Source organism: Nesoenas mayeri (genome assembly GCF_963082525.1).
Source record: "Nesoenas mayeri genome assembly, chromosome: 23".
Classification (NCBI taxonomy): Eukaryota; Metazoa; Chordata; class Aves; order Columbiformes; family Columbidae; genus Nesoenas; species Nesoenas mayeri.
In genome coordinates, this window is record NC_137574.1 from 1,953,077 (window position 1) to 2,022,681 (window position 69,605).

Here is a 69,605-nt window from a genome sequence, read left to right on the forward strand (position 1 = left end):
GAACCGGTTATTTGAATTCACACATTTTTTTTGTAGAGTTGTGCTTTTACCAGCCGCAGCTGAATTAATAGGAAAGTTTAAAACATCAGATGGCCCAGATTCTGCTCCTCGCTAATAACAAGCTTATGTTCGCCTCGTGCTGCTGCTTTACAATCAAATGGCAAATGCTCTTGGAGGAGACGCTCACACCGCGTGTCCTGGTTTTGGGCGCGAGTGGGTGGGACGAAGCGTCTACAGAAGGGCCAGAGAGAGGACTGGCAAGTGGCTTGGGCTGCTCGGTGGTTCCTATTGTGTCTTGTTGGTTATTGTCTCGGAGCTGCGTGCCCGGGTTTAATTACAGCCGCCTGGAGAACTGGGGGGAGCAGAATAAGCTGCCGAAGGGCTCGCTCAGCGCTGGGATGGGTTATTGGGCTGATTAACCTGGTGTTCCCCCTCTTTGTTCATGTGCTGATCAGCTGAGGTGCTGCTGGAAGGAGAACGCGGCCGTGGTGACACAGAGGTCTCCTGCAGGGTGTTTCGAAAAAACGGACGCGTTTCACATCAGTTGCCGTTTGAAATTGGGTCTGTCTTATTGAAACACCCTGTGTTTTGTCAATCCTTTGTATCCCGCTCCAGGGATGCGCTAATTAAGGAGAATCGAGGTACAGGCGCTGTCAAACGTGATGATGCTCATGAGTTGCACCCTCCCAGCTCCTGTGTCCCAGATTTCGGGTTGAGCTCATGCGTGTTGTCCCAGGATTGGGATGGGTTGTGCGTGCCCGTGGTGGCGCCCACGATGAGCCGCGGGTTGACTGTGGGTAAGGGATATTTCATCCTCTTGTCCCCCTGCCTTGACCTTCATACCTAGTGCTGCAATCGGATCTGAAGATGGGGCTGTAGATTTTTAGCTATCTGCAGCCTCTCCTGTCCCCAGACCCAGCGATAGGTCAGGCCGACTTTTAGCAACGCGTACAGCTTAACCCTGCTCCAAACTCGCACTTCTCCCTGGAGTTTCTACCATTTGTAGCAAGTGAGCACTTAGATCCCGCAGGCTGGTTCTCCTTCCGCATGCGAGCGCTGTGTGTCAAGCCTGTAAAATGAGATATTTTAGGTGTGCCTGGCGACACATAAAGTGCAGAAGGATTTAAGGGAAGGCAACGAGGTCTCTCGAGGTTGTTGTTAAGCTCTTGTTGCTGTCTGGCCTGGCCTGGGATGTCTCCAGGGATGGTTCATCCACCACCTCTCTGGCCAGCCTCGGCCAGGCTCTCACCACCCTCAGGGCCAACAGTTTAATCCTCATGTCCAGCCTGAATCTCCCTCCTTTAGTTTCAAACCATCACCCCGTGTCCAACGCCGAGCTGCTGCCATTGAGCCTCACGGGGTGGGCACAGCGAGGAAGAGGATGGTGTTAATTCTCTTATCTCAGCCGGCTTGGCCGTACCTCCCTTTTCCTGCTTGACAAAGGCCTTAAGGGTCGAAAATCAATTTATTGGCAGTTGATTAGTCACTGAGGTGTTGTAAAGACACCCTTTGCCTCTCCGGAGCCAGAACGCGATCCTTGCCCTGTCTTGCCCACGTTAGAAATACCGGTCGGGGAAAGTTTTGCCAAGCTCGGGGGTGACTTGGGAGGCAAAGCCTTTGTTTGTGGCTTTGGAAATGAAGACTTTACCCCAGGAATTCCTTCTGAAATTGTCCATGGCCATGAGCAGGAGCTCCCATCTCCTTTGCAGACATCACAGGCTGGAGAGCTGTTCCCCGGGGATCTCTTGGCTAAAGCTCAAACTTTGGGTATTTCAAACATCTGCTTTATTTTTCTTTTCCTTAGAGCAGCTTATAAATTCTCATTGACTTCCATGGAAATCGTTAGGCTGCCTTTAAAGAACGAGGCTGCGGGACGTGTGCGCAGGGAGGGAAACAGGCACAACAACTACGAAACAGAGCGCGGGGTGTCCCTGTTATCGGCGTTTGGGGGAGCAAACGGCGCAACGGCGGGCGAGGGCAGCGCCGCTGCGCTTCCTGCGGCGGGACGGCCGCGGGGCACGTCCTCACCGCCTGTTTTAAAGCGCTTCTTGCTTTCTTCCTGCGGCCGAAGGGAAAACCGGCAGCGTCAGGAGGGGGAGCAGCGCTTGGGGTGTGCTGTGCGTCATGCTGTGTGCAGCCACCCCAAAACCAGACCCGTGCTGCCGCAGCCACCAAAAACCTTCTCATTCACCTGCAGTATGTCGATTGTTTCCCCCACTCTGCATCCTGCCAAGCGGGTGTTTCTCACGATATCACTGTAGGCCAGAGTCTTGCCATGTTTTTTGTGCCGAAAAGGGTCAATCTGAGGTCCGGACGATGGGTTAAACTCAGAATTTCTGGGATCCCGAGCGCTCCGTGGTTCCTGGTCGGCTTCTCCCAGTGCTTGTGCACATCAGAACGGCTGGAACAGTTCCAGCCCTTGGCGGGGATGTTGTCGAGAGATAAAGATCTTTGCTCATTGTGCAATAAACACCAGGGTCGCCTTTCTCTGCGTTTAGCGCCGGGTTTATCGGTCGCCAGTTTATCAGAGCGGTGGGAAAGTCCCAGCCTTGGTTGTTGGTACATTATTATATTTTCAATCGAGAACAGAGGTCGGCCGTGGAGAGCGCGAGGCGGGGAGGCTTCTCTTGTGCGCTGAAGAATGGCTAAATCCATGTTTTAAAACCTCTATCCTGACTTTTGGTGACCCGGGGCAGCGTTCACAAGTGCAGAGTAAAGAAGGGGACCCCTGGCCGGCCCCAGGGCCCTCAGAGGCCCCGGTGCATGTACAAAACAATGATATAAAATAGTCCCAGTGTGAGCTGAGGACTCACACAGCGCAATCTCTGATTGCACCGGCTTCCGTAGCTTTGATAGACCCGAGCTGAGACTTAGAGACCTGCTGTTGGGATACAGCGAAAATCCGAGGTTGATTCCTTGGGCTTTTTGTCCCTCGGGTCCTCCAGGGGGTGCTGGCATTGCCATTAGTTTTACAGCTTCGTTTAGGTTTCTTTTTTCATTATTTATTACAAGTTAAATTGTTTTCTCCGCAAGATCCCTGGTAGGTTTTAGCAGGTTCATTCAAGTATCTCCTCAACCTATATCTGATAAAAAAGGCCGTTTAGGACCTTCTCCTCAGCAGCCTTTTGTCTGCCAGGATGCTCAGCAGTTTCAGCTATTGCTTTACCACAGTTTTCTTCACTTGTTTCTTCTGTAAGTGCTGGAGCTGCTGTTTCTCACCACTGAAGGACAGTAGCTGCCGGTTGGGGATGTTACTACTAAATTCACCCCAAAAAGTTGGACCGGGTGGTCCTTGTGGTCTCTTCCAACCGGGTGTTTTAGGCTTCTCCAGCCTGTATTGTGTGGCCGGGTGATGGACCAGGTGCGAAGGGGGTTTCTATTACAGCTTTTAAACTCATTTGTGTCCCAGCAAGCCCTGCGTTTTGCGTTTATCCCAACGGTGCGCGATGCCCTTTACTCTGCAAACCTGGCTTTGTCAAGTTATTTGCAAGACGACTTCAATGGGATGGAAAAACTGTCCTCGGGGCAGGCGTTCCCATTGCCGTTGCTGTTTGTTTCTCTAATGCACGTGTGTCTTGCGAGGAAATAAACGCCTGTAGCATTCAGAGCTAAACATGTGTTCTGTTCTTGCCTCCTCAGGGAAAGGTGTGAGCGGAGAGAAGCGTCTCAAGCACCACATGGGATCCTGAGCAAAGACAAACAGCTTGAAGACTCTTGTCCACCACCCGTCCGACGCTGGGACCGCACAGGGATGCTGGAGGAGATTCTCATTATGGGGACTGGTTTCCTCACCCTCTTTTAATAGATAAGAGGCATTCGGGGCTAGAGAAAGGTACTTTGCCTATGTAAAATCCCTATTAGGGCCAAGAAAGGCTGATGGTGCCCGTCTGTCCTGAGCTATTTGCTCCTTTGCAGAGAGGGTACCAGCACTTGGGGGAGGCGTTTTCCTGAATGAGGGTGAGGTTAGCTAACAAAAAGCACCCCCAAGCTCAAATATGTCCTAGAAATGCAGAATAAGATGAGTTTTTTAAGCTTTTTGGATTGGGAAACGTGAAGCCAAGTTTTCCCGATAGTTCCCTCTATTAGCAACCGGGTGTTTTTAATTTGTTCAGTGATGAACTGGAATGTTTCCGGAGGTGAGAACTCACGGTTTTTGGAACAGGCCCACTCGAGGTCTTGCTGCAGGATATTAAGTGGCACGAGCGAGTCCCGCACCGTGTTGGATGCACCGGTGAAGGTGTAAAAGGACAATTTTGGAAGCACTTGCTGCCCGTGGGTTCCGAATCAGCGTATGATAAATTAACCGCTTTGTAACGCTGATATTCTCCATCCGCTGCAAATTCAGGGCTCGTTTTCCCCTCGTTTCAGCCCAGTTTCTTTGGTGTTGTGTAACTGCTGAATTTGCCCCATTCTCTGCGAGGGAACTTAACCCGCGGCAGAGTTTTAGCTCCTTAATACCGCCGTAATGTCCTGTAGCTTTTTATTAAATACAGGCCGCTTAATTTCATGCTTGGAATAACCCATTTGACAGTTTAAATGAGTGTTTCTGTAGGGGAAACAACTCTCTTGTTGGTTTAATATTAAAAAAGAATGGGGAAGGATAATGCGAGTGGCTGGGATGGTTGCGTGTAAAACCTTTGCATATCCCAGATCTGTGTAATAATTTCTAATAGCTAATGCTAATGCAAAAGAATTGCAACCTCACTACCGGAAAGTAGAAGCATCTGCATTACATCTTGCTGGTCCAAATTAAATCTCTAGGACGCCGGTTGGCTATAGACTCATTATCGCTGCCTTTGAGTGCCCTGTGGATCCAGGGAGCTGCTGGGTGATGGGGAGGGGGCTGTGAGAGATTGGGACGGTCTTAAATGTGCTGATTGTGGTACTGCCTTTCATTAGAGCTGGTTTTTCTTGCAGGTCCCCTGTGCTGCGGCAATTAACACCATGCCTGGGAGAACGAGCGGCCACGGTGCAGCATCCTCCATGGAAAAGGGGATTTTTGTGGAATGGCTTTTCCATGTATCATCCTGGAAGTCTGATCCTTATCTCTTGGCACCGTCTCTGTCCTTGCATCCCTCCCCGGGGCTGATTATTCATATTGAAATGGAATAAGCTGCAATGTCGTGCTGAGCTTTGGCACTGGGGAGGCGCTTGGCTGCCTCATCCCAAGAGGTGAGTCAGCTCCGTGCGGCTGGTCCCGAACACGGCCGGGAAACACGGGATCAGAGCGAAGCCTGGGTCCATCTGAGCCGCGGGCATTATTTTCCCCAATCCAATAACGCTTTACACAACCTATTTCTCAGGTGGCTTTAATTACACATGCACGAGAAATAACGAGAGATACAAACTGTCAATCCGTCACCTAAAAATTCCCATTTTTGCTGTTTGTTTCGTGGTGCGGATGGTCCGTGCTGGCGATCGCTCTCTGATCGTGTCTGTGCTGGCGATCGCTCTCTGATCGTGTCCGTGCTGCCGATCGCTCTCTGATCGTGTCCGTGCTGGCGATCGCTCTCTGATCGTGTCTGTGCTGGCGATCGCTCTCTGATCGTGTCCGTGCTGCCGATCGCTCTCTGATCGTGTCTGTGCTGGCGATCGCTCTCTGATCGTGTCCGTGCTGGCGATCGCTCTCTGATCGTGTCCGTGCTGCCGATCGCTCTCTGATCGTGTCTGTCCTGCTGTTCGCTCTCCGATGGCGATGCGATCAAAGCTCGGCACCCACGTTGGCTTTTTTTAGCTTCCATTTTTGGGCCGAAGGCTCAAAGAAGAAGGAGACGGGCGAGATGAGAGCGCAGGCGCCAGCCAGGAGGAAGGAGCAGACGTATGTCTGAGTGTAGTCGTACAGCCACCCTGCGGGAGAAGAGATTCTGATTAAAGCGCTGGGATTTTTCTCATCATTTTGGGAGGTGGGCGGCAAGCAAAGGATGTGTGTTCTCATTTAAGAATTCCTCGGATATTTTAAGTTCTCTTAACTCCTCGTGTGCCTGCTGCTGGGCAGCATTTATGTGGACACTTAGGGCTATTCCCACTGGTGTAACAGGAAAACTTGTAGGTTTTTCTTCCCAGAACTAACGTCTGATCCTTTTAGTGCGTGTGGATTTTAATTTGATCAAATCTAATCCCTGATGTTTTTTCCCATTTAAATGAATGGGCCTAAAGCAGCTGCGGCAGCAGATGGAAGGTCCCGCTTGCACGTGTTGGCGTTCGCGACATCTGGGCTGCAAACTCCGCTCCTCCCCCTCGCGGCGCGGAGCAGACCCGGCTCAGCACACCCTGCCCAGCCCCAGAGACCCCAGCCCAGGCATCACAACCCATGAATCTGCGAGGGGGCAGGTCAAATGACCTCAAAATGGTTGGTTTAGCTACAGCACCTCGCGTCTACACAATCATTTTAAACATGGGTAATTCCTTGGAAACTACACAAAGCGATGGGGCTGCTTTTCTTTCTATTTTTTTCCCTTTTGTCTTTTCCAGGCACTTTGTGTTGGTTTGTGCCTTTCCTGGGGCCATTGTGGCTGTTTCTGGTCCAGGACCGTGAGCCTCGGCGGGTCCCGCGGCGCTGGATCCGTGACCCAAATGGTTTGTGGGGTGGTTTATTATCCAAGGCGGGATGTGGGGTTTTTGCCATCTGAAAACCTCTGCGATATGGACAGGAGGAGGACGCTCAGGTTTGTAAGTTGTACAGGACAGAGAGCCCCAGTTGAGCTCCGATTTATTTAAATTACTTTAAAATATCCGTCAGGATCTTTAATTTTTCGGGGTTTGGGGGTTTTTGGTTGGTTGGTTGGGCTCTTTGGTTTTGTTTTTCCAGCAGTGTTGGCGGACGAGGAGCCACGAAGGAGCCTCCAAACTGCTCACCCTGGGCTTTCCCTCGGACTCGCTGCCTCCTCAATTAAGGGCTTTTAATTAAACACATTTGCAGGTAAATCACCTTTTCTGTTGTATTGCAATGAGGCTTTGTTCTAGCATGCCAGAGAAGCATTTTTAGCCCATTCTCATTTCACCTTGTGTTTCACTGCATTAAAAATACTTGAGTTTTTCAAACTTGTAGCTCTAAAGTCCAGGTTTTGGGGAGTCGGAGGCACCAAACCCCGGGGTCTCACACAGCATTTAAATCCCGTTCTATACTCTGCAAGGAGCAGATGCTTTTGGACACTTCATTAGTAACTCTTGCACATATTCAGTTTCTGTGCCTAACACAGCCGTCTTGGATGAGAAAAGTGCAGAATTAATCTTGGATCACTAATTGAGACCCTGCACTCTGAATCTGTTCCTCTCACTTCAGCTCCAGCGAGACGGATCAGCGCGGGTTTTGCTGCTGGGCTCCATTTGGCCTTTATTCACCCCACCAGCATTAAAAAGACTGATTTCCGTGGGAGGCTTTTTGCGGGAAACCTGCTTGCTTTACAAAATCCCCAAGAGTTCGCGGGGTGACTTATTAGCGCTTTCAGAAACCAAAAGGTTTCCCATTAGCGAAAAGATATTGGAAGTGGCTGAAAGTGTAACCGCTACCTTAGCACGTATGATGCATGGATAAGAGCGAGCCAAATTATTTAGTGTTTTTCATAGTGTATGTAACTGCGCTGGGGAATTTACTGCGATGGTCGGGTCGGGATTGCTGGATGTATATCTTGTGGCAGCAGAGGGGACGGTGCGTGCTGTAGGTTGTGTATCACAGTGACAGGTAAAGCACGCTCAAAATTGCATCCGCATACAGAGTTTTGCCAACCTAGAAATAACTGATTAGAGAAATCAATATTTTGTAACATGCGGCGTTGCCGAAACGTTGCAGGAGTTGGGATTTACAGACCCCACCGGGGGCGGGAGGCGATAAATGAGGAAGCAGCTACCGGGTTTATTCTGTGTTCAGGACACGTTTGCTGGGTAAGGGACGGGATGTTGTTCACGCTGATATTTGACTTTGGAGCTTGTTGGAGTTTGTTTGCACCATGGGGAGAGCTCAGATGCTGGTTCCAGCTGTCAGGTTTGCCTAAGGGGGCGTCAGGGATAGGAAAAGCTGTACTGGCCAGGGCGTTGGAGAACAAGTCTCTTGCTTGTGAGCTGAGACTAGAGGTTTACTTTTAAGCACTTAAATGTGCCAAATAGCCCAAACCACCTTGGGTTTGGGGCAGAGGGAGAAGAGGGAAAGGCTTTTCATCCTCCTCGTCTTTAGGCCCAGTTCTTGTGGCTGAGCTGTGTCGTCTTCCAAAGCAGAGACTATGGAGACCCCTCGTGTGCCAGCGTGGGGCCCGTCCATGCGTTACCTCCTCCCCTCCGACTTCAGGGTTATAACCCACGGCGGGAAATCCACGGTAAAAAAACCCAGCCGTGCTCAGGCTTTGAATGCCCACGCGGGGTTTCGCCTCCTTTTTCCACACGCAGCCGTCAAACTAACGGTTGGGTTTTGCAAATTTGGGAGCAAAATATTCCCCACGTGCAAAGACGAGTTTCTGATATGTGTTTGATTTTGTTTGTTTGTTTTCCCACTTGGGCAGGAGGGTGAGCACCAGCTGTTCCATCCCTGGGGGTCCACAGTGGGTGTATATCCCATGTATACATTATGGATATCCCCTATATACGTTACGTATATCCCATGTATACGTTACCTGCGAGTGGGGGTCCCCCCGCGGCCGCGATCCCAGCAAAGAAAGCAGCAAACCCCAAGTAGCTATGGAGCTTTTCCACCCCCACGAGATCCACCTGCGTGTAAAAGCAAATGGGGAGTTATTACAAGCACAAGAGATTTATGATCTTATTTGTCCTGAGGAGTTTCCTACTCAGCTGCAGTTTCGAAAGGATCCTGCACCTTTAGGTCTGATCCAGCCTGGAATTCGCTCGCCTCCCCAAGTCCAGCATGGAAATGATGAGGATCTGAGATGCTTTTCTGCATCTCCCCAAACCAGTAACGCTGCCCAGACTTTGAGGAAGACGTGTTGAACTCTGAATTCCTTCCCAGAAAGAAATGTCCCATTATAAGCAGAGAATAGTTTGGGTTGGAAGGGACCTTCAGGGCTTGTCTAGTCCAACCCCAAAAGCCAGAAAATTGTCAATATTCAAAAAATAATGGTGTCTCCTTATCCTGTTGTGACTGGTCTGTTGCAGGTAATGCTGGTGTTGCAGTAATTTTGGGGTTGGGAGGAGATGTGCACAACCCTCTGCGTTAGGGAGATGGGGACCAGTCCAAATCCATTTCAATTTATTACCTCAAGGAGCAATCTCCTTTAGGAACAAGGCCGTGGGAGGCAATTAGCGGGGCAAAAATCATTAAAACCCAGCATTAAACACACGGTGCACGCAGCTCTGCAACAGGGTCTTCAAAGAGTTTTGGAACACTGTTGGAAACGCCACGTTCATCATGGTTTTTTTCCGCAGCGTCCACTCACCAGCACGGGGAGCACCAGCGCCATGAAGCCGCCGCAGCAGCCGCCGAAGGCCACCACGTAGGCCAGCAGCAGCGGGAAGGAGGTGGCCAGGGCCCCCAGCAGGTTGGCGACGCCGGCCAGGAGCAGGTAAACCACATGGTAATGGTATCTCTTGGTCCAATTCTGGTCGGCGATCCAGCCCGAGAGCAGCTGGCTCAGCGTCTCCGTGATGCCTGCGGGGGGAGTTTGGCAGAACATCAATAATTACTTGATTCCTCGTTATCGTTCTGCTGTTCCGTAAAAATTAATGTAAAATTAATGCCTTTATAGTGGAAATACCTTTTTCCTTTACTTTGGTCCCTGCTAGTGCCAAGTGGGCTGTGAAAATTCAATTAAGGGCTCTTTAGTAAAACAGGGAAGATGAGCTTGCTGTCCGATCGCTTTTTTCAAGACAGAGAAAAAGCAGAATATTGGGGAGAAACACACTTAGGAGACTTTAATTTCTAGAAAGGATAGAAGACCAAGATATTCTTTTAAAGGCTCAGCTAACTTTTGATACTTGGATTTCCCATTTCTCGGTGTTTCCTGAAGTGACGCTGGCTGTCAGCGGGTACTGACCGCCTGTCCCTTCTCTGCTCAATTTAACACGTCAGATTAATTGCTGTGCTGTCCTTCCAGATCCCTTGACAGCGTCCGTCATTTCTAGGTATGACATGGAAGTAAAATCTATTTTGTTTACAATAAACTATTTCATGATGACTGAGGTTGCGGACGCTTTCTTAACCCGCTGTGACTTTAGTGTTAATCCCGGTTTAGCATCAGGCCCGTTGTCCTTTTTTGGGGCTGTGGGTGGTTGTTGTTTGTGTGTGGCTGGTTTATTATTATTATTATTATTATTATTATTATTATTATTATTATTATTTTCCCCATGGGGGTGAATGTGCCTCATCCAAATGGCCAGGTCCAAGTTAATGTGGGTTTTTTCCCCTCCGATATTGAATTGTTCTCTCCCCGCACACATTCCCGGGTCAAACTGAAGGTCTTAAAACACCAAGTGCCTCCGGATTTCTGTGCCTTGTGGGCTGATGCAGAGCCGGGGCCATGGTGGGGAGGCTCTAGGAGCATAGATAGCACCTATGGAATTGGAAATGCGTGGGTTTTCAGTGCACTGAGGACGGGGAAACATCCAGAACCACCCACCATGTGAGAAAGACTTTGTACATCTATATACAGCAGCGGGGTAAAGGCTGCGAGCTCAACCTCTTCCATGCAGATTTATTCTAAGACACGTTTGGGACTATTTCTTGGCAAGATTTGTGTTGCTTTTCTTGCCTGCTCGGTACAACCGTGTTGAAAAGCCGCTTTGCCGTACCCGCCGCCGCGATGAGGTAGGACGCGTCCATGCTGCCGATGCCCAGCGTCCGGGCTCGTGCCGCCAGGTGGAAGGTGGGCACGAAATAGGCCAAGTGGCTGAACACGAAGGACCAGGTGAAGATGGCAAAGAGGGGATCGCACAGCGGGGAGAGGTCCAGCAAGGGCTGGGGTTTCTCCTCCCTGGCCGGAGGGAGCGATGGGCTTCCCGCAGCACTGACGTCTCTACGGTGGGACGTGACGAGTCCCTCCGCGCTGGGACGCTCCTCATGTGCTTCCCCGCGGGTGGTTCCATCCGAGCATCCATCCAGGGCTTCTGGGGCTGGTTTTGGCGCTAAACACCCCCGGTTTGGGTTCTTCGCGGGGGGCCGGTGGGTGCTGGTGGGTCGCAGCAGCAGGCTGGACGGCACCAGGTTCAACATGATGCCGCCAAAAATCAGGAGGGTGCCTGCAGGAAGAGAGAAGATGCTCTTTTTCCTCTTTTTTCGTTCTACAACAGGGTGTAGTTCATATTGAACATGGAGAGAGCTCTGCCATAAGGAGCAGGTATCATACAGGAGCTTTTAATCCTATTTTTCTAGCTACAAATCCCATTTGCTGTGATGCGCGCAATGAATTCAGGGTTTGTTTTGTTTGCCCTCATTAGAAGCCCGTTTCACATGATGGACCTTCAAGGTGGCCTGAAATGGTGCAGTAAAGACAGGGATTTTCAGTTTTGCTTTCTGAGGTCTCTGTTTTGCCTCTGACTTAACTCTAATGACTGATTAAGTGTTTAATCATTAGCAAGATGTTCCCAACTAGCCCAGAAGAGGCAGAGCTGTTCCTTGCTGCAGCCAATCGTAGTTTTTAAAACGATCCTCTTATCCCACCCGGATGATTCTCAAACACTCTCTAAATGCTGATGACAAATGGGAGATGATGTGCTCACCCTGCCAGCCATAAAAATCGATGAGGAGCTGAGTGAAGGGCGCGATGAGGAACGTCAGCCCCATGCCGGCGCGGGCCACGGCGTTGGAGAAGCCCAACCGCGTCCTGCAGCGCTTGGCCGTCATCACCGCGGCCGCCTGGTAGAGGCAGGCGAACCCCAGACCTGCGGAATGGGGAGAAAATAATGCGTTCCTGCCCAAAAAGTGATTTGTTTGCGTTGTGAGCTTTGGGGACTCAAAGTGGCGCCGTCCCAAGCTCGTAGTGCCCGTAGCAGAGCTGCTCCATGGGGCGACTTTTGGTGTTGTGGTCAGTGGAGAAGAAGATTGCGTGTGTGGTGGTTAGTACCTGGGGTTGTGTGTTTTGAGTAAGGGGTTTTAAAAGGTCGGGATTCATCTTGGGGCTGGGAAAACAGCAAGAGAAAGGGCTGTGGGGCATTGGAACAGGCTGCCCAGGGCAGTGCTGGAGTCACCATCCCTGGAGGGTTGGACAGACAGACATGAGGTTCTCAGGACATGGGGCAGTGCCGGGGTGGGGAACAGGTGGAGTGAATGATCTTGAGATCTTGATGATCCCTTCCAACCAAAATGATTTTCTGCTTTTATGTGAATTGGATCTAGCGTGTTGAAACTGGTATTTTATGCTCCTGAGCCTGAAGCTTTGGGGTTCCACACAGTGTCTCGTAGGAGGGAGCTGGGGATGGTTTCCTACGGAAGGACCTGCCTGGTTTAACATTCAAGGAGCTGCTTTTGCTCATCGTGCACGGGAAAATCGCTGCCCGACCGCGGGTTGCACTCACCCAGCAGGAACCCCATGGAGACGCAGAGGAAGGGGACGCTGGTGGCCTGGGTGCTCAGCAGGCAGCCCCCGCTGACCAGGCCGGCCCCGATGATGGACGTGGGGCGCTCGCCCAGCCTCCTGCAGACCACGGCCACGAGCGGGGCTGCAACGGAAAGCGCAGGGAGGAACCTGGGGCTGAAGGTGCCAAACGCTGCTTTGCAGGGTTTGGGGACTTGTATTGGGGTCATTGCATCCAGCGCCCCAGTCCAGGTGCCACCCGAGGAGGAACAGAGTGACATGAGACATTCAGGGTGAGTTCATGTGCGGCAGAGAGGCCCAGAGACCTTGTCTGGTACCCTGGGAACTTGGGGGATGGGTCGGGGGAAGGTGTCAAAGCCCACAGGTTCAAATGTCCTGAACCTGCTTGCTGATGCGCTCCCTGCTCAGCAGCTGGAATTATTCAGCTACTGGCTTGTGTGGAGGCCGTAATATCAGTGTTAAGATGAGGCTTTGCTCTGAATATAGATAATAAACCTGCTACAGCGAGGCAACGCGACACACAATCCCCGTCCTTGGGCCTGTGTGGGTACCAGCCACCCACTGCCCCTCACCCTGGCGTTGGGCACCACCGAACAGAGTCTGGTCCAACCTCTGACACCCACCCTGAGATACTGATCACATTGATCAGATCCCTCTCAGCATCTCTTCTCCAGCCTTTCCACATCACAAAGATGCTCCAGACCCCTCAGCATCTTTGTGTCCCTCCGCTGGACTCCCCAGTAATTCCTTGTCCTTCTGCAACCGGGGAGCCCCTGATATCGCAGCTTTAGGTTGCGGAGCTGTCCCCGTCCCCGCGGCCGCCGCTCACCTCCGAGGAAGCGCAGAGAGGACATGATGGAGCCGACCCAGCTGACCTGCTCGGAGGAGCCTCCCACATCCTCTTGGAAAGCCACGAAGAAAATCCCGAACGTCTTGAGCGTCCCCATGACGAGGACGTTGACCTGAGGTGCGAGCAGACGCGGGTGAGATGGCACAGGGGTCAGGCGGGAGGAAAAGCTTCTCCTTCTGCTCTCTATGTGTGGATGATCCGTTGTGTTGGGGGAGAAAGAGAGTGGGATGTGTTCGCTAATGGGTGTGTGTCGGGGAAATGGAACAAAATAACACTAGAGCCTGACTCTTGTAGGTTTTGTTTTCTCTGTAAGTTGTTTTTTAATGCTACAAAATAATCTGGATGGGTGTCAGCACTGTGAAGATCGCTGGCAGAGATGGGTGCTGAGCGGTTCCCAGGCTGGCCCTGCCGCGGGGACAAAGCACGGTTTATGGCCTTAATTTTAGCTCCCTCCCGCCTCCCCAACCGCGGGTGGTTAATGATCGGCAGCGAGTTAATTTGGACGCAGTGGGAGAGGGGAAAGGTTTCCTGCCCTTCCCAGCCTTCCCACCCGGGGACGGCGTTGTCTTCAACCCCAGTGGGAGGATGGTGTGCGGCATTAGAGCCTGTAGCATGGAGAATTAGTGCCTTGGAGCGCTGTGGAGGTGCCCGCACCCCATGCTGCTCCTGGGCACCCACCTGAATCCCCCACGATGGCATCTCACCCTTAATGAAGGTACGAGACACCCTTTGGGGTTTAAGCCCCAGGGCTGCTGTGTGTGAGTAGGGAAGCATCATTTCATCATCACAAACCGCCTTTGGGCTGCAGGGTGGGCGCCTCCGCCGCCGTTTCCAGGTGGTATTTGGGGGGGCCGGGGTGTCTGTGCTCAGCCAGCAGGACGTGGGGGAGTTTAGCCCGGTGTGTTCAGCCCGTCCCGGCCCCTGCTCCATCCGAGCGAGACTCCAGAGGCTCCACCAGCTCCGGGAGGGCTCGGGTGGGTTTTTGTGCTCACCAGGAAGAAGTGGAACACGACTCCCCACGCGCACCCTCCGGCCGCGGTGCCCGGGCTCCTCCCGGCTGCCGGCGCCTCCGCCTCTTCCTCCTTCCTTTCCCCTGGAAATGAGAATTTTGGGACACGTTAACACTTTGCTCTGTTGCTGTTTCAATTTACCTGCAAAAACTGCCCCCTCGGAAGCACCAGCTGCCTTGGAACCCGTTAGCTTTGCTGCTAACGGGGTAGTCAGCAGTATCTCGCCTTCAACTTTCGAGGGTGAGTGACGCTTTCATCGACCTCTTTGCCAACAGATGTTACGTTGCACATTATCACTGCCTGCAAACAGTTTAATGACCTTTCTCTTTCCCACCAAATCACTGTAACCACTGAAGCACTAAGGGATTTTATGTGACAAGCACTTTGCTGACTCTTCCGAGCGATAGTTTGGTTGGTTTGCGCCAGACGCTGCGGGTTCACCGTCTCTGTCCACCTTGGAGCTCCCATGGGGAGCTCCCCCGTTCCCATCCTGCTCTGCTCATCTCCCTCCTCTCACCCGTCCCGCAGCTCGGGATCCTGCCCGGTGGAGCAGCTGGACCTGATCAGCGCCAATGAACCTGAAATTTTTCCTTTTCCTTACCGCCTTGCTGCTGCATGCTGGAAAATCCTCCCCGAAACAGCCGCTTGCAAAGAGGAATCGTCTCTTCATTTGCTCCAGAGACTAAATCCCCCGTCCCTGACTTGACACCCCGAACTCTGGTCCTTCATTTGCCTCCGCTGATGACGATGGTGTCTGTCCTTCCTGACCAGCCCCCAAGCGGGACATGGAGCCGCTAGCGCTGGGTGGTTGGAGCCCATCCTCCTCCTCCTCCCGGACGCAGAGCCCGGCTTGCAGGGCCCCAAGGCCAGGAGTCCCTCCCCTTCCCCAGCAGGAAACCCGCGGCTTTTGGAGCCAAAATCCTGTTGGGAGGAAAGAGGAGGGGAAGCCTGCGAGGGCTTGAGCTCCAGGCGAAGCCCTGGGTGTTGCCAGAGTGGAGCAGAGCAGTAGGTGGCAACAGGGACTTAAGCCGAGCCTGGGGCTGCTGGCGGCTGCAGGGCAGCACAGCCCCATCCCTGCCTGTCCTGTGTTGCCCTTGGCCCGGTAAACTGCGTTTAGTTATTGGATTTCAGAGAATGACAACGGAACTGGTGAAGGGGCTGGAGCACAAGACACAACATCTCAAAGGAGCTGGGGATGCTTTACGGTGGAAGGAGCTGCTCGGTTTAACATTAAATGAGCTGCTTTTACTCAGGAAAATCGCTGCCCAGCCGAGAACAGGCAGCACAGGCACGTTCAGGTTTGAACTTCAATCCAAGGCGCAGGAAACAAGTAACTCCCACACAGAACGTTTAACCAGAGGAGGCTAAACATTTCCTAGGAGAAATTCCTTGGAAAGTCTTTGTACCTTTTCTACTAGAGGAGCCTCCATATATTCAAGTCTTGGTGCATTATTCTGTTTCTCTAGACATATGCTAATGAAGAAGGGACAGGGAGAAGTCACCTCACTGTGTTTAGCAACAAGGCAAAGCATCAGGCAACAGTTTTCCCAGCAGGAGCAAAGAGAAGCCAAGGCTTATTTTTCCAGGTCATTTATTGATTTATCCAACAACTAAGGCCACACACACATACACCTCATAGCATGTGATCATTACACGAGCTTGCTTGTGACCCACGTTTCAGCCTCAGCAGCACAAGTGCTACAATGTGAGTTGGAGACCCTGGTAGCTGCACAGGAGCTGTTAAGTGGAGAGCAGGAGCCTTCAGTCCAGGTTTGGTTACTAGAAGCACGTTCTGCGCCGGAGCAGCAGAGGAGAGCGGCTGTGGGATGAGGAGGAGCTGGGCCGGAGCGGGGAGTGCAGCGCGGTGCAGGTTCCCCAGGGTCAGGATGCCAACTTGTGCACTGCCACAGTGATGCTGTCGTGCTTCTGGATCATAATATTCCTAGAACACAAACAGGAATGACAGGATGGTTCGGGTTGAAGGGACCTTCACCCAGTGCCCCCCCTGCCATGACAAGGACATCTTCACCAGCTCAGGTTGCTCAGAGCCCCGTCCAGCCTGGCCTGGGATGTCTCCAGGGGTGGTTCATCCACCACCTCTCTGGGAACCTGGGCCAGGCTCTCACCACCCTCAGGCTCTCCCCTCTCTCAGGACAGACGCTCACCCGCTGTCCGACTCCAGGCACACCACGGGCGTATCGGTCGGGTCGGAGGTGAGCTTGGCCGCTTGCTGGGCGAGGACGGAGATGACCCCGGCGTGCTCATCCGAGAGGGTTCCCCGGCCTGCGAGAGACAGGAGATGTTGGCTGAAGCCACATGTGCCGGGTTGGTGCAGCCTCCTCCCTGGGCCAAAGCGGCTTCTCCCCTAATTGCCCTCAAAACACCAAACCCCTGAATTTAAGTGGCAGGAAGAGCTGGCTCCAGTTTCCTCCAGTGTGTGTGTAGGAAGCTGGGTACCATGGGCTCACAGCTGGTTTGGGGTGGAGGGGCCTCCCCAGTCCCCCAGTGCCCCCCCTGCCATGACAGGAACATCTTCAGCAGCTCAGGGTGCTCAGAGCCCCGTCCAGCCTGGCCTGGGATGTCTCCAGGATGTTCATCCACCACCTCTCTGGGTGACCCGGGCCAGGCTCTCACCCCCTCGGGGCACAAATTCCTTCCCCATGGCCTCGCTCGCTCTGGACGCTCCGCCCCACATCCCCCCCCCCTCCCACTTATTTTGCTGTGGGTCCCGCTGCCTCCCCCCCCCCGACCCCGGGAGCGCTCGGAGGGCGCGGGCAGGCCCCGCTGCCCCCACCCCGCGGTGCTCCGTTACTTACAGCCCAGGTTGAGCCCCTGCGAGTCGGTGCAGAGAACACCCACCACGGACGGGCTCTTCATGCTGCGGGGTGAGACAGCGGCCATGAGCGCCGGGCCCGCACTCCGCCAGGCCTCAGGCGGCCTGGGCCCCGCCCCCCGCCCCCCCCAGCCCGGTGCGGCACGGCCAGCCCTGTCCCTGTCCCCCGTGTCCCCCCCGGCCCGTACGTGTCCTCCAGGTGCTGCTCCAGCGTCCCCTCCATGCCGCCGGGCACCCCTTCACTTCCGCCCTACTCGGCCGCTCCTGGCAGCGGCGTCACCCACGTGACGCGCGGGGACGGCGCCTGCGCGGGGCCAAAAAGTTTCGCGGCGCGAAGGCGCCTGCGCAGCCTCATTGGGAGCATCGCGGGTGCACCCCCGAAACCGCTCCCGTCCCTGGGAGCTGCCGGGGCTCCGTGCAGGGCGGCACCACTGCGGGCTCACGTATGCCCTCATTTCGGGGGGTTGCTGCAAATGCCGACCCCGCACCCCCCGCTCTCTAAACCAACCCCCCCGGGCGGCCCTTTTCCCACAGAGCACGTGGCACAGCTGCCGTTCTTGGGTTATTTTTCCTCTCTTTTCTCCGCATTTATACTCCTGAGTGTGGTTTATTAGCGGTTTCCCCTCCTCTCCCTTCAGGATTTGCATGGTAAAATGAAATTCGAGCGGTGGATTAATGGGGGGGGCCCCCACACACCCTCCCCAGCCAGAGCATCCTCTGGACCACAGTGAGGGATGCAGGGATGCAGGGACATGGGGACCACGGGCTGGAGCCCAATATCCGCAGCAAGAAGAGCCACACTGGACTGGTGTGTGCGGTGCTGGGGGGGGTCAGGACCCCCACCCCATTCCCACAGAGCAGAGAGGTGCTAAAAGGGATGCTCAGCCCTGCTCCGCTGCAAGGAGCCCCCCCAAAAACCGAGCCCCACCGAGAGTGGGAGGTAATTTATGTCGGGTGCATCGTGGTGCTCGGTGACGCTAATAAGGTGCCGGCTGAATCCGTTTGCGGCTGCGCCCGGTGATAGATCTCGGCTTGTCAGGTCAGAAAATTAAAATGTTATTGATGGGGGAAGCGAAGTGCAGCAGGATTTTATTATTTATTATTTTATTTTTCGTGTTTTATTTATGTTTCTTCCTCCTCAAGTCAAGCGGGGAGCTCCCTCGGGCAGCACCCCGATCCTGCACGCCCGGGGGCTCCCCGCTGCCTTACTGGGTGATTTAGGATTACTTATATTGTTTTAATGATTATTTTCCCCCCACCCTGGGTAGCAACACAGGACAAAGGTACAAATATTCCCCCGCAAGGCTGGGTCCACATCCCCCCCATCCCATCCGCATCTCAGCACAACTTCCCTTCTGATGGGGAAGGTTTTTGGAGGAGTTGGGATTAATTAATTCAAGCCCAGGTGGAGGAGACTTGAGAGAAGCAGCAGAACAGCTGCCACATCAAAAGAAGTGCTGCTCTCCGGGCAGGGAAATGCCTGGGCTATTTTTAACTAATTAAATAGATGATTTAGCACTGGACTGATACTCTACAAAAGAAGTTCAACAGAAAAGGCCCATTAAGCCACGTGGCTCTGATCAAACCCTGATTTCAACCCCCAGCCCATCACTTCGGGCCATGTTTTACCCCCCCGGGCTGAGCCCCCCGGCTGCTCCCGGTCCCTAATTTGCCCCCATGGACCAGATCTGTTGAACACGCTCCATCCCCTTGAGAGAGAATTTTGGGGCTGTGGCTCCTCCTGACTGGGAGAATCCCCAAAATCAGCCTCAAGGGTGTTTATTCCTCAGTGAGAAAAGCCAGAAGAGACTAAATTCAAAGTGCTGGTGGGGAGCTCTGGTAGCCCAGCTTCATCCTGGGGGTCCCGGCTGGATCCAGCACCATGTGTTGGTATTTAAACTTTTATTATAGATATATTTGTTTGTAAATTGCTGGACTCCCAAAGGGCTGCATGGGAGGAGGTGACGGGTGACACGCAGCCCCAGCTCCATGACGATGTCGCATGGCAGAGGCGGCAGAGATTTCTTGCTCCTTTTTCCCCCGAGCACATTGGGATGTTGTCCCTTCCATCCCCTCAGGATGTCGAAATTGAAAAAGAAGCCGATAATTCCATCTTTTCCTGCCTTTTTAGCTTCTTTAGCAACCGCTGCTCTTATTCCCGTATGCTCGCAGCAGATGCACCAAATGCTATTTGAGGTATAGCGGATATACATCAAGCCATAAATCAACATTAAATGCAAACACAAACACACCGTCATTACTGAAGGAGATGTTATTCCCTCTCTGCCTTCTTTGATTCTCAGAAACAGATGCAGCCGAGTCTTTATTTCTACAGGATATTTATCACAGAGCCACATTATTACACATTGTGCTCTTACGAGCCGAGAAGTAGCAAGGTAACTTTATTAGTGTGTTTTCTTTTAGCTAAATAATCACAAATTCTTAATGAATTTCTTAAGTACACCTGTCAGGGATAGAAGACATAGAGGTGTGGTTGGAAAATCCAGCTGTGTTGGCTTAGCTGAAAAATCACCCCGGGACATGGTGTGGGTGGGAGAGGTGGGATCTTCTCCCTTCCTCGGTGGTTCATTGGTATTTTTTTAATACCATTAGAGATTCAGGTCTCATCTGCGTGTTGTGAGATCATCGGGGAAGACACGGCGCTGGGGGGTTATATAGGGCGGGAGGTGCGGGGCTGCTGCAGAGCAGCAGAGACCATGGGCTGGTTCCTGCAAACCCTCCTCCTGCTCCTGCTCGTCACCCCCGGGCCCGGCGCCGTCATCACGGGGGTAAGTGCTGATCCATCCCCAACACGGGACATTTATCTATTTTTGTTATTACGTTTTCCAAAATAAGGCAGGAATCGGTGGCTTTTGCTGTTTGCTTTTTAAGTGTGATTTAGTTCATTTTATTTTGTGTTTTATATTGCATGTTATGTTTATTTATTGATCTATTTACCCCATTTATTACTCATTATTCCGGCACACGGATGCTGTTCCCACATCCATCTCACCTGTGTGGGAAGTCACTCCCGTGAGTTGCTCCTTCTGCTTCTTCCCCCAGCGCCGCGTCAGGTTTTAGGAAGTTTTCCAGAAGCGAAAAAAATCGCACATCCCTATGGGCACCCCAACCCCATCACCCCCATCCAACCTCCGCCCTGCCCCAAACCTCCCCAGCTTACCCCCAAACGCGAGACCCCCATAGCCCCCCATTGAGAGGTTACCCCAGCAGTTTGGTGTGGGCTGATTTCTGCGCTGCCCCCCAGAAGGGATAGTGACGTGTTCCCGGGTCCCGCTGACGCTGTCCCTGTCCCCAGGCCTGCGAGCGGGACCTGCAGTGCGGCAGCGGGACCTGCTGCGCCGTCAGCCTCTGGCTGCGGGGGCTGCGGATGTGCACCCCCCTGGGACAGGAGGGGGACGAGTGCCACCCCTTCAGCCACAAGGTACCTGGGCGGGGGTCAAGGACTGGGTAAAGGGGACCGAGCTTTGGGATGGGGATGGGGGTCAGTGTTAGGGGGCTGGGGTGGGTTTGGGATGAGGCTCCGGCAGCAGCGTTGGGGTCCCCGAGCTGGTGCGGTGCAGCTGGTTCCAGCCTCTAAATGACTTGAGCAACCTCCTGCCTGCCTGTGTCACCCAAAATCAGAGAATCGTTTTGGTTGGAAAAGCCCCTCGAGATCATCGAGTCCACCCATTCCCCACCCCGGCACTGCCCCATGTCCTGAGAACCTCATGTCTGTCTGTCCAGCCCTCCAGGGATGGTGACTCCAGCACTGCCCTGGGCAGCCTGTTCCAATGCCCCACAGCCCTTTGGGGAAGAAATTGTTCCTAAATCCAACCTCAACCTCCCCTGGCGCAACTTGAGGCCGTTTCCTCTGCTCCTGGCGCTTGTTCCTGGGGAGCAGAGCCCGACCCCCCTGGCTCCAAGCTCCTTTCAGGCAGTTCAGAGATGAGAAGGTCTCCCCTCAGCTCCTGTTCTCCTGGGGATGCTCGGATGTCCCGTGGGTGCTGCTGACCATGACCGAGCCACCCAGCCCGTTCATTTAAAGCAAAGCGCCCCTGCGCTGCTCCAAACTGAGCCGCAAATGCTCCGCCAAGCGAGGAGAAGCCGAGTTAATACCCAGGCGCCGCGATTTCTGTCCCATAAGCAACCCCAGCGCACTGATCCCCGCAATCCCTCCTCCGCGAGGATTTAGCAGCAGCATCCCGGCCCGGGGGGAGCGTCCCGCTCCCCGCTCCCGTATCGATCCTGCGAGATTTAGTGCTGCCGCAGGTTCTGCTCACACAAGGAAGGTGCGAAGGGCTTCAGAGGGATCAAAAATTAATTTCAGGCGTATGTCTATTAAAGCTCTGAGAAGAGCCGGGGATTTTCGGTGCCGGTTGATAGCTTTGTGCCCGCAGCCGAGCCCCGACACTCTCGTCTCTCCCCAGGTCCCGTTCTTCGGGAAGCGCCAGCACCACACCTGCCCGTGTCTGCCCAACTTCATCTGCTCCAGGTTCCTCGACGGCCGCTACCGCTGCTCCCTCGACTTCAAGAACATCGATTTTTAGGGTGGTGCTGCCGGCTGCCCAACCCTGAGCCCCCCGCGCCCATTTCTTCCCCTCTCCCGCAGCCGCCGGGTGCCCACTTTGCATCTTAAAAGTGCTTTTCTGAGTGTTGCTATAAGCTCTGTGTTATATGGGGAAACTGAGGCACGCTCAGGCCAAGCTGCTCCAAGGTCTGGCTTAGCAAAGCTCTGCCCCAGCCCCAAGCAGAACCCGGCTCTAGCGAAGGAGCGGAGTGAAGGGGGGTGTGCGTGGCAAACATTTGTGGCCTCAAAAATCCCTTTCCCAAGGTGTTCTGTGCATGTCGTGGCTGCCACCTCCCTGTCACCTCCCTGCTGTATTTTATACACTAAAAACCAACTGTGATGCAATCTGGGAAGAGCAAAAGTGGTTTTTATCCTGGCACATGATAAAATCTGCGATGTAAAGATGAGCAGCATCATTTATCTACCAAAGCCTCCCCAAAGCTGAGCCCGGTTGTGCGGGCGGTGGCGGAGACTCGACTTTAATTGATTTTACTTGTGCGGCAGGAAAGACAAAAATCAGAGGGGCAGAAACTTCCTTTTACAGGGAGTTTTAGCAGCTTTCCCACAATTCCTACTGCACAAACCATTCCCGTAGTAATCCCCATCATATTGCCCCATCACGTCTTATCGGTGTATTTAAAAAGCCTGTTGATCTAATCTCTCTTGCAGCTAGAATAAATTGATATCAAGTAGCTGGGCATGGGGGGATTGAGGGATGGGTTTCCCCAAAGTTCAAGCACCGCAATGTGTTTGGCAGCGGCCGGGGCCAGATGTGGCGTTTGGGATGCAGGGAAATGTTTTCCAGCTTAAGCATCTGCTTGGGGTCCAGGTACCGCCTGGGATTTGGGGGCCACTCTTGGTGTCACTTGAGTCTGAGAGGAGAGCGGGGTGTTGGGGTTAATGAACTGTGCTAAGAGTTAGTGCCGACACGCGCTTTTAATCCGCTTTAAAAATATCTGGTGGAAAAACCCCGTATCACTTGAGCTTCCTACAGCAACCCCCAGCAATAATAAATACATAATATTAAAAAAATAATTAAAAATAAAATAAAAATCAGCATTTACAGCAAATAAAGGCCCAATTTCCTCTTGAGCAGAAGCAGCACTTAAAGCTTATTTTTGAGGTGTGAATGCGGGTGGTTCAGTGACCCTTGGGGTTCATTGCGGGGGGCAGCGGCACCTCTTGTGCTCCGGCCTCTCCCCATTGAGGGGTTTTTATGCTTTTTGGTGGATTTTGGTGCTATAATGGCAGCGGTTTCTATTTCTACGGCTGTGGCAGATGCTGCATTATCGCGGAGAGCCATGTAATTCAGATTTGGCAGCCGGTGCTGAGTGAAAGCAACAAAATATTGTAAATTGAGGGGAAAATAAAACACTGCAATGACTGTGTCGATTTGATTTATTTATTACACATCACGATGTCCTTGCGGCTTCAGACTGCAGGAGGCGACAATTTAGTGCCAAATCACTCGATTTTGGCATAAATCTGTAACGGGATCCCCCATTGGGAGGGAAGGCGCTCTTGCTGGATTTGGGATTGTAAATGGAAGATTGGGGCCGTGCGGGCTGAGAGGGTCCCCGAATTTGTTCCCGCATGGCCCTGCGCAGTTCGACCTGCAGGTGGGCAGAAAACCCACTTTAAATCTGCTCTCAAAGTGCGTTTGGGGAAGCAAACCCCAGCAAATATATATATATATTTTAAATAGTTATCGTTTATTTCATTTAAACCCGCTGTCCTGCGCTGCCACCTCGTGGCTGCGATGCCAACCCCGACCTGCGGAGCACAGAGTTCGGCCCTTGATTTGGGAGGGTCCTGAGCTACAAATTGGGTGGGGAAAGGGGTTTTCTGGCAGGTTTTTATCCAGCTGAGTGTTGGCACTGGGTATTCACAGTTTTCCGCCGCTTTAGGATCAATGGGAAATAAGCTCTTGTGGCTGCAGAGGGTTCGTGCCTCTTGTCCTCAGCTCATGGATCCGGGGATAATAATAACACTAAAAAAAACCAAATCACTGCTCCTTTCTGAATGGAATTGCAAGGCGGAGGTGCTGGCACGTTGCGTAATGATCGTGTCGAACCTTCGGGAGATGAGACACCGAGTGTAACAGATGTGGGATATAAGAGCGGATGTGTAGACGCTGCAGGAGAAACTGTGATCTTAATGTAGGCAGAAACATTAAAAACAACCGAAAAAAAAAGCCAAGTGGAAGAGTGAAGTTGGAACAAAATGTTTTTCTCAGAAGAAAACCTGCTGGCATTAGAGAGAACGGCAGAATGATCTGTTGCTGGTTTCTGCCATCAAATCTGCATTTTTTAGAAAGCCAGAAGTGCTGTTCTACCATGAGTCGAGCTCTCGGAACCGTCAGCGCTCGTTATTCTCATTGATCTGTGCCCCGTTTGCAGCAACACGGGGCAATAAAAGCTGCAAGGTGAGGGTGGTTCATCTCTATGGCCACTTGCACACCACAAAACCCACGAGCAGAGCATTTGTTGCACAGGAAATTCCCTTTTCCTCTCTCCACGCTCAGTTTTCCATCAGAAACCACCATGCTCTGGTCTCTTATTGGTGTCACCATGATCGGCCTCCAGCTCTCTCCTAACACCCCCACCCATCACTGCCCATCCTGCTGTGACGACAAAATTATTGAGGCAGATCCAGCTAAAAATATAACTTTTAATTTTCTTTTGGCACCTGGGGATCGTTGAGACCCCCAGATCCTGGGGGGTGGGAAGGAATGATTTTAAATGGCTTAAGAAAAGCAGGGAGCTGGACCCATCCTCACCCCGGCCAGCATTTCATGTCATTTTGCCCTTTTATCTCCGCTGGTAAATGGGGGAAATCTCTGGGAAACTCCATCCTGATGCCACGGACAAAGAACAAAAACATCCAGCAGATGATGAGTATCAAATAATAAAAACCAGACTGATGGGCAAGGAAGAGAGATAAGAAAGATGGTATTTATTTGAACAGCCGCAGGAAATCAGAGATTGAAAAATGTCTAGGAAAAGAAAAAAAAAAAGCAGCAGCACATTTGGTTTAAAAATAAATAAATCCCAGCGTGCAGATGTTTTATACCTTATCCAGCCAACCCCACCCGACTCGGCCCAGTCCCGTCAGGGCCTCCAGCATCATTTTTTGGCCTTGTCTCGAGGGTAACCCCCATTGGTTTTATTGAGCGACTCCATGCTGCCGGCTCCTGTCACCACGCTGGTGAGGATCCGCTCCACCTCCCCCGGCAGAATTTGCTTCTCTTCGTTCTCCGTCTCCCGGTGGTAGAAATAGTTGAAGTTCGAGACGATGACGGGGACGGGCAGCGCAATGGTCAGCACCCCCGCGATGGCGCACAGAGTCCCCACGATCTTGCCACCCAAGGTGGTGGGACACATGTCTCCATAGCCAACGGTCGTCATCGTGACCACGGCCCACCAGAAGCCATCGGGGATGCTGGAGAAGTGGGACTGCGGCTCATCCACTTCGGCGAAGTAGACGGCGCTGGAGAAGAGGATGACGCCGATGAAGAGGAAGAAGATGAGCAAACCCAGCTCCCGCATGCTGGCCTTGAGGGTCTGGCCCAGGATCTGCAGCCCCTTGGAGTGCCGGGACAGCTTGAAGATCCGGAAGACCCTGACCAGGCGGATGATCCGCAGGATGGCCAAGGACATGTTCTGCTGCCCGTTGAGTTCGCTCTGCTGGATCAGCTCGGTGGTGAGCGTCACGAAGTAGGGGATGATGGACACGATGTCGATAATGTTCATGATGTTCCTGAAGAACTCGGTCTTGCTGGGACACACGATGAACCGAACGAACAGCTCGAAGGAGAACCAGATGATGCAGGCTGTCTCTATGACGAAGAAAGGGTCCGTGAAGGTGCTGTGGGCCAGCAAGGTGTCTGTCAGGTTCTTAGAAAGCTCCTGGGTGGATCTAAACTCCCGTTCCTCCCTAAACTCCGGCAAGGTCTCCATGCAGAAGATGATGATGGAGATGACAATGACCAAGACGGAGACCAAAGCCACACCCCTGGCCGCACTGGAGCTTTCAGGGTATTCAAAGAGCAGCCAAAATTGCCTGTGAAAGTCATTAGTTGGTAAGAGGGTCTCAGGGTCCTTGATGAACCCTTCATCCTCCCTGAACTGGTCCATGGCTTCATCACCCAGCTCGTAGAAGGTGATTTCATCAGCAAAGACATCGATGGGGACATTGGCCGGGCGCCGTATTTTCCCACCAGACTGGTAATAGTACAAGATCCCATCAAAACTGGGCCTGTTCCTATCGAAGAAATATTCATTCCTCATGGAGTCGAAGTAGCGCATCCTCTTTTCGGGGTCCCCAAGCAAGGTCTCGGGGAACTGGTTGAGGGTCTTGAGCCGCGTCTCAAACCTCAGCCCAGCGATGTTGATGATGACTCGTTGGTCCCCCTCATCCATGCCCACCCTCTCCCCCACCAGGTGCTCACTGAACTCAGCGGAAAACCTGGAGAAAATGGTTTCATTGTTGGCATTTTCGCTGTTGATGAGGATCCTCAGGTTGGAGAGGAGGTTGGCGCAGCTGGGATGGCCTTTCCGTGACTGCCCAGCGGGGCTGAGGTCGTTTGAATAACAGGGATCCTCCACGATCTGATCAGCGTTGTCAAAACTGACTAGTGCCACCTCCATCTCCTTCCAACTGGACACGTCCATCATACACTAATCAGATTAGCAGCATAAATCCCCGGGTCGGATGCCGGCAGCTTGTGTCTTTCCCACGCTACGAGGATCTGCAAGGGAACGGAGAGAGACAGAGCTGAATTGTGCACATGTATGTCTTGGTTCAACCAAAAAGAATAAAACAAACCCAAGGTCAGAAAACCTTGCTTTTTTTAAATGAAAACATTAATTTCGTTGACTGGCAAAAGCCTTATACTTCCAGCAAGTCGTTCATCTCCGGATCCTGCAAACCCTTTTGGCATGGCTTCACCATCATCGTTAAACCTCCCAAAACCATCGACAGCACCAAGGTCAGGCAGCGGCAGAGGATGGGGTGACCCTGGGTGTCCCACCCAGCCGGTCCCCAGCCCTGCAGAGCAAAGGGTCATGGCAGATATTTGCGGGTCCAGAGTTTGAAGCAGGATTTGGAGGTAGGAAACACGGGGGTCCTGCTGAGCTGCTGGGAGAGCCATTGGGTCAAAGCCCAGGATGTCCTGGGCACGTTGCAGCTGGGTTAACCAGCATTCAGGAAGCAATTCCCAAAGTAGGGGCCATGCTGGGACTTGGGGAGCCCAGCCCATGAGGAAGGCAAGGCAGGAGGAGAAGGATGTGCCCACCAGCCTTGGACAACTCCTGTGCTCTGTGTGAAGAGGGTACAAATGGGGACCCCTTGTCTTCATCCAGACTTTGGGGCGCCAGCAGCGAGGTGATGTCCTCCAGGACCTCCTAGGGCTCCTTCGTGGCAGCCCTGATGTTCCCAGCCATAGGGAGAAGACGAGGACTAAACACTCAGATCCCTTGGAGAGCATCACTCAAGCCATGGGTGGATTTTTTCCCCCAGACCGACTATGTCGGGTGCTCAACAATGGACATCACGTCCCCAAAATTCTCCTGGGCACACGTCTCCCCAACACGCCACGGCTTTTGTACCGAACCCAAAGGCAAAGTCAAAGAGGAGCCCAGAGACGCGGCCAAGTTACAGAGCCGGGAAATTACCTGTTTTGCCTCAGGGAGAAGCACATAAAGAAATCAGAGGTTAACAGGGAAAGGTTCTGGGGAGATTCGCCCAAAAATGTAGCTTATAAGCAAACTCAACCCCCTGATTTATTTCCCCTCTTTACACCAGAAACACATTTTTACACGAGAAACCACGGGAAGACACGCGGAGCTGCTGCTCACCAAGGACATGCTGGTTTCCGCACCCAGCCAAGCTCAGAGAGCCAAAAAGCCCAAATGCCCTCGGCTGCCAGGAATAGCAACGCAATTTAGGCCACGTCTGCCCAGAGCAGCAGCGCTATTTATTTGGGACCAGTCCTGCCATGGGACAGTCACCGCAGGCTCCGCTTCGTGCTGGGAAAGGATCCATCCGCGGGCACTGAGCCGCACTGGTGCCTCGGTTTCCCTATTTGACATTAGGGTGAGCTGCAGACAAGCCACGGTTTGGTGCCTGTGGAGCATCAGGAGGTAGGGAAAGGGATGCTGAGACAAGCCCAGTGTGACAAAGCTCTCTTGAGTCTTTTGAGGGAAAAATAAGCATTAAAGACAATTAAAAAGTATTGAGGAGAAAAACGGAAAAAAAAAGAATAAAAATAAAGGAGAAAGAAGAAGAAATAAGAAAAAAGGAGAAAAAGGAAAAAGAAAAACCAGTAAAAAGAAAAGAGAAAAAACCAAAGCATTACAGAAAAAGAAAAAGCAGCGCATAACTTTTCCCTATTTTCCTTATTTTTTTCTTAATACAAACCCCCAGAGATTATTTTAAAATCAGAAAAGAAGGAATCCTTTTGACGAGGAGAGTGGGAGCGTTGGGTGTTGAGTGGTGGGGGAGCCACCTGCCCCAGCACATCTCCATCCATGGGCGACCAGAGGGACCGTGCGCCCAGGACCTTCTCCTAAAGCTGAGCGTGAAATCGCATCCTAAGTCAGCGCCGTGAGATGATCTTGGTATTTGAAGCATTAAGCTTAACTCTTAATACGATGCCCCAGCCCTTCCTCGGTAGGACGGCTTCAACCTGAGAGTTCTGGGCACAGAAGAAACGGTGTTGTCTTGCAATCCAGCCTTGCTCCAGAGCCCCCGTGCACATCCAGCTGAGCCCCCCGGCATTGTCCCTCCTGGGGAAACTGAGGCACGGAGCTGCGAAGGGACAGTTTGCACGCCATGGTCACCATTCGAAGTGGAACGTTGTGCTCATCCTCCCCGGTGGGACATGGAAAAGGTGCTTTTCCGCGCTGTTTCAAGCCCTCAGGTGGCTGCCTAAGCAATGCAGGGCTCTGACTTTTCCTCCCTTCAAAGCCCCCGAAGGCGCTGTGGCTGGAGCCGGCTGCCCCACGGGTCCCCAAACCCCCAGACAACCCCGTCCACCTCATTTTCAATATAGACTAAAATTAACGGTGCTGTCCAAAGCCACAAAACACCCTCCCCAAGCTTTGCAGCGCGTCCTCCGGGCTCAGCGGAGGCTTGCACTAGAAAGTTGCCTTTTTTTCCTCCTAAATCACCTAACATCTGCTTCTCGGAATCTGATTAACTAATACCCTTCAGCTGAAATCCCTGGCTGGGGAAAATAATAATAATAATAAAAAAAAGCAAGTGATGGAGAGAGATGGCGGAAGAGAAAGGTCATTTTTGAGGGAGTTTGTGTTTTGCCCATCAGAAAGCAGTAAATTGGGACTGAGGTTTCTGCCGGCCCCTCCGCAACCATCCAGACCCCCCGTCTGCAGTTCCCCTCTGCTTCCCACCCATTGTCCTTCCATCCTCCTCGCTCTCTTGGGGTGAAAAACGGCCATTTCCAAGGTTTTTCTGGAAAACTGGAGATCTGAGCATCTCTCCCCCCCATCCCACCCCAGTGCTGGGATGGGGAAGGTGATTCCTCCCGTATCCCCCCACCGACACCGTCACCTACGGGGACTTACCCGCACAGGGCATGGAGGTGCCAAGGCTCTCCGCATCTGGGAAGAGAATTATTAACCACACATAGGGATGTGTAGGGAGGGAAAATAACCAAAATAATTCCAGCCATACCCTTGCAAGGTCCCTTCGGGACAACACAGACAATGTCATTTAAAAGGCTCGTCTGTATTTGGTTCAGTGTATAATTGGCAGCTGGGGACGGGCTTTGGCAGGATGTGGCGCGATTCGGAGCCTCGGTTCTGCCATCGCCCTAAAAAAAGCCGGGGGTCCATGGGGACAGGGGTTGGGGGGTGCAGGGGACACCCCATGCCCCGCTCGTCTGGGGAGGGGGGACCCGGCCACCCACCTCCTGCCTCCACCTGCTCGTTGGGATGAGCGAGACGGGGGAGGACGTGTCCTTCTGCCCGATGTCACCTTTAATCCCCAATAATGCTCCGGACGGTCCAGCCCGGGACAAGTCTTGGCCGTGACGTGGTGAGGTCCGAGCTGGTCCCCGGGAGGGAGGCGGAGAGCGGGGACAGGGACCCCCATGGCGATGACACCGGGAGAGACTTACAGCAGGTGACAGGGCTCTTGTTATGATTAACGTATAATACGGATTTTAAAAAGAGGAGGGAGGGGAAAGCCCAAGGGATGGAGCGTCCCTCGTCGCCCACCTACCTCTTGCCGGTGGCTGTGGGTGCAGCGGGCTCCTGTCCAGGAGGGGACGGCCACGGTGCCACCACCACGTGGGACATCTCCGTCCCCTCCCAGGGGTGGCCGGGACGGGCGGCAGTAGCGGGTATGGCTGGCATAGCCCTGCGGAGGGCATGGCAGGGACAGGGACAGAGGGAACGTGTCCCTTCCTCTCTCCTGGCTGCCAGCCGGCCTCTGGCTCAGACCCCAGCGCCGCTGGGCTTATAACCTCCGGTAATTAACAAATACATGACCCAGGCAGGTTGTCATGATTCACTGAAACAACCCAGATTTATATATATATATATATATATATATATATATATATATATATATTTGTTTCCCATTTTTCCTTTCTAGAGCTCATGAGCATCCTCACCAGGGGTGCTCCAGGGTGGTCTCACCCACATGGGGTTGGCTCCCACCTCCACCTTCACCCAGGTGACCTTCCCACCCTCCTCCTCCTCCATCTCCTCCCAGGTCTCCACACTCAGGGAAAGCAGAGGAGGGGGTAGCACGTTCCTGCCCACGTCCTTCAGCCTCAATTCCTCCACGGTGACGCTCCTTTGCTCTTGAGGGACCTGCTCACCTCAATTTCCCTCCCTCCTGCTGCCTTTTCTGTCCTCTGAGCTATTTCTCCTCCCATGACATTAATAAGCACATTTAACCACCCCGTCCCAGAGGAGAGTCTGGGACCCACTGGCTGGAGCATCATATACTCATGTCTGTCTGTCTGCCTGCGATGGGAACAAGACATAACATTATCCAGACCATTGGTTGGGTCCTTCAGGGTGAGGTTATGCTATATACCCCCTTCTGCACCCTATAGGCTATGGTGCTTATATTTAGCCTGTGGTTGGATCTGGGAAACAATTTCTTCCCCAAAGGGCTGTGGGGCATTGGAACAGGCTGCCCAGGGCAGTGCTGGAGTCACCATCCCTGGAGGGTTGGACAGACGGACATGAGGTTCTCAGGACATGGGGCAGTGCCGGGGTGCGGAAAGGGTGGACTCAATCTCGAGGGGCTTTTCCAACCAGAATGATTATATGATTCTAAATACCAGCTGTTAATAGGAACATCCCTGAAGTCAAAGCAGTGTTAAAGTCCAGGGGAGACGGGTACAGGGGTAGATGCCCAGAATAACATCACCACCTCCAAGAAACGGGGCGGTTACACAACTCACCTCTGGAGATTTCCCTGGCCACCCTCAGGAAAGTTCTGCCCTTGCATTCAGCCAAGGTGACTTTCAACAACCTTTTAGTCCTCAGGATTTAAGTACCCCAAGGGAGGCTCTTGGAGGGGAGATAAAACAGCCCAAGCTTGTCCTGCTACAGGAGAGATTAGCTGGCAAAAAAGGTGGGTTTTTTGCAGCAGGTCCCTAAATTATTGTTTGGACCCACATTTACACAGAGAGCTTCATTCTCCCTGTGTGGAGAAGGGCAGAGGGTTGAGCAGCTCATCACACCCATTTTGCCCATCATGTGCCGTGGGATGAACTGTAGGGTGGGAACAAGGAGGAGAGGACAGGAGAGGTCCTGCAGACCCCACCACCGCTCCCGCCTAACGAGGCAATGGCACTTAATTCGATTTTGCCCCTAATTCCCAAGCAAAATGAAGCCTGCGGAGACTCCTACATGGCAGCACAGCCATCGGGCCCCGCTCCGCGCCACACACACGCCTCGCTCCGCAGAGCAATTTACTGCTGTAATGAGCCCCTGCTCGTTTTCCTCTTTCTTAGCAGAACTAATTAGCTGGGGTTCAGCAGCACTGCTCCAGCTACACGGCTCTTGGACGGAGCTGCGTTGGCTCCATGGCCCCTTGAGATATTGGGGTGAGTTTTTCTTATTTCCCAGCCCTGCATGAAATACCCTTAAATTAGCAAACTGCCCAGCACCAGGGAAGGCTGGATATTTTTGGAGGGGAAATGCAAGCGTTGCAATACACAAAAGCACAACCCATACCCTTCAAGCCCCTCGATTTAGTGCTGGGTTTATGGACTGGCTCCAGCTGGACAGGCTGCTCTGGCACTGAGGTTAAGGAATAAAGGGATGATGATAATTAAGGGGGTATTTGAGCTCTGGATCAGGCACAGAGCATCCTTGGAGGAAGCCAAGGAGCTCCCAGGTTTGCTGCTGGGGAAGGTGCTGCAGAAGTTTTGGGCTCATCGCCTTCCTGGGAGATATGTTTGCAAAGAAATGATTGGGCTGAACCAGCAGCCACCGACTCCTATGGGCTAATTCCCCTTCTGTGCCTCAGTTTCCCCAGAGCTGGTGCTTTACAGCCAAGCAGGAGCCTTGCAGGAAAAGATGCACAGGAGGAAGATCCCAAACAGGATTCCTGGTGCTGAGATGGAGGGATCTGCCCTCGCAGGCAGAGGGTTCCCACCCAGACCCCTTTAATCCTCCCCAGTTTATATACCTCATTCTGATTTTCAACCCATATTTTTATATATTTAAAAAAAATCAGATTAACAGAGAGCCTGGTACATACAGTACACACCACGAGACAGATGAAACCTTTCTGATACCCAGCCATAGAGTCCAAAATTAATCAGCTGTGGATTAACCAGGTCAGGATGTAATTTAATAACAAGCGAGGGCGAGTCCCTGCTCGGAGGGAGCCGCCGTGGCCCCGCACCGGGTGCCCCATAAAAACTGCTGCAGAACAAGGCAGGAAAAGCCAGATGGGGTGAAATGAGCTCTGCGGGGATGCCGGAGGAGCTGGCGATGGCCTGGGTGCGGGCCAGGCTGTGCTGAGCCCTCCGCATCCTCCCCGTGCTGGGACTCAGGATTTTAGCCTCATTCAGGAAAAGATTTAAATGGGGTTTTGACCTGGAGGGGGCTGCGGTGGCTTTTGGGGGTGGTTTGCTCTCCACTGGGGTTCACAAAGCTATTGCTGCTGCAAAGTGGTTTTTAGACCCTTCATGAACTGGCCGATGGACAGACAGACAGACACAAAGTGTTTTTAAAGTGCTTTCAGCGCGCACCAGAAGAGATGCAAGAGATGCAGGGACTGATCTTCTTCCCCCGCCCGAGCATCCCGGCTCCATCTGGGCGCCTGGATGGGGCCGGGGGGACACAGCCACCCCCCCCCACCTCCTGCTTACCGCGGCTGTAACGCGATAAAGACAACGCGATCTCAAATCGATGGGAAAGTTTCCCAGTCTGTCCAAAAGTGCTGGGACAGAGGGACGGCCCCCCCGCCCGCCCCGAGCTCAGCACTGTCACCTCAATCTGCTCCTAAGGACAAATAAAGGACTTAGTCCCCCCGTAAAAAATCCGCAGTGGCAGCAAACCCTGCTAGGCAGTTGTCAACCAGAGCCAAAAACAGTATAAAGGGAAAGCAATAGGAAGCTGCTAATCGGGTCAGAGTGATACCTGCATTGATCCCCATTTTTGCAACAGCGGCAGCAAAAAAGAGCTGGTTTGGGGGTCCTGGCGTCGCTCGGGGCTTGTGGCATTGTGTGCCGAGCCAGAGCCGCTACATAGACCACATCACAGCAACCCCTGAGCCCACAATCGCCTCCAACTCAGGACATTTGTAATTTGGACCCAGCAGCAAAAAATAATTAAGATTAAAGTGATTGGGATGATGTCAGTGGGACCCTCCGTCTCGCAGCAAAGTCGGGGTTACTCACAGCACAGCCCCAGCGATCGGGAGCCCTTCACTCTGATTTACTCCGAGGACAAACTAAATTTCTCCCCTGGTCACCATGACTGAAAAAAACCCACCCAACAGCAAAGGAGTTCAGCACCCAACTGCCCCAAACCCACCTGCCAAACCCTCCTTTCTCCTCCACCCCCCAACTTCACCCCATTGCAAAGAAGGGAGCAACAAACCCGGCTTGGGCATCATCCTCATCCTCCCCCGGTGCCTGGGGTGCCTGGTCCTCCCGTCTCCATCCTGCTCGTCCTGCAGCCCGGCCGCCCCTTCGCCGGGCACGGGGACGCTCGTGCCTCTCTGTGCGGGGCGGGAAGGCGACGCCGGTGCCCACGTGAGCCCAGTGGGACTCGGTGCCCTCGTTCTCCTTGTGCCTGAAAATGGGTTTTTCCTCCCTCGCTGGGTCCTGCAGCAGCAGCCACCGGGACCCCAAGCCACCGTTTCTGTGTCCGCAAACACGCGAGTGGTCTTTGCTTTCTGAGGGAGGGTGAGGAAGGAGAAGGCTGGAGTGGGGGAAGAGGAGGTGATGCTCAAACGTGGCTCTTTTTGCATCCCCCCACCCAGGGCTGCTTGCTGGGATGGTGCTGATTCCACAGGGACCCCATTCGCTTGCACCCCAATGGACAGGAAAATTCTCCATTCCTGGGAGTGAAGTTGCCAGTAGGTCCCAAACTGCTGCAGCTTTGGGAGCAGGAACCGCACCCCTGGGTGCTTTCTCCACCCTGTTTTTATATCTGCAGGGGGGTCACCCCTTGCCTGGACCCAGCCAAGAGCAGCCCCAACCAAGGTGCAGAGCAGCGGTTGTTGGATGCAGCCATAACTCCTCATTTAGTCCAAAGAACCACGAACGTCACCTATTGCCTTCAGCAATGGCATCTGAGCCGCCGTTTCAAGCCCCACTTTGCTGGCAGGATCTGATGAAACCGCAGCTATTTCCCTTCCCAGCTCTCTCCCAGCCCCAGCAGAGTGCACGACCATCCTTCCCTACCCCACAACTTCACAAGCAAAGGCAAAAATGAGAGCACCACCCTGGAAAGGGACCCAGCACAAGTGAATGGGGCGAGTTCCAGCCCAGGGTAGTTCCCAACTGACCTCCAAAAACCACCCCCAGCCCCTGCCTGCATCCCAGCTCCTCCCGCCAGCAGCTCGGGATGCTGAGCCTTTCCCTCGAGCTTCGTAACAGCCTGTGTTAATTGGGGCAGGTTTCCTCGCTGTGCTGTTGAATCGGGAAAGGAAAAACATAGAGATGAGGCTGCGCTGACCATTGCAGCATCCCGGCGGTGGGATGTGTAAAGTCAGGGTCTCCCAGAGATGCTGCTCAAAAAAACTCCAAGGAAATAAAACTAGATAAAACCAACCATCTTTTTGCATCCTGGAAAATCCAGCTGTGGGGAAAAGGAGATCCCAGAGCTCAGAGAGAGCAAAAAGCTGCCCCTCAGGGTCATCTCCAGACTCCTTCCACCCAGCCCTTACCCACGGTGACCGGTTATCTTTGATGGAAGCGTTCCTTAGTGCCAGTGAGCATTGAGCCAGCGCCAGGACCGGCTCTGTCTGTGCTCAGACCAGGAAGACCCAAACCAAACTCTCTGCAAACCATGTTACTCTTCACCACTAAATGCAAACTGCACTGAATCCACTGGAAGAAGCAGCAAGTTTGACCCAATATTCCCATTAGTCATCCCCACATCCCGCTCTGCGTCACCGGGATAAGCACAGTGGGGATTCCCACGCTCAGTCCCTCAGGATCACTTAAAACATCCCTTTTATTGCCAGGCAAGACCAAGCCAACCTAAAAGAAAGATCCCATTAACTCTAATTATTGCAGCATGAATCTGGTGTCTTCTACCTCTGCACCTCATCCTCTCCCCATTTAATTCATCCCAATAGAATGGATCCTCCTGCCACTGTTTCGGGTTTTAAGTGGCTCCTTGGCAGCCACGGATTCCAGCCTGTCAGAAATACTGTTGAATTATTTCACCCCAGCTCCTTACAGTTTAATTCGAGCAGGCTGAAGGCAACTAATATTCCCTCGCATGTGTTTTGATGTCGTCAATGTTTCTTGCATATGCTCCAATAAAGCAGATTGCAACGGCTGATGATTTTCTAATGGAAGACTTGCAAAGCATTCAAGCCCATTAAAAAGATCACAGCCAAGAGTAACTACTTTATTTAAGTCTTGGACGAGAAACAAAGGCTGTAAATGCTCAAAGCACAGAGCGGATCTGTCTGGGTTCAGGCACAAACCCAAGAGCATCCAAAAATCCTGTATCAGCACAACCATGAGCCAAACACCATTTTAGCTGGAGATAAATGGAAACCTTTTCAACCAGGTGATCCTTCCACATCTTAGCGATGAAAAAGTAAAACAAAAGGTGTTGCTTAATATAGGTGGAACCTTTCCATGGGCGTTGGGCTCAGCTACATTTCCATTATATCATCAATACCGTACAGACTTTTGTAAGCACCGTAAATAGAATTAAAACCAGTCACTCACCTGCAGCCCGGTGCAGCCAGGCTAAATTACAGCCCTTCCTCAAGCGATAGGAGTATCTTGGGTGGCTACGGACGTGGCCGGTGTCTGCGTGTCTCTGACACGCACGTAAGGATTAGAAAGAGTTTGTCTCAGAAAAGACTCAGATTCGGAAATCCTATCCCTGGTGAAACCCTACCCCGTGGGGCTGTCCTTGGCGTTAAAGGAAACACGGGGAACAACCACGGTGCTGCGAGCAGGGCTGTGGTGCATCTTCACACACTGGTACCACCTGCCCCAACAACCCCAAACCCTTCAACAACCAGCCCTGAGAGAGGGTTGTACCCCAAGAGCTCAACTCCTGAGCTGAATCCCCCCAAGTGACACCTTCATTATGTGGGAGTAGATTTGTCCCCGCCATTGCTCCATGGACAACGTGCACACAAGGTGAGGGATTCCTCTTGACATTAAGAGTTTCTCACCTGGCAGCAACACCTGTTTTAAGAAGCAACATTCACGTTTTAAGATTAAAAGGCACCAAAGAGTCCAGCAGCTCTTACCTGCCCAGGGTGGGCTGTGGTCCAGCCTCTCTGTCCCACCAAGGCACGTTGATGTCCTGAATAGGAGCTGTGTGGCTTCAGGTTTGGGTCCTGGCCCCACCGCCCTTCCCTGTGCAATGCCTAAGGGACACAAGGACATTACCTTGGGGACTAGTTGACTTGTGGCCCTCCCATGTCTTGGAGAGGCCCTGGGAGCCCTGCAGGGGGTTTGCCAGGAGACACCGAGCATCCCATGCTGTGGGTAAATTCAAAATCAGCCCTGAGCAGCAGCATCAGGCAATGCCGGGGAAGAGGTTAGCGTTGCAAAAGGGTCTTCCCATTAGCAAAGGCCCATTTCATTCCCTTAGTCACCAAGAACCAGCTTGCTGTTGACTTCGGCTGCTCTGATGGGTTCTTCCAAGCCTATGGTACAGTGTTCTGGTCATTGTTATCCCAAGAATACAAAGGATAGGTTAAGCCCACCTATCTTCTGCTTGGTGAGGAGGACGGGAGGAGTGCACCTGATGGAGGCTGCAGGGTAGCCATGAGCATGGTGAACAGGATGGATGGGTCTTCTCCACCTCTACTTGCTACGTTGAGCTGATCTGCGTCTTGGTATCAGGTACCATGTCCAATCCTGCAGTAACCATGAACAGCAGGTGGTGGAAAGAAAGGTCTGTGGCTTGTCCAAGTCACTGGCTTGGCCATTCTGCTTTAACCCAACTGACGAGGAAGCCCCGAAACCTCACCTTGTCCTGTAAGCACCACCTGAACCCCTGCATGCCCAGGATCCCCAGGAGATGGTTCAGCCTCGCGGGTATTTCCCAGAGGTTATGGTTACACTGCAGCGATGGGGAATCTCATTAATTACTCGTTCAGCTGAATGGTGGTAACGAAGGCACGGGACATATCAAGAATCATGTTAGCATGGCAAGTGGCACAGGAACACCCAGAGAGGGTGATGCTCCACAGAAAGGCCTGAAGTTGTTACAAGGACGTCAGGAGACTTGATACAAAAGGCCGGCTTATTAATACCTAATGGGCAAATAAATTATGTACCCACAGGGGTGGATTGTGTTTCTCCCTCCTCGCTGTGCCTGCCATCTCCATCACCTCCTTTTCCCCTGGTTTCTGTCCCACTTGATTCTTTCTCCTCCTATATTTTCCCCGATTTGTGGGACTTACGTGTGCTTTGGAAGCATCAAAGCTGTGGTGCTGAATCCAGCTTCTCTCCAGGGTCTTGGTTGCCCATGTGCATCCCGAGCAGGACAGGGGACCACCAGCTGAGGATTGGACACCATCACTGCTCCTGCTCCCAGAGACCCACCGATGCCCTGGAAACCTGAAAAAGAAGCTCCAGGCGGCAAAACAAAAGCTTCTCACCATGGCTTTCTCTGGGTCCCTTTGCAGGATGCGACCTGGCCTGCCTGCCATCTGCCCGGCAGGACCGGCCAAGCGCCGGCCATGCTCCAGCGCATCCCTGGCAGATGCAGAGGGAAGGGCAAGGCTGGGCAATGGCACGGGGGGAGAAAAAGGGGACCTGCTCCACGCACTTGGGAGCTGGGGTTCCCAGCACCCTGAAAAACCCAGACCCAGAAGGAAAAGCTGGGACTAACTCAGCAAAAGGATGTTTGGAGGTCTTGTTGGCCCCAGACCTGCAGAGCCTGGGCAGGGATGGATCTGACTTGTCAGTGCATCCCCACTCAGGATAATGAGGCAGAAGGTTCAGGTCACAGGCAGGATGGAGCTGCCATCGCTCCAGGGGCAGCAATGTCCCCTCTCACCTTCCCCAGTCCTCTTTCCCACCTGGTTTGTGGGCAACACTCCAGTATCTGCAGCCAGTAGGTCCTTCCCATCAGCTGCTCCTTCCCCAAGCCCGAAATGCTGCTAGTGAGCCCCCGTGCAATGTGTTTAGAGGTCACAATCTGCTGGCAGGGCATGCTCAGCCTGCTCGGGACCCCCGTGGGGCACAGCAATGTGTTTTATTCAGCATCTCGGAGCCCATAGCGCCAGCCCTGTGCTTTGGGGCTGGCTCCAGTCAGCAAGAGGAGCACAGAAGATAAGGGATGCTCAGACAGGTTGACCCTCTGCTGTTGCTTTGGGTCGGGGATCCCGGGCAGGTCTGCGGTACAACCCTGTTCCCAACACACAGGGGAGGCGAAGAGCAGAATCCCAGTCCCCGGACCAGCTCTTTAACTGGAGAATGATGGTTCCACCATCGCTGTCCCTGTGCCCCAAGGCCGCTTTCACCAGCATTTCCCCCTTTTCTAATCTTCCATGACACTTTCTCAGCCCACTCTGCTTTCACCAGGTTGTGCTATGCTATTCCTCATGCCTGGGTGGTGTTGGGCAATCTGATCTCCCCCCCCTCATCGGGCTGTCTATAAACACTGTCACTAATCACTCTGGACCCCACGCTGACCCTGATAAAGTTCCACCCCGCGGGTCTTCATTGCCCAACTCCATGCTGTCCCATGGACGGGCAGGCTCCTGTTCCACGCCTGTCACCTCCTCGGCGGGTTTGCATAACCCAAACCCACGTCACGGCAGCTCCTGGTCACCGAAATCGGGCTATTCTGTATCAGTAATTAGAAACTCTCCCCACCTCTGACCAGAGCACGGATCTGCTCGCTCCGATGCTTCTCCCTGGGGAGAGCAGCATCTCACCCGGCACCCATGAAGGATGACACCAAAGCACCCATCTCAAGTCCTTATTTAACCCCCGCAGGTCTGCTCCCTTCATTCCTCCTTTGATACACGGGCAGCAGCTTGAGGAGCAGCTCTGTCTCTTCAGGTTATTCTGCCTGAGCCTCCAAACCGAGTCCCCGCAGCAGATGATGCTTCGTAACAGCAGGAATTTCTTGCTGGTGTGTCCAAAGCAGCAGTTTTGTCTGCTCGGTGGTCACTGGGTCGTGCTGGCTTAGGGTGGCTCTGAAAAAAACACCCAAGAGAACTGCAGTTACTGTCAGTATTCTTAAATTCACCTCGCAAGGGAGTTCGTGCCCCTCCTGGAGAAGCTTTAGTGGAGCCTAAACTGAAATAGGGAAAAAAGACCAAAATGTCTTATACCAGGAATTAAATCCAACAGTGCCCCTGTCTGGGGGATGGAAATACAGCAGCTTAATTAATCCGAGACACCGGATTTTTACTGCATGCCACAATATTTACTTAAAGCTCATTAGGATGGGGGGTGACCCTCCCTAGCACCCTGTGATCCTCAGGATCGGGTGGTTGCACCCAGACCCCCAGCACACCCAGGGCTGTGCTGAAGTTGCCCCCCCAACCCATCCCATCCCATCCCCTGCGGCAGGGAGGGGCAAATTTATCCAAAAATCAGGGTCCTGCAGGTCTTGGCAAGCGGCTGTGATATTACAGCTTTAGCCAGAAGAGGACAGTGGTGCATATGTTTTATTTCAGGATGTGCTGTCTATGGGTACATATGCACCAAAACAGGTTTTAAGGGCTCTAGTTCTCCTCTTCACTATGAAACCCACCAATCTGAACACACAGAGAGGGGTACGACAGGGGTCAAGGTCATTCCCAGCGATGAAAACCAGTCCGGCTGCGGGTACAAATGAAGCCGTTACGTTAAAAGATGTTTAATTGGACACCGGTTAGAGCGGATCTCAGCTCCAACAGCCTCTCAGGCAGCGGGGATGGAGCAGAGATGTGCTGCAAAAAAAGCTGAGCCTGGAGACAAAAAGAATTGGTCTTTTTTTGGGCAAAATCTTCATCTCAACTGAAAATGCGACTTACTGGGCTGATGAGAAAGGTGTAGGGGAAGCTGCTTCAGCTGGTGCCGTTGCTCTCTAGGGAAGGAGATAAAGCGTGTGCATGTACATTTATATTTATGTAACTATGTATGAGCAGGGAGAGGTGACACTAAGGCACTCTTACACATGGACACCTTCATCAGGAGCACTTAGACAGCAATACATTCATCAGCCAAGTGGCCTTTGCACCCCACAGCCTTCCTGGGGCAATATATTCAAAAAAAGCAATTAAAAAACCCAACAAAAGCCTCCAGGTGGCTCCTGGGGGGCTGGTTTCTCACTGCTGCCCCAAAACAGACCCCTCCATCCTCCCAGCTCAGCAGGCGGCACCACATCACACCCTGAAACAAGTCAGCAAAATCACCGGTGTAGAACAAAACAACCCACAGAAACCACCTCTCCTCATCCTTTCCCTTCACAAAAACTCTTCCCCCCCGCCCCGCATCCCGCAGGGGAGGACAATGGAGACAGGAGCTGCCAGAAACCTGTCACAACATCCTCGGCGCTGCCACGCGTGAAATACAGCTCCGCACACTCAAATATTCACACTTTGGGGTTTTATTGCTGTCTGATGATGCAAACACACCCCCTGCTCACCCACTTTAATCCAGGAGCAGAACACATCTGCTGCTCCAGCACAACCAGCAGCCCCAGGAATGTTCCCAGACTGGTTTGGCTTTGCCAAAGGTCCTTTTCTAACCTCAGGCAGGTGGAGCTGCTCATCACATCATCAGCCCCACTGGCCCCCAGCTTTGTGAGCTGCAGCTCCCCTAATGAGCGGGTTTTCCTGCTGCTCAGAACCAGATGTGCTGCTTGGGCTGAACATCTGGGGGAAAATCTAGGAATTAGGAAGGGGGTTTGGTGGTGGGCAGCGCCATGATCTCGAGCACCTTGTTTGACCCCAGATCCTCCCTCCCTGCTCCCCACCACCCCTATGGGCAACCCCAGCCAGGGTTTCACCACCCTCAGAACCAAATATTCCTGTACCTCACCTGCTCCCCTTTAGGTCAAAACAGTGTCAAAATCCACCCAGAGGCTGGTGGGCTGCCAGCGACAGAAAGGCAAAGAGGGTTTTCCATCCCCCTTTTGCAGCTGAGGTTTTGGACACCAATTTTTTGCCTCAAAGGGGTGTTGAAAGCCCTTGAGGCCCCAGCAAAGGTGTTTTGCAGGGGGTTGTGTTGTGCTTTCTGTGAGAATCCTTGGGGTAAATTGCTGGGGGATGGACAGGAATATGGAGTGTTCCTTAGTCACTGGAAACCACTTGTATGACCAGTGTCACCCGTGGGAAATCGCTCCCTTTCCATCCACACAGGCTGGGTGACAAGAGCCAGGGATGCCCCAAGTGATGGCAGCGGGACACAGACCCTCGGAAATGTCTCAGGAGGAGCATCTCCGGTACTCAAAGACCCAACACATCCTCCTGATGCACCAGCCCTGTGACACTCAGAAAGATGCATAAAGACCCCTCTTGGTCTCCGATCCCCATCCCGAGACCCCCCGTCTGTCCCCGCTTTCTCAACCACTTTGCCCATCCCTCCACCAGCGGAATCCTCCTGCAAAACACAACGGCTCTCACCGAGATAAAAGCGAAGCTGTGAATAATTCATGGTTCAATCTTTTTTACCACCGTCTGTCGTAAATATTTAAATAGCACCAAGATGTCTGGAGCTGAACTTCGGGAGGATGAAGCTGAGCGGAGCCTCTGGTTTGGGGGCAGCCCCGTGGAGGGGGACGAGCTGGGGACAGCGCTTGGGGATGTGGCAGGTGCCATGGGGACAGGATGGATGTTGCTTTGGCTGTGTGTATCTTGGTTGGTTTCATTCCATAGAATTAGAGTAAACGAGTTCAGGACACCAAAAAAATTTGCAGTTGGATATTTGAGAGTGTTGGTCTTAAGCATCTCGCTCAGTTTTAACCTTTTAAAAGCCTTTTCCCCACCAACTTAAATATTTGAAGCAAAAGACAGTTTGTTTTCCCAATGGGATGCTTTGAAAATTTCAAATATTTTTCCTCATCTACATTCCCAAGCCAAGATATTAACCAAAACAATGTGTTTCCCACAACAACAACAACAACAACAGGCATTCAGTCAATGAGTCATCATTTTTTCTGTGGAAAAATAAAAGACATTTCCCCAGCTCCCTGCTCAGGAACAGCTCAGGAACGGCTCAGAAATGGCTCAGGAATGGCTCAAGAATGGCTCGGGAATGGCTCAGGAACAGCTCAGGAATGGCTCAAGAATGGCTCAGGAATGGCTCAGGAAAGGCTCAAGAATGGCTCAGGAACGGCTCAGGAGTGGCTCAAGAACGGCTCAAGAACGGCTCAGGAATGGCTTAAGAACGGCTCAGGAACGGCTCAGGAATGGCTCTAACCCCTGCACCAGCCCCTGTGGCCAGATGTGGTGGGTCCTGGCCAGATGTGGGGTTTGCTGGGTGCAGGTGCGGGTTCAGGTGCGCTGGGCAGGGTTTGCTCCTCCTCTGGGGCCGATGGCAAGGTCACCGAGGCGCCTTCAGACAAACAGAGAAAGAGAGGGGGGGAAAAACAAAAAGAAAAAGCCAAGATTAAACCAAGCCCTGGCTGATCAATTTTCCGCAGAAGGCCACTGGAAAGCTGGCGGGTTCGCTCTGTACTAAGTGGTTTATAGATTTTCTCTAAATAGGAGCTGCAGCTGCCCATGCACCAGAGCGAGGAGGACACAAACCTGCCCGGGGGACAGGGGACAGGGCCGGGGGCTGCTGGTTTGGCCCCTTCCTCCCTTCTCCCCAGCGAGCACAGGAGAAGGGTTAACGGGGGGAGACACCCCAGCAAATGCTCCTTCGCACCCCGCATAAAACCACCTTGTGCACAACCACAGGCAGTGATGGGGTTTTTAAAGCACCCACAGGACACCAAGCCCCTCTTTTCTTTTTTTTTGAGGATTTGTGGCCAAAGGATGGAGAAAAGAGGCAGAGCATCCTTCCCTGAGATGCACGGGGCCGGGCCAGCTTGTGGGCACAAAACTGCCTTAATATACCCCATCCTGGCCACGTCCCAGCAGTGAGGACCCCAGAGTGGGTGCAACCCCCCCAGTAACAACCTCCTCTTCATCCCACTCCAGGGATCTGCGTATATCACATGGGGACCCCATGGGCAGGTGGGTATCCAGGACAAAACCAGCCCTGTGTCTAAGCAAAGTGGGAAGGAAAGGTGAAGGAGAGATTTTTCCGATGCTTAAGCACTCCCACCTCATCCCAAGGGAATTCCACCCTGGTACCATCTAGAAGAGTTTGGAGAAGTTTCCATTTAAGCCACCAAACGGTTGGGGGTGAGAGGCCTGGAGTCGGAGGGAAGTGACTAATCAATCCACTCATCATTTATTTATAAAAGCGGCAGATGCGAGCGTGAGCTGAACAGCTGAAGACAGCAGCTACAGCCAGTGCAGGAGGATTTGGGAGGAAAAATGGGCAACTGAGGCAATAGCTTTCAGAGGAAGGTCTTATCTAGAGGGTCCGATCAATAGGGAGAAGAACCATACAAGACTTCTTGTCTCTCCCTAGGCCACTGAAAATCTCCCCATGTCTCCCAATACTTCTATCAAATAAGCAGGAAGCCACTAAAAAGCTGTGGCTTTGCTCCAGGGTGGAACCATCACCAGGACATGCTGAGAAGGATGTTCTTCACTCCCGGGACACTTGGCTTCGGCCCCATCTCTCTGCAGACGCATCATCAGATGCCTTGGAGTTTCTTTTGCTCCTTCGTTGGGGATGGAAATGTTTTCGTAGACAGAACTGGTGGAGAGGACACACTTGGCTTGGGAACGTGTAGCCATGAGGCAGTTCCCATGGGCACAGCCCTCAACCGGTGTTAAGAGAGCAAGGAGCAGAGGATACCTGTGGAAAGAACGTCTTGTAGCTCCTATTCCATGGACACACATGCAAAATATTCACCTCTAGACAGACTCTGGCTCTCCCATGGGGCCCAGAGGGATGAGTTTCCCTATTCCAATGGGACTTGGGCACCTGAACCTCCACCATCACCCCCCTGCAGCAAAATGTCACAGTTGATGAAGCCAGGGAAGCAAGATCGGGATCTCTAGACATTTTAAGGTCCATTAACTGGCAGTGTAAGTCCTGAGACTCATCAGGCATAAAATTGGAGTAAATCCAGGAATACAGTTTGTCTTGCACCCCCAGATGCTATGAGCAGCGATGACTTGAGGATACAAGAAGATGACTTGTATTTGGTGTGGTGCAAGATGGCACCTACAGGAACCTGGAGCCCTATTGACTTGTCTCCTCGTCTCTCACACATATGGAGGCATCCCCAGGAGGACATCATGGGGTCACGTCACCAAGAGCACCGTCATGGTCAGCAGACACAAAGAAGCCCTTCTCCACGTCAATTATCCAGCTTAATTTAGAGATCTGCCTGCAGGCCAGAGGACAAATGCCTTGCAAGGACCCATTTCTCTTCATTCGTGGTGAAAGGCATCAGGAGAGGAAGCTCAGATGGACCAGAGATGCCCATTGTTGGTGCAAGGGAAGTTGCTCAGCAGAGCTTTGAGGTGCCAGAGCCTGGCCCAGGCTGCCCAGAGCGGGTGTGGAGTCTCCTTCTCTGAGACATCCAAACCCACCTGGACCCACCTGTGTGATCTGCTCTGTGACCCTGCGTGAGCAGGTGGGCTGGGGGATCTACAGGTGTCCCGCAACCCCAGCCAGGCTGGGACACACATGAGGACCTTAGTGTCCCCAGAACCCCTTCCCCACGCTGTCGCTGAGGCTGGTGACACCCGCAGCGTGGTGCTGGCTGCCCATTCAACCCATCTTCACTTGGCAAGATCTCGCCTTGGGAAACCAGCTGGCGTGGGCATCGCGCCACCGCAGCAGACGGCAGGAGCGCGGGCAGCCCGGCCAGCGTGGCCCCGGCTCAACAAAGGCACACGGCCCAGAAAAGAGCAACCGGAGGGGTCTCCTCTCATCTCCGTGGGCATCAGAGGCACCACCTGCGAGGGCTGGGGGCAGGTCCTTATGGCTTCACGGTGAAAATATGGATCCAGGAGTGGAGCAGGTGGTGGGAAGAAGCTACGGACATGCGAATCCCACATCTTAGCACTGTCTGCTCCCCCTGGGCACGTATTGGAGCCATCCCATCCCACGCAGCTCCTCACAAAGGTTTTACAAAGGGTCTTTCAGGTGTCAGTGCCCTGGAAATCCGAGTGGCACCAACAGTGGGCACCTACAGTCCATCCAAGCTTGTGTCCCTGGCTCCCTTCACCACAAATGCAGAAAAATGGGCTCTTTTGAGGCATGCCTCTTCTGGCCCCGAGGCAAATGGCTAAATTAAGCTGGATGAATCATTCGGAGGAGTTTCTCTCTGCTGACCGGGCTCGAAATGCTGAGACCGAATGGAGAGGTTCCTCCTGGGGACACCTCCATAGGCATGAGGCATCCCTCAGGGGACCAGCCTGGTGGGGAGCTCAGCTCCAGGGCTCTTTGCTCCCAAAGGACACGGTCACGGTGACAAATCCTCCACTCCTGGCCACAGGGTCAGGCCCTGGGGTCGGTGCAGAGCGAGAGGGTCATCTCTGCCCGAGGGAGGTGGGGATCGATAGGACGCTCATCTTCCTGCGCATCAGCAGCCTCTCGGAATATATTTAATACACTAAAACACATTCCCCCCATTTTCTATTTATGGCAAATGAATGTTGAATCCTTGAGCCGCGATGTTGCAGCTTTGTGCTGCGCCTGCGGTTCTGCTGATGCTGGTGGGGAGGAAGGGGACGAGCTCGCGGAGCCGCAGAGCTCAGCAGAGCCGCGTCCAGATGTCCCCAAGCCCCTGCCAGGGAGAAGCCACCTGAGCATCCCAATGCCATCCCATCTACCCTGCACAGCGCCACAGCATTTCCAAAGTGCCTTTTGCTTCTCTTTCTGGGCTGTTTTCATCCAGTGACAACTCCCCCCATGGTCAAAGTGTCACCAGTGTGCTTGGGAACTGCTTGAGCTGAACCCATGGGCTGTCTTCCCTTGCAGCATCATAGAATCATAGAATTGGTTTGGTTGGAAAAGCCCCTCAAGATCATCAAGTCCACCCATTCCCCACCCCTGGCATTGCCCCATATCCTGAGAACCACATGTCCGTCTGTTCAACCCTTCAGGGGTGGTGACTCCAGCACTGCCCTGGGCAGCCTGTTCCAATGCCCCACAGCCCTTTCCAGGGAGAAATTTTCCCCAATATCCAATCTAAACCTCCTCCCCTCCTTATCCAGCCCGTTCCCCAGCTCCGTTCCCTTCTCTGAACTCGCTCCAGCACCTCAAGGGCTTTCTTGTTGTGAGGAGCCCAAAACTGACCGCAGGATTTGCAGTATAGCTCAACACTGCGACGACGGAGCTGCTGCTGCTTCAGGGACGGTCCTAGGCGCCCGCAGCCCAAGCCGGCACCGCAGGGCGATGGGGAGGGTGGATGATGTTACCTGCCTGGCCCCCCAGCCAGGGTGGGGAGGGAGATCAGAGGGAATTTGTACCGCAGAGCCGTCCCAGGGAGCCCTTGCCATGTCCTTTCCCTCTGTCCTTGCACAGCCCACGCAGAACAAAAGCCCACGGGGCGTCAGACCGAAGCCACAGGGGTGTCCCAGCTCCCAGGGACCTCCTAGCCCTTCCCACCGTGGGGAGGGTGGCGCTCGCATAGAGGTGCAAACGGGCAAAAATGCTGCGATTTTTCACATCAACCTACTGCTTTCATTGCAGGTGGAATGGGAAGGTTGCGGGGTCATAAGGGAGGAGGTTGTGCGCGGAACGGGGGGCCCGCCCGGCTCTGCGCTGCTCTGTCAGGACCACAGCCCGGGCTGTGCAGCGCAGGGAGGTTTCTAGAAGCTGAATAATAAATCAGATGCCATTAGGGCGGCTGGGAGCGGAGCCCTTGCCCCGCAACCGCTAAAACTGCACTAAGAGCTTCCGCGGGAGCCCATCGCCTGCGTCCTCCACCCAAACCACCGCGGACGGGCCAGACAGCTCAGTCTCTTCTCTCCTAAAGCACTTTAGAGCTACTAATGAAAAGCACTGAGTAAGAGTCATGGAACGTCATCATCAGAATAATAATAGTTACTATCAGAGCCTGCTTCTTGCCAACCTTATTGGATGCCACAACTTCTTCTTCTTTTTCTGTTGTGTTTGTCTTCATGCAGTTGTGCCCTGCTATACCAAATGCTCTGCTCTTTGGGGTTTTTTTCATCCTTAAGGTTTTTAGGGCATTACAGTAACCCAAAACCTTTAAAAACATTTGCAAGTAAAGTGCTTTGGGTTGCCTGGCTGGGAGATGTTATATAAGTGCAGAACGTTCTTATTTGACGGGCACCCTTCAGGGTTAAATTCTCCTTCTGTCTTTTAAAGAGTGGAAATAACCAGCATGTGAATGTTCAAGAGTGTGGATGAGACTAGTCTGGAAATGGAAGACGTTGCAGCCATCTGGACCCCCTGTGCAGCTGTTGGAGGGCGGCCAACAGCCGAGGGAAGCTGCATCCCTGCATCGTTCCATCCCTGCATCCCTGCATCCCTGCATTGTTCCATCCCTGCACCCCTCCATCCCAGCATCCCTGCATCCCTCGAGGTGCCGGTCTCTCCATCGAGCCCCAGGTGACCCCAGCAGACCGGACTGTTGGTTTTAGACAGCTGAACCTGCAAAACCAGCTTCCAGCTCCACTCCTTTCCCCTGGGCCTGCCCAGCCTTCCCACGGGGATAAAACACAAGGTTTGGAGCAAAGAATTGTAGACCGACTTTTTAGCAGGGTCTGTTACGATAGGGCAAGGGGTGATGGTTTAAACTAAAGGAGGGAGATTCAGGCTGAACATGAGGAAGGAATTGTTGCCCCTGAGGATGGTGAGAGCCTGGCCCAGGTTGCCCAGAGACCAGCAAACATCTTTGTTTGCTCAGACACAATTGACCCAAACTGTTCCCTGCAGCATCCCCGGGATCAGCCAGACCTCACCATGGCCAGGTCACCTCCAAGATCCTCCCCAGGGATGATGTGGGAGTTTAGTTGGTCCATCCAACTGATCCTTTGGTAAACTCAGTCAATACAGGGCTGTATCCCCTGTTGCCATCTCCTACAACTCAGAAATATATTATCCCCAGCGCCAAAGCTGGTAAACTGCAAGATAAAAAAACATGCTATTTCTGCAGCTGCCTCCCAGCTTTTGCAGCCACTTTCTACTTATGAAGGCTCAGCTCTCAAGAACTGTGTTCCTTCGGCAGAGATTTGCCTTTAATTAGCCAAGGAGAAAAGGACGGTGGAAGACAACCCCGCGCCGCAGCGGGAAAGGCTGCGCTCCCCAGCGCTGCGCCCTCGGCGGTTTTCACAAGGCAGGGAGCAGGTGCCTGGCAGAACACATTTGTTCTGCTTCCCTCCCTTGCCCCCCCCGGCCCCTTCACCGGGTAAAATCCGCGTCCTTGGGGCCCGATCCTGCTCCATGCCCGCGGAGCGGAGGCCGTGGGGGCAGCTGGTGGGTTGTCTCCAGCTGATGTCCGTGCCCGGAGCACGATGACCTTGGCATCTCCAGTTCCCCAAACCCCAGTGCTGCTCTTGCCAAGAGCTCATTTTAGGCTGCGCTAAAGCAGCAGCAAAACAAACTCCCCGGGTTCTCGCCAGCCCTGGGGTTTCTCTGCAAACCCTGAGGCTGCGGAGCTCAATCCCCTCGGGTCCCTACATACTCAGCGAACCAAACTTCAAACCAATAATCTCCAGAAGACTCATCTGTGGAGCATCATGGTGCTTGGGTTGGATCAACACCCCCATCTCCTGAGCCAGCTTTGCCCCAGTGACAGGGAGGACAGCGACAAACCTTCTGCTGAGCCTGCCAGAAATCTCCCAGGCACCCCAGCCTCAGGTTCTCCCATCACTTTTAAGGATAAAAAAGCTCTTTTTATGCATTTTATGCATTTCTCCAGCACAGGGTAACAGGACTTCAGCTGGGCGCTTGTCTTCCCCCTGAAATATTGGAGCAAGAGATGTAAATATTGGGGTAGCTCTAAATATACGGGTATAGCTGGCTTTAATCCCTGCGTCACACAGGTCTGCCCTAATGGTTCAAAGATCCAGGACCTCAGCAGACTCAATTCTGCATCTGTAAACCCATAGATTTATGTTTAATATGCCCAGATATTGCTCTCATTTGCCTGAAGCTCCCCTTCTCCCACCCAGTACATCACGCTGGGGTGCGGGTGAGAGCGCTGCTCCCAGGAATAGGTTTTTCAACACCCAGCACAAATGCAAAGGAGGGAGAAGAAGGAGGAAGGAGAAAGTGGGAAGGAGAAAGAGGGACCTGGCCTGGTTTCCAGAGCTGCGGGATGAATGTGCAGCTCAGCGAGAGCTCTGCAAGCACCAAACCTTCGCCTGGAGGTTACCTAAAGATAGGCTGCGGGGGCCCCGCTTCACACACCCACCCTCGCCAATGTTTTCTGCACTGAGGTGCTGGGTTAAGGCTTCCCTGAATCCAGAGCAGCGATGGTTCCACTCTGCATCACCGGGAGGGCAACAGATCCCGAGCACACGGCCGTTTTCCCTCCCTTGCTCTCAGCATCTTAATGGTCCCTTCGCGGCTCTGGTCCAGGAGGTGCTGTTGCCATCCAAGCGCTCACTTTGCCAAATGGAAGCGGACTCGCCTTTTAGCCAGGAGGGCTAAAAATTCCCGCTTGTCCCCAGGGCGCAGGTGATGGGCTGTAATGGGGTTTGAGCATCCTGAGCTTTCCAGGACATGGAACAGAGGTAGTGCTTTCTTGGCACTTCAATCTTTTCCTTCCTCGATGTAAATGGGGAGGATTTTGAGGGCTTGAGCCCGTCAGCAGAGAGAGGAGCTTTTGCGAAGGCGTGCGGCACAGTCTTCCTCGCGATGAAGAGCATCGGCTGTGCCACCTTGGAGCTCTCTTTAACCGACGAGCTCCGGGGCGGATCTGTGAGGGGTTTCATGGGGTTTTGCCTGGCAGAGAAGCAACACTCAAAGAAAGTGGAGGAAAGTAGGTCACTTAGCAGAGGCGAAAGCAGACAGGCTGTGCTCAGCAGGCTCGGCCGCTCGCCGCAGTTGGGATCACGGGCTGGGAGCCGCCCGGATTGGGGGTGAAACGGCTGCCCAGGCACAGGGGGGTCTCCCCGTCGGCCGGTGTAATCCTCCCATCCCTCTCCTTGTCTCTTTGAATGGTGTAAAAGCACAAGCGGGAGGATGCAGCACCCCTGACGGCATCTCCCGCATCCTCCGAGCGCGGCCGGGATGGTGCAGCACGCTGATAAACCGACAATTTAAAATAATTACTGTATCTGCCTTGCAGGCTCCTCCTGCTGTCTCTTCGCAGAGCCTGTGCAGAGCTGTCTGTTCCGCAAATTCCTTGTACCGCTTGGCGTTTAGATATTGATGAGCCCGCAAGCCAACAGGACACAGCTAAGGGAAGGTTTGCATCTGCCAAAGCTGAAGCTTCTCCTGGGCTTGGAAACGGAACTGAGGAATGCAAACCAGCCCAGTTTGGGGATTGCTTCCACTCGGCGTGATAGAAAACACTGTGACATTTCACTCATAAATACTGATGTTACCTTTTGCGCACCCAAATGGTTTTCCACGCCTAAACGTTCAGAATTGGCTGCTCTTCAATACCTCTCCCAACAACACCCATCGCGGGCTCAGCCGCCCATTTCAGCTCACCGGGTCCATCACCCGTTACCCGTTGATATCCCAGCTGGTGCAATGATGGGAACGTGGGCTCCACCCCAGCCCCAGCCCCCTCCCCTCTGCCCGCAATGCTGCCGAGGTTGCTTTGGAGCAGACCCCACCACTAGCATCCCCATCCTCATCTGTGCCCATTGCTGGCACCCCCACCTTTTACCAGGGGGTTTCCCCTCCAACAGCCCCTGCAGACTGGCTGAGAGTGCAGAATAAACTGATTTTTCCACCATTTCTTTCTTTTCTCACAGAAAGTTTAAATATATAGAAAAAAACCAACACCCAGCCTACAGAAAACACTGTTGCTTGTCTTCCCCACCCTCCACAGAACTGATATCGAAAGAACTCCTCAATAATATACATATTTATTTTCTCTTAATTAGTGCCGATATTTACAAAAACGGTGGTACTCTGTGAAGAATAAATTATATATACTCATGATAAACCAGACAGCAAATGCTCATTTGGAATATGTATGTACATAGATCTCTATATATACCTATATACAACGGTCAGCCTTATTGACTCGGGCGCCTCGCAGCCCGTCGAACCACCCGACCCCCCCGGACACCCCAGCATGGTCAATAAGAGCAGTAACGTCTATACACACTGTGCAATTCAGATACAGCTGGTGTCTAAAGTTTTGTCTAGCAAACGCATGGTTAAATGACTTGAAATTCCCACGAGTTCTCCTGGAACAGTTTCTCGGCCTCTCTCCATTCCCGGGCCCATTTCTCCCGTAACCATGGAAACAAAAGGTTCAGCTCCAGCATCCTTGGGATGAGTCCTTCTTGGATTTCCTCTTCCTATCGATTTGCTCAAATTAGGCACCGCACATGGGGCTGATCCAATACCCACTTGTTTTTTTCCCCTTGTGCTTCGACATATGACATTGGAGGACAAGAGCACGGTCTCGAGCAGTGAGGGAGCAAATGCAGACGGATATTTACAGTCTTATAGGCAGCAGAAAAAATAATAATTAAAAAAAAAAATCAAAGCTAACAAAAAATCCCAATCAAACCCCAAAAGACCAGCACCCGTTTCTGAGAAGGGGGGATGGAATTCGGGCACCCAAATGCAGTAACATTGCAGGGAAACCGCGGCCACAGGGTCCCCACGGGGCTGGGGAAGGGCAGAGCTTTGGCTGGTGTATGGGGGGCACCTTGTCCCCCCTTGGGGCTCCTGGTGGGAGGCAGCAGTGGGTCCCCAATGGGAGGGACTGAGGGATGTGGTGGACACAGAGGAGGTTGAATGCTGCCAGGGGTGCGAGGAGGGAGCCACAGCCTTTTTTTTGGGTGCAAACCAGAATGGTTTGGGGCTGACTCCTCCTTTCCTCAGCCCCTTCACCCCCAGCTCCCACTGACAGAAGAAACCCCTGAGACCCGCTGTGGATGTAGAGCCCAAGGTAAACCCACCCCAGCTCCAAAATCACACAATCACAGAGTGTCAGGGATTGGGAGGGACCTTGAAAGCTCATCCAGTGCAGTCCCCCCATGGAGCAGGAGCACCCAGATGAGGTTCTTGCCAGCACCCTGGGACCCAACACCAGCACAGTCTGAGGGTCTTAAAACCCATCCATTCAAAGAAATAACCCAGCCAGCATAGCACAGCATTTGCACCGCAAACAGATCCCTTCGATTTAGAATCTCAGATGGTTTGGGGTGGAGGGACCTTCCCAGCTCCCCAGTGCCCCCCTGCCATGAGCAGGGACATCTTCACCAGCTCAGGGTGCTCAGAGCCCCGTCCAGCCTGGCCTGGGATGTCTCCAGGGATGGTTCATCCACCACCTCTCTGGGTGACCCGGGTCAGTGTTCAGCCACCTTCTGCTTGGTTTTCCCTCCAAAGTCACAGAAACTATAATGACGGCCCCAAGCTGGGGATTCGGGATCCAGAGCAGAGATGCTGCAAAGCTGCTGGTTTGCAGAGGGATGCATGGGGAGTGTGACCCCAGCCCTCAGGGTGCCCCCACTTCCAAGGCCAGATCCTGATCTCCTCCTTCATTTGGGCCCATCCCCAAGTGTATTGCAAGCTCTGGAAAAGCTACAAGAAGACTTTGGCAGCAATTTCAAGGGCTGACCAGGAATTATCTGATAACAAAGCAAGGCCCTTCCTGAAATACCTCCTCCTCCTCTGTCTTTTTCTCTCCTTCTGTGTATTTATGCACAAATATGCCCATATTTATACACCCACGTGCTGCACTCTCATAACACCAACCTAGAGATTCTTTTCTTTGTATAGCTCAGTGTTCAAATCTGTAGGACTTCTGCACCAAACATCACTGCGGAGATGAGCCTTCCCAATCAAACACGTTGCCCCATACAGATACATTTTCCTAGCAGCCCCAATCGCTTGGTGGTGTCCAGCCTCACCCCATGGCCCTTCGCAGGGATTTTGGAAGATACTGAAGGGCTGATGAGTTGCTTGCAGGTTTGGGCATGCGGTTGGGTGTTAGAAGACAACCCACGCTGTAATCACCACTCTCCATCTCCCCACAGCCACGGCACAAAGAGTGAAACCAAAATAGGGGTGTTGTGTTCTCTGGGTGCCAACCCAGGGGCACCTTCAGACCTCCATCCCAGCCCAGGAGACACAAACACTTCCACGGGAGGAGGAAAGGAGCCACATCACCTATATGAGGTGGTCCGACAGAATCTAACATAGACAGTGGGACTTTCCCCCTCCCTGGTCCCTGATTTAGCATCTGAGCCACTTTGCAGCTCATTTTTGCACCTTTTCAGAGTCAAGGGGAGTTTTGGGTGCTCAGCATCTCCACAGAAATAGGCCCAGAGTCTCTCAAACCAAATTCCTCAAGAAAGGAAAAAAAACACAAGCAGAAGAAAATCACAGTCTCCTCCTGAAAAACTGGTTCAAGATCATATCAGTGAGTCAGAAGCAAAGCTAGAAATAGCACTAGAGCTCCGACCTGCAGGCACAAATCCCATTAAAAGCTAGAGGGGAACCATCTCTGCGTGGGGGAGAAACCTGGACCCTTGTGCTTGGTGCAGCCCGACGGGTCGTGTCCAGCACAGCCCCTGCGGATCTTTGAATTTACCCCAAACCAAACACCCGAGTGCTTAGTCGGGTGCGTTCCCCATCTCCCAACCATGGTGCCAAGGGCAGCGTGGAGCGACGCCCCACCAGGGTTTGTTTAGACCGGGAACATCAGAGCAAGAGGCGCAAGGTCCATCCTAAGGAAGGGACCGGCCGTGCTGGTTCCTGCCATGGGGACAGCTGCCAGCACACATTGGTGACGACAGGAGGAATGTGGCCTCTTGCTTTTCAGCCCCGTTCATTCTCACAATGTGGCTCTGGGGCTTCCCAAGGAAGCCGGGACCCCAAGTTTGGTGCAGGGGTTTGGATGTGCCTGATCCTGCTTGTGGACCTTCTCTCCCCTGCTGTCTGACCTCAGAAAGCCCACAGGGACACTGTGCCCAAAACAATACGTCCCCCCCCAAAAACGCGATCATCCTCCTCACCAAGCCATGGCAGCACTCGTGCTCCCAAGACGCACCCAGCGCTTTGGCACAGGCTCCCCAGAAATCACCCAAAGCCATTAAACAAACCCGGGCACTTTGCGAAGGCTGGTTGAGCCCCCGCAGCCTCCCCAAGCCCCACGGCAGCCTGGGCTCGGCCCCCGCGCTTTCCCGCACGCAGGGATGGGATCAGGAGCACCCATGGGTGGGTGGGCAGCGTCCCCACGCAAACTCACATCCCCACGGACCCACCACGAGCTGGATCGATGGAAGCTGGAAAACCGCCCTGGGAATCCTGCCCGCGCTGGCGACTGCGCCAGCCCCGTCCCAGCCGACGGGATGAGCTTCAGAAGCAGAGATTTATTGCTTTTGGTTGCGTTGCTTCTTTTTATGTGTTTTTTACAACGTTAACGGGCTTCGGGGGCTCCCGTTTCAGAGCTGCAGAGAGGGAGGAAAGGGCTCATAATATAACAAGATGTAATTAAAGACAGGCCAAGGGTCCCATGCTGCATGATGCTGAGCACCTTTGAGACCCAACACATCGATGCTGCAGGTCCTCTACACCAAGCAGAAGCCAGGACTCTCATGCACTAATTATGGACACTTGGTATTAATTATAGCCAGGCCTGAATCAATCAATCAATACAGTAAAAACAAGGAGTGATTCCACCTGGCTGAGTGGAGCCACATCAGCATGAGAGATGGATCCGGCCCGAAAGCAGCATTTTGAACCATTGCTGTAGAATACGCTAGCACCGTTTGTTTTATTGTTATTAGAATGGTTTTCCTCTCTGGTGAGCTCAGGAAGGGTCTGACCGACCTCGCTCACACGCTCTGCAATGGGGTTCCCGCCTCACACCCACACTTCACTATACGGCACCGACCGTGCCCCAACTCAGCCCAAATTCACCCCAACTCAACGGGCCGCTGAACCCCGTCCTGCACCACAACCTCAGCACGGGTTTCCATCCCCGTCCCCTGCGCTGGCAGAGGAGCGGGACACCCGTCCCCAGGGGTGGGTGGCAATGGGGGAAACACAAGGAAACCCATGCGGGGATGGGGGAAGCAGGCGAGACCCCCCTGGACCAACGGCTCCTGCTTATCCGCAAACAACCCTCGGGATGGGGAAGCAGCAGGGACAGCCTCAGGGTCACTGCACCTCGATTCAGCCCTCCAAAACCCCCTGGAAAAAGGCAAAGCAAAGGCTCAGAGGCACCAGCTCGTACCCAGCCCAGCCCCAGCACGTCCCCTCTGCACCAGAAAGGAATGAACCGCCAGCTCTCAGGCTCTACATGGTTGAAAGGAGCTTTCCAGCCCCAAACGCACCCTGCCCTGGTGGTGCCACGGGTGCCACGGGGCAGGTTGTCCTGCTCCAGCCCGTGTCCCACCATCCCGACACCCCGGAGCGTTCACATCTGCTGAGGTTTCGGCCCTATAGTCGCTCTCTAAATATCTATACACACACACACACGATAATTGTATGGGAAACGGCTGAAAACCGCTGACCAGACACGTCAGGAGAGCCCATACCTGCTATTCCACCTGCTCCTCCCGCCCTCTCTGATCCACCGTGGTTCCTGCTCCTGACACCCAGATTAATGACTAATTACTCGGCCCATAATGAGTGCAGGTGTTTAACCTTCAGCTCACCTTCCCTCACTCGTGTCAGTCGGCTCTTGCGTCTGGATGCTCCGACACTCAGGCTCTGCCTTGTTATCTATCAAACCAGTGTCAGCACACGCCTTCCCCATCCAGGTTTTAAACACAACGGAGAGTTTTTTAACTCGCCTGAATCTCCTTCGAGCCACCGGAGAATCTATAAACACTATAAACATGAATACTGTATAGTCTACTAAGAAAATATATATTTGTGTGTGTATTAAATATTCAGATTCATGCAACGAATATCCATGCAGCTGTACTGTATTACTGGTTACATTTCACTGCAGTATAAATATATTATAGGCCACAGCATAGTTGCTCCAGTTTGATATATAGATGTAAAAAAAGATGCTTTTCCCAACTCATTTTCAATGTGTCAGTGGAGGTGTCTTTGGTGATCCTGGAAATACTGGTGATGGAGGTGTCATCTAAATAAATGAATGACATCTAAGTGCTTGATTTGTTTACTCGTCCCTCCCGATGCCTAGCATAGAAAATTTAAGACTTAACGAATAATGTGCCGTCACGCTAACGATCCCTCCCCTGGGCCTCACACTGGCACACTGCAGTGGCTGAAACTATTGCAGCATGCAGCACTCGCCGTTATGAAACACGAGCCTGGGCGATGCGCTCGGCGCTCCCGGGGCGCAAACCTGAGCCTCCCAGCCTTTGGGACACATCTTCCCTTCCCTAAAGCTCTGCCTGACCCTGCCCGGCCGGTCCCCACGCCTGGGAGCTGCTTTGTCACCCCAGGGGACACGGACCGGTGCCTGTGGGACCCCGGAGCTGCCCCCTCTGCATTCCCATCCCGTTGCTCGAAACGCCCAATTTCTCCATGTCTTTGGAAACCCACAAGCCTGGGATGGGAGAAGGGGAACAAAATGGTTGTTGCTTTTTGTTGGTTGTGTTTGCTTTCTTTTTTTTTTTCCTTTTTCTTATTTTTTTTTGCACAAACGCTTATTCAGTGTGGAAATCAAAGGTTAAAAGTCACTTACACGGCTATTGCTTCCCATGCAGAACCAAATATACACCGTAGAAAATACTGTATTAACTACAATGCAGAGCAGCACTCAATATCTGCAGTTGTTCCACTTCAGCTTTAAATACGGTACTAGATTTTAGCGACTAGACATCGGTTAGCATTTTGGTGATATTCACATAGTTTGTGTTAGCTAGCGTGCAATTGGCTGTCTTCAAGTTCTCCTCCCTAAAATCCTCATTGCTATTGTTTACGCCTTCCTGAATCTCCATATAATCAGACTTACTAATAGTAGAGGCACTTCTGCTTTTCTTTAGGTCAGGGGAAGAGGGGATCTTTGGGCAGCTGGTTACTTGCAAATATTGAGCCTGCTCCTCTCCCTCCGTCTCCCGGTGGTAGAAGTAATTGAAGTTAGACACTATGACAGGCACCGGTAAGGCAATCGTTAATACGCCAGCGATGGCACACAAGGAACCCACGATTTTCCCCCCGATGGTGGTGGGGACCATGTCTCCGTAGCCAACAGTCGTCATGGAAACCACGGCCCACCAGAAGGCATCGGGGATGCTCGGGAACTGGGACTCGCTCTCGTCGGCCTCGGCGAAGTAGACGGCGCTGGAGAAGAGGATGACGCCGATGAAGAGGAAAAATATCAAGAGGCCAAGCTCCCGCATGCTGGCCTTGAGAGTCTGGCCCAGGATCTGCAGCCCCTTGGAGTGCCGGGACAGCTTGAAGATCCTGAAGACCCGCACCAAGCGGATGACTCGGAGGATGGCCAAGGACATGGCTTGCTGGCCTTGCTGACCGTCCTCCGGCTTCTCGGCCAGCTCCGTCCCTAAGGTGATGAAATAGGGGATGATGGCTACGATGTCTATGATGTTCATGATGTTGGTAAAAAACCCAGCCTTGCTGGGGCAGGCGAAAAACCTCACCAAGAACTCGAAGGAGAACCAGATGATGCAAAGGGTCTCCACGATGAAGAAGGGGTCTGTGAAGGAGGTGGATTGCTGGTACCCCATGCTGCTGTTGGAGTAGGGGGGGTGGCTCAGCCCACTGCCGTGAATGTCTTCATTCTCATCCCGAAAAATGGGCAATGTTTCCAGGCAAAAACTGACGATGGAGATTAAAATCACCATGACGGAGACAATAGCTATAATCCTGGCAGGGCCCGAGCTCTCGGGGTACTCAAAGAGCAACCAGACTTGTCTCTGGAACTCATTCTCAGGCAACGGTCTCTCCTCTTCTTTGATGTAGCCTTCATCCTCCCGAAACATCTCCATCGCCTCTTCCCCCAGTTCATAGAAACGAATCTCTTCCGAGAAGATGTCTAAGGGCACGTTAACTGGCCTCCGCAACCTCCCACCGGACTGGTAATAGTACAAAATCGCATCAAAACTGGGTCTGTTCCGGTCAAAGAAATACTCATTCCGGAGCGGGTCGAAATATCGCATTCTCTTTTTAGGATCCCCCAGTAAGGTCTCTGGAAACTGGGCTAACGTCTTGAGCTGTGTCTCGAAACGCAGCCCCGAGATGTTAATGACCACCCTCTCGCAGCACTCGTGGTCGGTCTCGGGGTTGTACGTGTCCTGCGGGTGACCGGGAAGAGCTGCAGCTTCATCTGCAGGATCTCCGGTAGCAACTGTCATATTGGGGTTGGAAACAGAAATCCTTATGCTAAACTCTGCCCGGTGGTGGGAGCGGGTTCAGGGCAGGGCTACTATCCTGCGGAAGGACAGGTGCGGAGCTTTGGAAGAGTCTCATGAAAAGGCGAAGGGATGGTAGTTAAGGAAAAAGGAAAAAAAAAAAAAAGAGAGAGAGAAAATAAATTTAAAAAAAATAAAGAAAGCGGGAAAAAAAATAAAAAAGGAAAGAAAATCGCCCCTGCTGAGAAAGAGAGAGAGGACATAAAGTTGGGGGAGGAGAGCAGCTCCCTTCACCAGCTTGTCTATCCCCTTCCTCGGGGGGTTAATCTGCCGACTTGGGGACAGAGTTCAAGAACTCCGGTCTAAACCCATTAGAGGGAAGAGAGAAAACACCTGAGGAACCGTCACCTACTCAAACCCAGCCTGGCAAAAACCGGCACTAACAAAGCAGAACTTTTTCTTTTTCCTAAAAATAAAAATTCAAATTAAAAATAAAAAGTCCGGGGGGGCGGGGAGGAAAGGGAAGAGAAAGGAGGGAAGAAAAATAACCCCATCCAGCCCTGAAGTGGGGAGGGGACCTCGCGGGTGCTGGGGGTGGCAAACCAGGCTCGGCTCATTTCCAGGCATGCAGCAAGGGGTTAATAATTAACCGTGCAAATCCCAGGCCATCTACCCTCCTCATTTCCAGCCGCTGGCCATAAAGCACATGCCGCCCTCCCTGCCTGCAGCTCCGCGCTGCCCCGGGCCCTCCGAATCACCGCAGTCCCCTCCTCGAGCGCCGGGGGCCCGGCTCCTGCCATTCTCTGCAAACCGCCATGGCACACAGAAAACAAAAGCACATTACCTGGAGAAGCCAAATCTTAGTGTCTCTTAGTAACACCGATTATCTGACCCCTGGGGAAAATCCTAGAGAGAAACACGGGCTTCCAAGATCCCCATAATTTCCTCTCGCTTCAAAGTTAAAAATAATGGTGAGTCATCGTAGAAAAAGGAGAAGGGACATAAAAGGGGTGAGATTCCCAGATGGTGGAAGTCGGGTCTTGTAATGGTTTGGACTGGAGAGAGAGAGGGAGACAGAGAGACAGAGAGACAGAGTCTTCTTGGTGGCGGTTGCAGATCTGCACTTCAGGGCAGATGAGCGTCTGGCTGATGCCTTCGGTCCGACGGCGAGAAGCTGCTAAGCTCAGCAAAACCCGATGTCCCCAGTGTCCTCGGGAGGTGTGGCATCGCCTGCAAAAAACACCCAGGAGGTAACAAGCTGCTGGCGGGTTAAAAGGAGCATCTGCAAAGCATCTCCTCCGGATACCCCCTCGTTTTGCTTTCCTCCCTGCGAGCCGCTCTCCCACCGCCCGGCCGCCCCGCACTGCACCGCGGGCACCACTGCACCATCTCCCCACCGTCTCCCTCCGCTCCCGCTCAGCGCCGGGGCCGGGCTGCCCGGGGGAGCCGGTGCCAGACGAGGTGGGGGTTGGACCGACGCAGCCCCCCCGGTGGGTGATGCTCCGCAAAGCCGCGGTGGGCTCCCGGCCCCGCAGACCTGGGGGTACCCACGGGGTGCTGCGGCCATCGCGTCGCCTTCTCTGGAGGCTCCGGCTTCATCCGTGGGACTGAACCCCCCGCCGGGCCCTCTCTGTGCACCCCCCCACAAGGCCACTTGCCCCCGTAAATGGTTCCGAGGAGCCTTCAGCATCGCGGTCCTGAGCCACACGACCTGTATCCGCCATCCCCGTCCTCCAAAAAGCCAACCCCGCCCCCCCAGCCAACACACCCCCCGTGGGGATTCGGCTCCGGTGGGGAGAATTTCGCATGGGGGTGTTGAGGTTTTGGTCGCCTTTGGGTGCCGGGTCATTAGCAATTCCTGCTCCTAACGACGCTCATTTAGATCATCCCGCGCCAGCTCGCACTGCGGAGATGCTCAACCCAGGGGGGTCCAACCAACCCCTCATTTTTCCTTTATTTGTATTTTTTCCCTCCCAAAAAAGATGAAAATAAAACCCCTCTAACCTCCCTTCTTCAGCTCCAACTCGACTTGTCTACTTTGAGCCAGGATTACAGAACCGGAGAGGGGAGGCAGGTGGAAAATAACCCCGCGGTTCCAATCCCCTGGGCGAAGGTTTCAGGCGGCCCCGGGCCACGGGCGCCTGTTGGTTCCTGTGCCCATCGCCCGAGATGCAGAGATTGCCGCAGATCCCTCTTTTCTTGGAAATTTCCCCTTGCTGTGCAGCCTCCTCTCCCTTCTCCTTATGCACTAGAAAAAATAGTACAACCCTGAGCAGGCTTGCAGCATCCAACGGCTTCGCTTAACCCCTTTCTGCCGGGCTCGGAGGAGAGCCGCTGCAATTTGCCCCAGTTTTTCTCCTTCTCCTGCATTTTCTCCCCAGCGACTCGCTCAGGAGTTTCGGCGGCTTTGACCTTCCCGGCTCCACCGAGCACCGAGCTCAAACACCACAAACACCCTCTTCCTGCTGCTAAAGAACCCAAATCTGGCAGCCACAGCCCCCATTTCACCAAAAATCAACCAATCTTGATTATTTATTTTTTTTCCTAAACACAGTTTTTCTCCTGCATGAAAACTCTCCTCCCCTTTCTCCCTTCCCAAGACACTCCGGGTTTGTTTAACAGCACAGAGATTGACTTATTTTGTGGCTTTTTTTGTTGTTTAACATGTTGATTTTATTTGCCGCGAGGTGCTGGCTCCTTCCTCCGCGTCCACACCGAGCGGTGACGCTCGGCGCTTACCGGAGACGGTTCTGGCATCATCTCAGTTGACATCACACATCCCGACACTCCGCAGCTCCGACTTTCTCCCCACCGCACGCTTTGCTGGCAAACGCCCCCCTTCCCCAGCATCTTTGGGGTTAATTCATGCAAATTTGGGGGCTGGAGGAGGTGGGGGGGAGGATGGAGGAGGTGAAGATTTGCCCGAAGCCCCTCGTTTTCTCCCCGCTGCAGGCAGGAGCCATGCCGGCGCTTCCGAGGGGTGAGAGGACAAAGTGGTGTTTGCAGCTAAAACACAAATCCCTCCATTTGCAGAGTTGCTGGATTTAAGCAGGGCAAGGGCAGGGAGGGGGGGGGGGGGAAGGATGCATAAGATGCGAGGTGGCGGGGGGAAAGAGAATAAAGCACCAACTCACACTGGGCTCCGCAGTCGGGCATGCGGCGAATGCACAAGCAGCCGCTCGGCTCCGCCGCCGGCACCTCTCACCTCCGGCCCCCCCAGCTCGGACCCCGGGAATCAACCTCCAAAGGCAGCAGAGCTTTGCCATGAATATTCATAAGATTAATATGAGCATCTTTCCTCCCCCCCCACCCCCCCGCTTCCCTCCTCCCAAGCAAGAGACCTAGATTTCAACCACTGGGAAATAATCATATCCCTGGATACGGGATGCGGATTTCCCGGGCGGCTCCGGTCTACAGTGTGTTCTTGAGAGCAGCCTGGGGGGGATCTGGGGGGGCTGGAGAACCACCAGCCCCCTGCAGCTTTGGACAAGGAGATGGGGCAGGATTGGGCTCGCAGCAATGGGGTGAGAATGGAAAACGCAGCGATTTTCTCTCACTTGGCATTTCCAGAGCTCCCTTCCCAAGGAGGCATCTCCTGGCTCTGAAGGATGGAGATGGCCAAGCTCCTACAGACCTGATGTATAAAACCCATGGACCAGGGGGGAGACGCCTCCACCTGGACCGCTCTGTGTCATCCCACAGCAACAAGTCCAGCAAGGCACCCGCCACCCAGCGAACAGTGGAAAGCAACGGGAATTATTTCTATTCCCATACACAGCTCGCAAATTTGCAACGAGCTGCTGGTGCCAACAGTCATTGCCCACAGAATCCCAGAACCATGGGATGGTTGAGGTGGAAGGGACCTCTGGAGATCCCCCAGCCCTGCTCACGCAGGGTCACCAGAGCAGATCCAGACCCATCAGCATCTTTGTGTCCCTCCCTGGGCTCTTCTTGTCCACCCCAGGGACAACAAGGTGGGTTGGGAGGGCTTGGCCCACCCTCAACACCCAAGAAACTCAGTGCTAAGTGTAATTGCCCATCAGGTGGGGGATGTGGGGACATAGGAGGGCTAATGTTATTTTAGCTTCCCAAGGGGCAGCGGGTGGCACTGAGTGGGTGCAGCACTGGGGCTTGTGGGGGATGTTTTCACCCACTGCTCCTCCCAGCCCCTCAAAAACCTATTTCCCAATATTGAAAAGGACTTTCTAAACCTACGGCAAAACTGGGAATCCTCAGTGCGCACATCCGGCCGGACAGGAGGCTCCTCCGCTCAGGGGTTTCATGTCATCTGCATCGTTTTGGCCTTTTCTGAAGGCAGATCTGCCATAACAGGTTGAATCCAGAAAACGCTCTGCCCGAGGCTCATCCTTATGCAATATGCAGAAACTGAGGCCGGGGAGAGAATAACTCGAGTGCAGCTGAATTTCTAACTTGTTATTCCTGCTGCCGCCTTGCGAAGGTTTTGAAAACAGTGTTGTTGTTGTTTTTTTTTTTCATATAAACAGCTCCAGCTCCTTACACGGAGCCAAAAAACATCTCTAGCAAATCAGGGGAATTTCTCTGAACTGAGTGAGCTCTCCTGATTTACGAACCTAATAGTGGAGCTATTATTGCAGCGTGTGGCGGCACCTGCCCCCCCGCCACGCTGACATCTCCCGCGTCACCCAGCCTTGCTCGAGCTGCAGGAGCTGAGGAATTGCACCCACTTCTCTGTTTCACACGGATTTAACCACCCGACGTCTTTGCATTAATATTAAAACTAAAAAATCACTCCCTTCTGGATTATTTATTTTATCTAAATGGACTGCATAGTCACCCTAACTGGAAATCTTACCCCATTTGCGTGCGTGGCCCTGGGAATGTCATGCCAGGTGCCGAGAGGGGCTGGCGGTGCCCTGTGGTGGTGACACCAACCTGGCACTGCAGGTGTGTCCCCAGCAGCTCTGGGCTTGCTGTTCTCACTGGCGACTCAGGCAGGTGACACTGAAAGGTGACACAGGGAGAACAGGTGACATGACCAAGGCCACCCAGACAGGCAGTGTCAGAGCGCACTGTGCTCCCCTCCATCCACGGGGACATCCTGACCCGCAGCATCCTCATCCCTGTCATTCCTCTGCCGTATTTACTATTTCTTCATCTCCCACCCCCTCTTTTGGGAAGAGACAGACTTCCTCGTTTCCATGGCAACCCTCCCCCTCTCCCCTCACTTATTCAAAGAGGTTTTCAGCCGTTTCTTTCAAAAATAGCTATTTTTAGCAGCGGCTTCCCCTTCTCCCCCTGTTCACCCCTGGCTCTCAGCTCACGCGTTCCCAGACGAGCAGCACCCACCGGGCGTCACCACCGAGCACCCCTGGGAGCCGCAGCATCGCCCGTGGGGCTTCAGTCCCTGCTCAGGTCCACAGTCCAGATCCTGGAGGTTCCCCTAATTTCTGCTTAATTCCCTCGGGGCTGAAGAAATGTTGGTGTAGAAAGGAATTGCTGCTGTTCCGCAGGAAGGTGCGGGGAGCATCCAAAATTCTTCATCTCCATCCATCCAACCCTCCAGGGCTGGTGACTCCAGCACTGCCCTGGGCAGCCTGTTCCAATGCCCCACAGCCCTTTGGGGCAGAAATTGTTCCCAAATCCAACCTCAACCTCCCACCCAGGGGACACATCTCAAACCCCATCCTCGCACCATCCCCTGCATCCCCATCTCCCCTCCGCCCCATTTCAGCTTCCAACCACGACGCGTTTCGGCCATTTTATTGAACTTTGCGTATGAAAGAACAGTTTCGAGTCCTAATGAAAAAAAACCAAACATTAAAAAAATAAATTTGACATCAGGTAAAAAAATCACACGACCGAAATAAAACCCCAAACGAAATCACTTTTAAACCGGTAATGGGACACAGGGCCCAGAGGGCGGTGGAGGACGGGACGACGGGGTGCAGCGGATTGTTTGAGCATCAGATTAGTGTCAAAAGGACAAGTTTTAACAATCGCAACACAGCTCACTGGCAAAAACAGAGTTTAAAACGAACTCAGAGGAACAAGACTGCACTTCGCACCTTCAGTTGAAAGCTGCATCATTCCCGTGGCACCTCATTAATCGGGATTTTTCCTTCTTTAGTTCTTCAGTCAGATACACTGAATTTCACAAGGTAAAACTTCACTGTTCAGGTAGACCTGCTGTGTGTTCCAGGCCATGGAAGCATCACTTGGCTTTGCGCACCAAGGAGGGAAAGCAGAGTCAAAATGGTATCCAGCCATCCCAGCCCCAGGGAGACGGGGAGGAAACACCTTGCATAGTAAACTATGGGAAATTAAACAGCAGCTTCTCCTGTGCTGGAGGTCGGTGCTCAACACAACATCCCCATCTGCAACACTTTGGGACCTCAGGTGATGGATTATGACGGATAAAGATCCTGTTCTCCTTGAAAATGCAGCCATGGGGATATCTGACCTTCAGCAACGAAGGTGGGTTTCCTACAAGACTGGAGCAATTTGAATAACCAAGTCCCACGTCCAATATACTAATTGCACAAATACATCGTTTTGTGTTAAAACTGCCCTATTTCAGGCACTGGTTTACAATTTCCTGGCTATGTCTCCCCTTAATATCATTCGATGTGCAAGTCCAGCTCTATCAGTGACTTGTGCATTGCCAGATAAATTGTCCAGCCCCAAAATCATCCTCGGGAGCAGGAGTGGTGCGTTTAAAACACGGCATCAGTTTAAAACACACCATCAGTTTAAAACACACTCTCAGAGGGATGGCAGCTTGGGGAGGGCAGAAAAGATGTGAAAAAGACACAGAATTTACCTGTATTGGAGGCTGGCGGATGAAAACGTGGGGATTATAGAGCTGAGTAAGTTAATTCAGCCAAGGCTGCTCCTTGGGTTTAGTCTCAGCTCAAGGGACAACTTTGAGCTGACTCTGTGCAATGGAAAGAAAAGACTGGGGAACACGCCGGCTCCCAAAGGTTTTCAGGGAGAAAAGCGTTATCCCACAAATTCTCTAATTTTAAAAGGATTCAGTAGCAATAACAGCATCCAAACATCTGTCTCAGAAAACATCTGTCTCAGAAAACATCCGCCTCTGAAAACATCCAAGTGTGTGAGTAATTCAAGCCCCTGGGGTGCTCAGAGCCCCGTTTCGGAGACACAAATATTCAGGGTTTTGCCAGCACCCGTGGGAAGAGGCTGGAGAACAGGGGTCCCGAGGTCTCCCCCGAGCCCAGCGGGGCCAGTGGAGCCGCCTGTTGGCCACTGTCTCTTCTCCAGCCGCTTGCGACCCCTCGACCCATCCTCAGTGCCCACCGAGCCCTCCTCAGCACCTCTGAATGCTCCAGGAGATATTTTGCTGTCTGATTTTGCCACCTCTTTAAAATGTCTTAAAATCTGCTCTTAAAACAAGTGGTTTACCTGAAGCCGACTCCAGGGCTGGTTTCCTGCCTGCTCACCAGGATGGCCCCGAGGACAGAGCCCTCATCACTTTAATTGCACCCCGAAATGAAAAAGGGGCCGGGATGGCGTTCAGCATTTGCTGGAGATGGCAGCAGAGGAGAAACAACGACATCCAACGCACAGCACCCCCGAGATGCTCAGCATCAGAGCTGGGCTTTGAAGGGCTATGAATAAAGATGAGCAGCCTGCGTTGGGATGATTACAGGAATCAATGCACGCTGCGTTTTGCATCTTCTCTCGATGTCAGCCATCATTAAATCGCTCCCTTTTTTGTTGGTTTCTTGTTTTAATCGACTGGATACGTTTTGAGTTTGCCTTCCCTTGCCAAACCCAGCGCTCCGCTCTCAATGGCATCTCAGCACGGCCGTCCTGATACCACGGTTACCGACCTTTAAAACGCACGAGGCTCGAGACGTGGCGACACAGATTAATACACCGGACTGACAGCTAAAGACTATTGAACTCTCGATTATTTTGACAAAGCACATTAACAATTAGCTGGCTTGGCGGCCAAGAGAAAGAAACCCAACAGCATGGAGCAACAGAGCAACGCTGTCAGTATGCACGACAAGAAGAGGTGGAAATGTGGTGGGATTGCCGGGGTGGGAGATGTCGGTGGGGTTGGGGAGCTCCAGGAATGGGGCATTTCTGCTGCATTTCTTCCCCAAACCCAACCGAGTGAAAGAATCTGGTTTATTCCCATCTTTTTGCTCATCAAAATACACCTTTTGAACCGTAACACAGAGACGCTTTAACAAAGAGGCTGTTGGAAACAGACGGTTACACACGTGCCATAAAAAAGCTCTCTGTAACACTGGTGAAAAATAAAAATACCTTTAGTACTGATACATTCTATCCCCCATTTTAAGGGCTACTAGATCATGTTCCAAAAGAAACTAAATTTAACACCTTTGGGAGCAGAGCTTCCCAAGATCCAGGTCTGTGTTGCCATCCAGAAAATCAATTCTCCTCCTGCTAATGCCCCGTTACTCCTGTGGGTGATGTGGGGGTGTCTGGTGCTTTGGCTGTTTACACCCCAAACCCCCAGCGTGGTGGAAAAGCCCTTTCTGGGTCAGTCCCTGGGGATTTCGGTTGTTAAGCTGTTGTTCTCCCCCCTTCGCAGCCTTCGGAGAACGTTACGAACCCACCGCGCTGCGGGGAAAGCGGAAAACAGAGCTGGTTTGCAGCTGCTTAGTGGTTTTGGAGGTGAGATCTCCCCCCCAAAATAAGCCCATCCCCATCGCCCCCAGGGGAGGGCCCACTGCTCGGTTATTGGGGCACAGCCAAATGTGAAGTTAATGAGAGCCACCACTCTAATTAGCTTTAATTGGCGCGGACAGCTTCCACACCGGATCGATTTCACGCTGCGGGGGCTGCGGGACCAGCTCCTCCCCAACCCACCTCCCTCTGCACCTTGTGCTGCAAAACCTGCATAAAACCAGGTGCCAGCAGCACCGCAGCAGCATCAAACCCTTCTAATTCATTTATCCACGGGGTTCCTGCCACGCTGGGAATAAATGCGAACAAGCCCAAGGAGCAACATCCCACTAAGGGCCAGAGCCACGCGTGCTCTTCGCTCCCTGAGGTCAGCAACGCAGCTTCGACTAAAACCGCTGCTTTTCCACTGTTATTTCAGCCTGTTCTCCCCAGCCCCAGAGGTTTCCGTCTTTGGGACCCCGTGACCAAGGTCTCCATCACCAACGATGCGTAAGCCAAGACAGGAGGAGGATTTCAAGCCAAGGAATGATCCCTGTTTAAAAACCAAACAAAATAAACGTGCCCTCACCGAAGTCGACGCATTCCTCAAAAACCACGTCACATCCCTGCCGTTCAGGGAATTTCTCAGCCCTAATTTCAGCTGAAGATGGAGATGAGTTCATCTGCTGACCCACAGACAGACCCGGAGCCACCGCAGCCCGAACGACGCTCAGAAACCCGCTTGGCTTTCACTTCTCTTCAAAGCTCTTCTGCAAGCAGAGAGGCCTGGGGCAGGCAGCCTGTTGCTTGGCCATGAATATTCCCCCGAGTCTTCCCATTTCAGAGCCTTTTGTCTGGGTAGGATGTGTATTTTTAAGTGCATCCTCACCAGGGTTGCGTCCTAAAGCATCTCAGGTGTGTCTCCTGTGGATGTTCCCCATCTCCTGCCCGGGATCTGGTTTGAAATGTGGGCAATGAGCTCTGCTCGGTGATGGATCCAGGTTTTGGTGCTGCTCCTCGCTCTGTTTTCCAGGTGTGGACCTCAAGGCTTGTCCTTGGATACGGACGTGAAGCGATGAGCGGCATGAATTCAGAGTGTGCTTTGTCCTCTGTCATCTCCCCTTGAGCATCCTCAGCAAACTCCAGCTCACTCCGCTTGCTCCAGCCCAAAGGAACATTCCCCAAACCATCCCCGGGGAATTATCGTGATGCAGACACAGGTTCCCGTGCTCTCCAGAGTCCCCATGACATTATTTTCACCCAGAAATCCAGCCAGGACGGAGTGTGTGCCGCGTGGGTTTAATCTCCAGGCTGGGACGGAGGCGGCGTGTGGAGGGATGAGCTGGGGCGAGCGCGGGAACCAGCAGCAGGAGAGACCATCAGCTCCTTTGCCGTTTGCATTTATGCCTTTGCAGAGCATCGATCCCATTGCACGGGGCTGAAATTATTTACCTATACATTCCTAGGAAGAGCAGTGAGGTTATAGAAACCCCATTTTCACAGCTTCACAATAGCGTGGGCAACCCCCGGCTCTTAACCCCTCACCTGCAAAATGAAACAGCAGCGGGCAAAGGGGCCATGGACGGCCCGTTTATTATAGTGTTAGCAACACAATACTTCATATTCCCTCGGGACTGAAGTACCGTGGAACAGCAGAGAGAGGCGCCCGGGTTCTGGTGAAATGCAGCAGGGACACGACCACCCAGGATTGGGTTTGATACCTTTTCCACCCCATTTTTCCCTGGTTTTTCATGAAGAGATCTTGAAAGCAAGGCACAGCTTGTGGAGGGTCGGACACCGCTCTCCTCAGCATCAGCGGAGATGCTACTCTCTTAATAAGGTCTTAAAATAAATCAGAGCCTTTGGTAGAGCACACACCTGCTTACAAAGAGCATTTACAGGAAGGTCAGAAAACAGGACAGAAATTATTCACCACCAGTGCTGCAAACAGCCCGTTGGGCAGGGAACGGTGAGAGCAACCGAATCTTCCCCGTCTCCCTCCCACCCCGAACGAAGCACTTGGATGCTTATTAGTAGCTCTGGTTATCGTTTCCTTTCTGGTTGCTTCACCTTTCAAGAGGTTTTTCTAAAT

General features: G+C 53.0%; 5 protein-coding genes across 5 annotated transcripts; 1 reads left to right on the plus strand and 4 right to left on the minus strand.

Annotated features, from left to right (window-relative positions):
- Positions 1-5,701: 5,701 nt before the first annotated feature.
- SLC16A4 (solute carrier family 16 member 4) lies at positions 5,702-14,950 on the minus strand (the record flags this gene model as incomplete). Its single annotated transcript, XM_080358203.1, has 9 exons — positions 5,702-5,847; positions 8,604-8,697; positions 9,381-9,592; positions 10,732-11,178; positions 11,659-11,820; positions 12,454-12,597; positions 13,303-13,435; positions 14,316-14,416; positions 14,935-14,950. 9 exons carry the CDS (start codon positions 14,948-14,950, stop codon positions 5,702-5,704), a joined length of 1,455 nt encoding a protein of 484 aa, XP_080214329.1.
- Positions 14,951-15,913: 963 nt separating this feature from the next.
- LAMTOR5 (late endosomal/lysosomal adaptor, MAPK and MTOR activator 5) lies at positions 15,914-17,452 on the minus strand. Its single transcript, XM_080358351.1, has 4 exons — positions 17,355-17,452; positions 17,150-17,211; positions 16,499-16,616; positions 15,914-16,275 (listed from the first exon to the last, which is right to left on the minus strand). The coding sequence occupies exons 1-4, from the start codon at positions 17,387-17,389 to the stop codon at positions 16,215-16,217; spliced, it is 276 nt and encodes a 91-aa protein (XP_080214477.1). The 5' UTR covers positions 17,390-17,452; the 3' UTR covers positions 15,914-16,214.
- A 2,431-nt stretch (positions 17,453-19,883) lies between these two features.
- Positions 19,884-21,713, plus strand: PROK1 (prokineticin 1; the record flags this gene model as incomplete). Its single annotated transcript, XM_080358427.1, has 3 exons — positions 19,884-19,955; positions 20,483-20,608; positions 21,594-21,713. 3 exons carry the CDS (start codon positions 19,884-19,886, stop codon positions 21,711-21,713), a joined length of 318 nt encoding a protein of 105 aa, XP_080214553.1.
- Positions 21,714-24,456: 2,743 nt separating this feature from the next.
- Positions 24,457-26,409, minus strand: KCNA10 (potassium voltage-gated channel subfamily A member 10; the record flags this gene model as incomplete). Its single annotated transcript, XM_080358512.1, has 1 exon — positions 24,457-26,409. One exon carries the CDS (start codon positions 26,407-26,409, stop codon positions 24,859-24,861), a length of 1,551 nt encoding a protein of 516 aa, XP_080214638.1. The 3' UTR covers positions 24,457-24,858.
- A 30,386-nt stretch (positions 26,410-56,795) lies between these two features.
- On the minus strand, positions 56,796-59,335 carry LOC308048823 (potassium voltage-gated channel subfamily A member 2). The gene has a single exon (XM_080358130.1). The coding sequence runs from the start codon at positions 58,871-58,873 to the stop codon at positions 57,374-57,376; it is 1,500 nt and encodes a 499-aa protein (XP_080214256.1). The 5' UTR covers positions 58,874-59,335; the 3' UTR covers positions 56,796-57,373.
- Positions 59,336-69,605: the final 10,270 nt, after the last annotated feature.

What these genes read in the sequence shown, in the direction of transcription:
- LOC308048823 (XM_080358130.1), bottom strand. Translation starts at nt 58,873, where the DNA reads ATGACAGTTGCTACCGGAGATCCTGCAGATGAAGCTGCAGCTCTTCCC.
- LAMTOR5 (XM_080358351.1), bottom strand. Translation starts at nt 17,389, where the DNA reads ATGGAGGGGACGCTGGAGCAGCACCTGGAGGACAC. An exon ending in GCAGGGGCTCAACCTGGGCT is followed by an intron (nt 16,617 to 17,149) that starts GTAAGTAACGGA and finishes TGTCTCTCGCAG; the next exon opens with GCCGGGGAACCCTCTCGGAT. An exon ending in TGCCTGGAGTCGGACAGCGG is followed by an intron (nt 16,276 to 16,498) that starts GTGAGCGTCTGT and finishes TTTGTGTTCTAG; the next exon opens with GAATATTATGATCCAGAAGC.